At 36.9% G+C, this 72089-nt stretch overlaps 1 protein-coding gene, 1 long non-coding RNA gene and 1 other non-coding gene across 3 annotated transcripts; 1 reads left to right on the top strand and 2 right to left on the bottom strand.

The window, feature by feature from the left end:
* Window positions 1-23722: 23722 nt before the first annotated feature.
* Window positions 23723-26052, top strand: LOC120082075. Its single transcript, XR_005483034.1, has 3 exons — window positions 23723-24064; window positions 24287-25487; window positions 25579-26052. It is a non-coding gene; the product is annotated as an uncharacterized LOC120082075 (long non-coding RNA).
* Window positions 26053-26690: 638 nt separating this feature from the next.
* LOC120081310 (threonine--tRNA ligase, mitochondrial 1) lies at window positions 26691-40207 on the bottom strand. Its single transcript, XM_039036067.1, has 20 exons — window positions 39893-40207; window positions 39567-39804; window positions 39414-39473; window positions 37711-37800; window positions 36328-36402; window positions 36109-36237; window positions 35398-35487; window positions 35061-35149; window positions 34887-34983; window positions 34722-34808; window positions 31450-31534; window positions 31141-31235; window positions 30942-30974; window positions 30763-30849; window positions 29947-30039; window positions 28550-28642; window positions 28232-28453; window positions 27590-27661; window positions 27298-27369; window positions 26691-27073 (listed from the first exon to the last, which is right to left on the bottom strand). The coding sequence occupies exons 1-20, from the start codon at window positions 40162-40164 to the stop codon at window positions 26978-26980; spliced, it is 2175 nt and encodes a 724-aa protein (XP_038891995.1). The 5' UTR covers window positions 40165-40207; the 3' UTR covers window positions 26691-26977.
* A 6074-nt stretch (window positions 40208-46281) lies between these two features.
* LOC120082303 lies at window positions 46282-46385 on the bottom strand. Its single transcript, XR_005483134.1, has one exon. It is a non-coding gene; the product is annotated as a small nucleolar RNA R71 (small nucleolar RNA).
* Between the last annotated feature and the right edge of the window lie 25704 nt (window positions 46386-72089).

Raw genomic sequence — 72089 nt, forward strand, 5'->3', positions numbered from 1 at the left:
CCTCAAAAGACTGGCTCGTCACACACTTTATAAACACATAAGTTCTTGGCATCGCCTTAGCTTCAAGGTCATCGCTTGGCATTCCTTGGCTTACTACATTGCCTTAGTCTATCCCTTCTCAAGCCAATGCCCAAGACTTATCTTTGCTAACCTCACGTGGCTTAGATGATCGAATGGCTCCCGTCCACACTTAGCTCGTCCTCAGCCATCGCCCCTACAATGTCATTGCCTAGCATTTCCTTGTCACCTAGGCCCTTAGCTTGCAAAATGTCACCCGTACTATCGCCTAGGCAGCCTACGCAAGCCTTTGCCATGGTGTGTCATGCATCCTCACCCGGCCACACCTTGTAGTCGCTCATACCTTAACAAGCCATCGCCTTGTTGACTCAACTCAACATCATCGCCTAAGCAGCCTTCCTTCATCTTCTTGCGACCAACTCATCGCCCAAGCCTTACCTTATCCATGCTATTGCCTAGCGTTTCTACATGGCCAACACTTAGCCATTTTATGGCTTGCCTAACCTCCAAGGCAAAACTAACACCTATTCTTCCAAACCAATGCCTACATCTAGGACGCCTTTCATGCCATGCCTAAGGTTTCCACTTACTAAGCTAAGCCTCTAAGCTATCTGAGCCTTTCATTACTTAGAATCTTGCTCTCCCATCTTCCTACTCTCACTTCCTTTTTCAACTTTACTTTAACATATCCTGAGTCTTGATTAGCATGCCTATTACTCACTTATGTAGGAAAAATGGAGTATGGGGTTTACACAAACCATCTGAGGGGGGACACTCCCAGGGTGCCTCGAGGTCGTGCAAGAAGATCCCATGGTGCAAACCAATGAAGGAGATCGCAGGACATGTTGACACATATCCCTCTCCCACTTACTATAAATACTCTATCCATTCACCTTAATATTGACCNTGTTGACACATATCCCTCTCCCACTTACTATAAATACTCTATCCATTCACCTTAATATTGACCCATGCAAACACCATCCAATGGGGGACGCTCCTAGAGCGCCTCGAGGTCAAGCATGAGTCTCACGGTGTTAACATTAAGGGAGAAATGTGAATGGAAAAATTTGGCGTACCATATACATCTTTTTCCTCCCACTGAGTATTTTAATAACCTAGGGTTTAATTAACTTAAGAAAAATACGGCTAATTGTTTTTACTAAGTGATTGTTTAAGTTTGCCGAAAAGTAACGCTTACTTTGGATAGTTAAACAATTTTTTATCAATGTTCATTAAACACTTTACCAAACGTCAATCAACAATTGATGCTTGTAGCAAATCTAACTAATTCACCTTTCCAGGTTAGTTCCCAGGTAGGGGTGTTACGTTTCTGTCAACTTAAATACCCCAGCCTAGACAGAACTAGCCTTAGACAAAAGGTCCCTTATAGATACATTTGCTACAAATTTAATCTTTTATTAAAACTAATTTAATCCTATTATACTGATTTAAAAGATTAAATTAATTTCTAATCTCATTAGAAATTTGTGATCTTAGGTCTTTGTAAATCAAACTTTAAAATTATTTTAAAAAATGATTTTACCTAAGTTTGCATGCAATTATGAATTATTGATTTTAATTTCTAATTTCGTTTTGTTATAACAATTATATACAAAGAAACAAATTAAACAAATTAAAATCATACATTTCATGCTTTGACATACTTTAGTAAATTATAACATTTATAAAATTACCTAAAGTAATGTCATACATCATGAAATTCCCATTTCATTACTATATATATAACACTTATATACTAAAGTAATGAAATAAATAACATACAATGCATCCATACATCCAAACTATATATTATAACTATTATAATATAAATGATGCATGGCTATGTTATTTATGCATGCAAGCATATAGTATAACACTTATATTATATGATGCATGAGTATGCTATAAAATTAAAACATGCAACTATATATTATAATACTTATAATAGAAATGATGGATGAATAATGCATAATCTATGGTGGGATTTTACTATATGTCATACTTTATGACATATATAAAACAATTAAACCATACATCATATGCATAATTTAAACAACAATTATGGATCGGGATTGGACTCCTAAAAAAATTAATTAAATTAATATAACATTTATATTAATTTAATTAATCAAAAACTACCTATTACATTAATAAATAGCTTAACTGGTTTGAAACAAGTGAATCGGGTCTTGAAACAGCTCGAANATTAATTAAATTAATATAACATTTATATTAATTTAATTAATCAAAAACTACCTATTACATTAATAAATAGCTCAACCGGTTCGAAACAAGTGAATCGGGTCTTGAAACAGCTCGAACCGGACCAACCAACAACCGAACTGCCCTTGAACCACTCAAACCAAACAAACTAGACCCAAACCAGATCCAAATCGAACTGAAGCATGCGCTAAAACGCGCTTCTTCTCCATCTCGGAGTATCGCAACGCTACGAAGAAAAACTCTGTTCACCGCATTATAGCATCACGACGCTAGAGCACAGCATCACAATGCTATTGTTGTAAACCCCTAAAATTTCACCTAAGTGAATTAGGTTAAAACTTGATTAGTAAGGAAGCGTGAAGAAGGATAAAACAGGAGGAAAATTCTTTAAGTGTTGGAAACTCGACCTTGAAGGCTAAAACATAAGTTGAAGTTAAGTGAGGTTTTAAGGGACAAAAAATTGGCTAAATGTGGGAGCCACGCGTTGATGCCATGCGTTAGGTGAGGACTCGAAAAACAGTGGCTTTGTCATTTGGAGGTTAAGCAAGGACCTTGTTATTGAAGGAATTAAGTTTGTTGGTTAAGGGTGGAGGAAGAAAGGTGTTGAGGTTAGTGGACACATGAGGTATGCAACCACCAAGGATTCTTTAAGGTTATGCATGAGGTGGTGGTCAAGCCTTTGTCAAGGTTATACAAGGTAGGATGTTTGGTAGCCAAGAAATTTGGGGTTAAGTTGAACACATAAATGGGCAAGGCAATGTCCTTACGATGAAGCCATGCGGCAGCTAAGTCATTTTGAAATTAGGGAAGGTCTTATGGGATGCATGTGACAAAGATGGCCTAGGCAAGGAGACTTGGCGTTAGAGTGTTATATGCGATGAAGAGCCTGAGATGGCTAAGTATGAATGAGCGCATGCGCCAAGGGTGAGTCACACGTGGGAAGAAGTGTGCGACCAAGGGGGAAGTATACGATGGTCTTGAGGTTAGTGTGGACACAAGAAGGAGCCAAGCGTTGGATATGCCATGCAGTCAAGAGGAACATGAGACCATAGGTTGGGATATGCGTTGACAAGGAGTGACTTGGAGAGCAAGGTTAAGTTAACAACTCATCTGGACAAGTGGTTGACCAAGGGAGTTTTGGGTTTGAACCAAGGTGAGGTGGAAGCATGAGAAGGCATGCAAAGGGAGGGACATGCGTTCACTTGAGGAGAAGAAGACACTTCAGGGTAGAAGTGTCAAGGGGAGGTTTTGGCAACATAAGGGAGGGGCATCTGTACATGCAACTAAGGTGGAGGTGTCAAGTTTAGGACAAGCTTAGATGCCTATAAATTGGGCAACTTGGGAGGCTTAGCTTTCACAATCTACTCGTGCAAATTGAGTGAATTTAGTGTGAGAGTGTTCGGAGGGGAGTGTAGAAGGAGACTCTAGGATGCCATTTGAGTTGGAAATGCGAGGAGTGAGGAATTAGTGTTGGAAGACAGAAGGCCCAGCTAATCGCATAGGCCAGGTGCGCATGAACACCCATCGCCAGGCGCGAACGAACGCCTAACAACAGGCGCGTGCAAATGCCCGTCAACACGCACGACCACATGATTGAGGGCCCCAGTGCACGCTTGCATGTATCACTCTGCCCAGCCCTTGCACGCATGACCATCCAGCATTGTGCCATGCCCAGCGTCCCAACGCTCGCGCACGCATGCCTATGCCCAACACCAGTGTCACACCCACGCCTGTGCGTGATCTGCCGCCCAGCTACGCTCAACCACGCCCAACCCCTTGCACGGACAGCTGCCCATGCCCACCAAACTGCCCAAATAACCTCCAAAGTTGTGTTTTTGGGTATTTAACCTATTTTTGGGTATTTTAAAAGGGGAAGCTGGTTATTCTCAGTGTTTTTAAACGAAGATATGAGCGAGAATACAAAAAGAAGGGAACAGAAAACTCCCCTAGTTTTAAGTAATAGGTGATGGTAGAAATTCTCTTTCCTGCATCAAAATTTTGCTTCTCTTTCATTTTGTTTGTTCCTACAAAAAAGAGAAAAGAAAAATGGAAGGGAAAAAGCTACAAGAAAAAGAAAGTTAGTCTAAAAATTTTCTATTCCTAAAAAACAAATAAAGGAAAGTAAGAAAATGAAAAAGAGGGCAAAAATGAACGAAGATACTAGGAAAATATATTGCTGATGGTCAGTCTGAGGCAGGTGAGTCGGGCTCTCTCTGGACGTCGTACTGAAAATCAATGCTGGCATAGTAGAGACGGTCTCTTTCACACATGAAGTTTATAGTCCTCTACATACGCCTAACATGGCGAGCAGTCTCGCGGCTCACCCTTAAGGCTTCAGTAGTTGTTCTAAGGGCTTGCTCACCTAATGTGTCACCACTTTTGGGTTGCTCATGGGGTTGATCTAGAAGTTCTACCTTAAGTGGTTCCTCTCTAAAATGTTCATCTTCCTCATCTAGCTCTTCTTCTTCTTGTTCGTGAAGTTCCTCAACTCCACAGCCTCGGAAGTCTAAGATAGATGTTTTAGAAATTGGAGCTTTACACCCCATACGCTCCTCATTTCTAGGTGCTTCTACCCCGGACCTCTGACACAACAAAGTTATAAGACTAGGGTGTCCAAGGCTACCTGTGGTAGAGTAACGTCCACATCATCTGATGGAAGTGTGAATAACCCTCTCTATGTTATGGACATACCCTAAATGAGACAATAAAGAAGTTTAGCTCTATCTCCAGTCACATCGGTCAATCTGAGTATAGGCATCAATCTGGAACATACGAAAGCATGCCAAATTTGGCCTACAATAGACATGTTTGTAGATCTAAACCTAACTACAACGGCTGAGATAGAAAGTGTCCATACTCGTCATCAAATTGAGCTGGAAAGGTTTCAATTATTCTAGAGGAAGACATAGAGACTCTAGCACCTCTCACTAACGAGACATCTCTGTCAAGGTCAATGTTGGCATAAAACTCTCTCAATAAAGGAACCACAGCCTCACCAGGGTTGGCTACTAAAGTTTCCCATTCTCTCTCTCTTACTTCGAAAGTGATTTAAAGATAGAAGTTTGGCTCTAAGGTTAAGGCCATGTCTAGTACTAGGTTTTTAAGAGCTACCACTTAATGGTATCTACTTTCAACCCCTTCAAAAGCAAACCTAAGTTTATTAATCTTAGGTTGTGGAGGAGAATTCCTACCACTATTCTTTCCCTTTTTAGTTCTAGGACCCATAAAGAATTTTCTAATGAAAAGCTCATAAAATTAGGGACTAATCTTAAGGGAATCCTGTTAACTCTTCTAACATATTTCTCAACTACAAAATCACACCATTATTCGATTTAGAAACCTGCAAACAGAAAAATCCCAAGCATTTTATTTCTAACTATCCAAAATTTAAAAAAAATCACCACAAAAACCATTTTATTCAAGAAAATCATCCATCCATCAAGAAAAACTCAACTACAACTAAGATAATCATAAAAGAATTCAAACAAAAAAAATCATTATCTTGGACTAAGTTGAAGACCTTGCTTGAGAAGAAGAGGAAAGGCCCTGGAAATGGGTTTTAGGGTAAGAAACCCAAAATTTCAAGGAGGAAATCCTTGAAAGGTGAGAGAAATTATGAGATTTTGGAAGAAAGATTCTTGGATTTTGAGTTTGGGGATGAAAATCGGTGGGGGGTGGGTGAAATTTTTTAGAGAAAAAAGGTTTTGAGAAGAGGGAATTTGAATGGGGTTTCCTTCGAATAGTAGAAACTGCGTTTAAATCGTAGTTCTGTATCGTAGCGTCGCAACGCTGCTTATACAGTGATGTGACGTTGTGCCTTAATTTAAAAAAAAAAAAACAGATTAGGACTAATCTAGCTTTATTAAAAACAAATCTAAAATTAAGACTAATTCTAAAAATGAATCTTAAAAATAGAAAATTTTTGTTTTATTTTTTACACCTGGCTACCTCCAGGAAGGGCAAATTTTTAACGTCGATTCCTCGATTCGACCCGTCTTTTTCGTTTTTCAAGGTACGTAAAAATATTCATACTTCTCCGGTCCTCTCTTAGATGAATCTATATAGCCTAAGAGAACTCACCTTTTGATGAGAACCAGACAAGTCAAATTTGAATTTTCTAATATTTGGGAAAAAAGAGAAAAAGAAAGAATCGAAAGACTCAAATGACCCAAAAGAGTCAAAAGATAGAAAAGATTGACAAATACTTTGACTTGTAAGGAAAATATGAGCAATAATCAAATAAGCAAGAAATACCAAGACAAAGTACGGTTCTAAGCTTGGAAGCCTCTAACTGTTTTACCTGAGATTCCTTGAGGTGCGGGCTCATACTCATCTTTACATACTTGTTTTTGGTACGATGGGAAGCAAATACCTTCTTTGTCAGTCGATCGAGAGAATTCCTCAAACATATCGATCTTAGTGCAATAGACAATGGAAAGCTCTGAACGACCTTCCAGTGTAAGCCCTAGATGTGCAGGTTGAGGAAGAGACTCTATCTTAACGAGCATGGGGGTTTGAGTCTCTATGTGAGACTCAATACATTCTTGCACATACTGAAAAGAAGAATTAGCAAGTTCACACATAATAAAGTCCAAAGTCTTACTTTGACGTATACTTCGAGGAACTATCTACTCAGCATTTTGGTCGATGTAAGCAACTTCATTGCAAGGTTCGGTATTACTAGAAAATTGATGATCCCAAGACTCTTCTATCCCTATTGATTCAGTAATTTGAGAAACAAGGTTACTCCAGTTACTAAATTCAATTTTAACTTCAGTTGCAAAACTTAAGCTAACTTGTTGGAAACTAGGGGATTCTTGCTGACTGAGGGAGGGTTCCTGCACAATATCATAAGAATTGTTAGAAAGCTCCTTAACTAATTCCTCTAGAGAAGTACCTGAATTGGAGGAAGAGGCATGTATAGACATCGGTGTTTGGCTTGATATCTCCCAAGAAGGGTAATATTCGCGTACAAGACCATGTGAAACCTGTGTTTGCCTGATAGCTAAATCTTGAACAAGAGAGGTTAAAGCCAACAGACATATAAAAACTGGTGTTATTGCGGCTACACCACTTGAGTTTTAAGTTCATTTATTTCTCTTGCCTCTAGTTCTTCCATTCGTTGAGCTTCTTGTCTCGAAAGAAGAGCATAAAATTTATTCATATCCACCATATTAAAACAAGTGACTCAAAGATAGAAAAATCTTTTTGGTGTTTTTAAAGTTTGCTAGTCAAATTTAACTAAGAAAGAGATTAAATGGTTTAGCCAGTCCTCAGCAGTGGTGCCATTTTGTTTGGAGCTAAATAATGTTGTTAATTCTACCTAACCCCGAAACAAACAAAGTTTATAAATCACCGAACCTACATCTTATACTAATACGTAGCATAAGCGACAAGCATGGGGTCGATCCATAAGGAAGGCTTGTTTAATCTTTTCTTAAGCTAAGTTTGACTATAAAAGCAATAAAACGAGGGGTTTTGTTTAAAAGAGAAACATATCTAAAATCAAGAAACAAAGGATAAATGTAAACAAGTATAGAACAATCTTCCTCCTAATTCAAGTTAGACGTTCGATGCAATTCCTTTCATCGAATTCTACAAATTAATTTCACAATCGAATTATGCTTGCAACTACTTATTTAACACGATTAGGCTAGCCTCTACAAAGGCGGACAACTAGCAATAACCTAGTCAAGAGATCGTCCTAAACATTGATTAAGGTTGGATAGGCCTAACCCTAATCAACCTACATGCTTCTACCTCTATTGGGTTCGATAACGACCATATAGAAGAGAAAACACATGCATTAAGTTATAGGATTCAATTGTGTTGATTAATTGTCAAGATAGCTTACTCAATTAACCATTTTCTCCAAATCTAGTAATTAATGCATCCTAGCAGTAGAACACACAATTACTATTGCCTCTTGTAGATCTTGGCTAGACATTCTATCGAACACATTGAAAGCAATGCATTCAATCATGATTGTGGTAAAACCAAGCATCTAGGCTGTACATGTTCAAGATATAGATCATTCAACATGCTTCAAGAACTAAAAATAGATTCAAGAATGCTCAATTCATATTGCAAATGATAAAGAAAAAGAGAAAACTCAAAAGAATTATAAGAACCCTTGAAATTAGAAACAAGATTCAACAACTACTTCACAAATTCATAGACAAATTCATGAAGAATTACAAAAATGTTGCTTACAATCCAAAAAGAAACCAAATCTAACCTAAATGGGAAACAAAATTACCAAAGAGACAAAATAATACAGAGAGAAATCCCAACCTCCATGAGAATCATGCTTCCTCCTTTGCAAAAATGAAAGAAAAATTATTTATATTTGTAGGGTAGCGTTGCGACGCTGAGGCTATCATTGCAACGCTAAATCTCAAAAAGGCCAAGAAACGTTGAGCCTGAGTTGTGATACTGCCTCGCACGCACGGACAATCCATCAAAATTCGAAGCATTGCAATGTTGTTGGGAGCATTGCAACACTGCCCTATTTTGCAGTAGATGGATGCTTTCTATCTTCAAACGTTGCTCGACACTTCTGGGAGGGTCGTGACGCTCGGTTTGATGACATTTTGGTAATTTCTCTGATTCTCTTCAACTTTGTTGACTTTTTGGTAATTCTTTATCTTTTTTAGCCCAATTTCTCGAAATGACTTTTAATCGCTCCAGAGACGATTTACCTACAAAAGGAGCATTAAAAGCAAACAAACAACACAATTTTGAGGGAATTAACATAGAAAATATACATCTCTTAAAAACCTATCAATATATAAGTATCTGGGTCCCTTGATACCTAAGGGTGATGGTATCCAGGGCATACGAGTAGCCCTTAAGGCTTGATCACGTGCACATATGTTATATATTATCGATGCTAATTGTATTGAGATTACTCTATATCAGCTAAGGAATTCGATGTTGAGTGATCGAGCAAAAGAGCTCACCTTCAACTAAGGCTAGAGGATGATGTTTTCCAAATGAGTTGACTAATATTCGAGGTTTTCAAGGTTCCTAAAAGCATTTTCAAAGATATTATATTTCTAATGTTTTAAATGTTTACTGAACCTTGAGTTAGTGAGTTATGCTTTTGTTGTGAATATGTTTCCATATCAAGCTTTCTAAACGGCATGTTTTAAGAAGTCACTCATTGGGCGATTAGCTCACCCTTTCCAATGTTTTCTCTTTTCCCCAAGTAACAGAGACAACTTGTAGAAATACAAGTTATTGTGGCTCTTAAGTTGGAACAATTAGGATTTTTAATGACAAAATCTCATCATTTTTAGAAGAAACGCATGGAATTACTCAAACATTATCAAACTCATGCAAAAGAATGTTTATTGCTAAAGTACTACGGCATTAACACATGATATTGCAGGATTTCAACAAGAGACTAATGCATGATTAAGAAAAGTGTCGCAGGCAAAGTCTAACGCATGGGCCATGCGTCAGAGGGATTCAACGCAAGGAAGATTCATTGATTCAGGTTGTTTGTGTCAAATCACCACTTGCAAGCATGGGCACCTGCAGTGGGCAGCATCTAAAAAGCATCTGAGTGTTAGGCGGCTGACTAGGGTATGGACTTTAATGCTGCCCATCATCAAGCTGGAGAAGGCCGGCGCCTATAAATAGAAGAAATCCCACCAGAATTAGAAGTTCAGAGGTTCCAAGTTCTCAACTCTCGGTTTTAGTCTCAGTGTTAGCTTAGCCTTAGTTTTAGATCTTTAGAGTTGTGCGGTGGTGCCGAGAAGAGTAAGAGGGAAGAGTACCACCACCATTGCCGATCAAGGAGCGGAGGAAGTCGAGCTCAAGAGAGACACTTCTTCCATTTCTTACACAAGTGGTTGTACACAACTAAAATTGAGCCAAAGAGAATAAGAGATTGTACTCTGCGGCTTGACTCATTTCATTTCATCTTACTTATCGCTTTCATCCTTTCATCTGATTAAGTATTGGTTTTGTAAAGACAATCAATTTCTTTATAAATTCACATATTTGATCTATCATACTTTGCCATTGTTTATTTCTTGTTTATGTTGGATGCATCTATACTTCATGCAAAATTTCATTTCGAACGCTTAAGCCAACTAAATCAATTGGTAAAAGCATCTTTAGCTTAAACTATTCGAGAGAATAAGTAAGCCAGCATCAAGTTAGAATGCCTAGTACATTTAGAGATAGACTCACTGGTGTTTTATTGCATCCTGTGTTCGACGCATACATCCTAGAGATAGGTATTGTATGATATTCGCATTGAGAAGTGTCAAATAGAGTCTAACGCATAAACGGAGATAAACAAATCATCTCATTCACATCATATTCTTGTTCGTGTACATCCAACTTAGATCGACGCATATCACTTGCATCAAAATCCATTTTCATACAACCCATCATTCTCTACTCGACCCTTTTGTATCTTCTTACACACACACATAGCACCTTAGTGTAAATAACTCATTTCTCCATACACTTAGGACATCCCTACAACAATTACAATGCATTGTCTGCGTTAGCTTTAAATCTAAATCCCTGAGTTCAACCCTGGACTTACCAGGAACCTAAATTGGATTTATACTTGGATCTGATTTAGGAAAACTTAAACGTCAATAGAGGAGTGTCATACGTTTTGTTACACATCTCTAATGCATCAATGCATTACTAACACATCAACGCATCATTCATACTTAAAACTTATTTTTCCAAATTATTTTATACAATACACTCCTAAGCTCGAATCACGAATTCAACGGAACAAGCAGTCAACTCCCTAGAGCCTAGCTGATCTGCCAGTCTGCCACTCACGAAGCTCAAAGTCTTAGGAACAGCAGAAGTAGAAGAAGCTTAGGTGGTTAAGTTTGTTGCTAAGTAACTATCATGTACATATTACGGACAAGGTGTCACTGTTAGAATATAAAGACAGCATGCACAGCGGAAGCAAAGATCGATAACGTTCTAATTACATTAAAACTAAGTATAAGAATGCAAAGGGTTAGAAAATACAACCTTTGTAGAATCCACCATAATCTTCCTCCCCGTGCTCAATCGACACCACCAACTGTAAATCCTCGCTATTCTCTAGTTGAAAAACACGGTTGCGGGACCAAATTATTAGTGAAAGCTAGAGAATTTCACTAATTAAATTAGAGAGTCGAAGAGAAATTGTGGAAAAATATATTGAATATTCAAGGAAGCATTAAGTTTTATTTTTTGAAAATTAAAATCTATTTAAAGACAAAATACATGCAAAACCCCATCTTGCATGTCTTCAACCTCAAACTCCGCTAGCATGAAATCTCTAGGTATCAAACTTTTGGAAAAGCCACTTCAAAAACCACTTAGTTATTGGAAAAATCCAAAAATTGGATTTTTTTTCACTAACTAGTTTTTTATTAAAATAAATTTTATAATAAAACAATTTTTGACAAAAAAATGGAATACTGTTTTCATATTTTACAAGTATTTAATTAAAAAAAATTTAATTAAATAAATAAACAAATTTAATATCATATATTAAATTGCCTTTGACACCTAGCTTTGATTAATTACATTAATCAATTTTTAAAACATTTTCATGCTAATATTTTATTTAAAACAAACTCCCCAAAATAATTAATTAATTGTAAATTATATCTTATATAAAATACAATTTTCCCTAAAGATCGCATTTGAACATTTCAAATTCTCACTTCACTTAGTTCTTCAATTTTGTCCCTACAGATCATGGGCTCCAACGATCGGAAACTAACCGACCAAACTCTTTAACCTAGTTAATTAATATTTTTCACTAACAGGATTGTCCACTATAGCCTGTAGTTGCACTCCTCTCACTGTAGATATATTATATGTCCATTTGATATAACCGTCATCGATACGTTGATCCTTCATAGGTTGTTCGTAACTTCAGCTAGGTTAATTATCATTTTACCCCTAAGTTACATCTTTTCACCTTAAGTACCACTGTCCCTCTAATAAACAATCGATTCCGCATCTTGATCACTAAATCCATTCCCTTTCAGGCCAACGAGAGGATGAGGCCTCTTGTTCAAGACCTGGGATCAGCCCTTAAGGGAACAATCTTTCTACTATCCTTAAAATGGGTAAGAGTGAATTTCGTATTGCAAATTCTATGTCCCCAACTATCTACCAGTCTTATCCCTAAAATGGGAGGCATATTGAGAAGCACTGTTGAGCTTACCCTCACCTATGCAGATCAAGAGACAATCCCGAATAAACAAGAGTTCATAGACAGCTCAAGATTCAGATCAAGTTATCAAGGTCATCAAGAAGTAAAATTAATCAGTGTTAATAGTAAACAGTGTTAATACATAAGAGTGATTATTTCGTGGTCAATATTACACAATCTCATCATGTAGAAAAACCCCACTCACATGTCTCTACATGAATGAACTGATCAAATTGTTTATGACACTTTACAACATTTATAACAATCATAAAATTGGTCGTATTCAATATTATCTCTAAAAATAGGTACCCAAACTAATCCAAGTACTATGGACTATTTAGGCTATTTTACTCGAACTTGATCCAGTTTATGTCTCCACATAAAGTCGAAGTATTCATACAATAACCAAAGGTTCGTAGTTTATTGGATTTAAAGTTATAAACTCAATTTCATTCAACAACATTTGTCTGAATAAACTTCATATATGTTTACTGTTTACAAACTACAAGTTTTAGGACATACAACCCAACAAACCTTGGATGTTAGTTTATTGGTTTGTGGGTTAATGCTACTAAATTTCGAATAAAACGTCTCATATTTTATTAAATAAATAAACTGTTTGTACATTACAATTACAAACTACAGGACCCTACGAGATTTAGGGTATCAACCCCAACAATCTCCCACTTGTCCCAAAGCTAGTGGAGTGTACAATATAAAAGTCATACTAATATACCGATACACAAAACAATAAACTAGTGTATAATACGCACCCAGTACAAAATCTTCCACTTGCCCTAAACTAAATGTGGCATGTCCTATAGACCCATACTCTGCAGGTGACCTCAAACACCTTAGTCGTGAGGGCCTTTGTAAATGGATCAGCAACGTTATGCTCCAAAGCTATTTGTGTGACGAACATGTCCCCTCGATGCACAATCTCTTGGATGAGATGATACTTCTACTCTATGTGCTTCCCGTGCTTGTGGCTCCGAGACTCTTGGGAATTAGCCACAGCACCACTATTATCACAATAAAGGATGATGAGCTTTGACATGTCTGAAACCACTTCCAGATCAGTCAAGAATTTCCTGAGCCACATAGCTTCCTGATGGATGTGACCTACTAGATGAACCAACTTCAAAAACTCTTGTTGAGGTGTTAGGTTCTTCAACAACTCTTGTTGAAGGTTCAATAGTTTCCTTGAAAAGTTCATTCAACAGAATCTTACTACGGGACTTATGCTTCCTTATGTGGTCTTCTTCTAAAAATGTAGCATTTTTTGACACAAACACTTCATTTTCTTTAGGATCGTAGTAGTAACCACCTCTTGTTCCTTTAGGGTAGCCTACGAATAGGCACAATTTCGAACGAGGTTCCAGTTTCTTATGATTTTCCTCAAGAAAATGTGTTGGGCAACCCCAAATCTTGAAATGGCATAAACTACCTTTACGACTATTCCATAATCCCAAGGGTGTTCTCGTAACACTCTTGGATGGAACACTGTTCAAAATATATGTTGCAGTTTATACTGCATAACCTTAAAACAAGTCAGGTAAGGAAGCATAACTCATCATAGACTGAACCATGTCCAACAGGGTTCGATTTCTCCTTTCTGATAAACCATTCTACAGAGGTGCACTAGGTGTTGAGAGTTGGGATACTATTCTATGTTTTATCAAATAGTTTTGGAACGTAAGATTCAGAAACTCTCCATCTCAATCAGATCGAAATGTTTTAGTTGTTTTATTTAATGTATTTTCAACTTCAGCCTTAAACTCTTTGAACTTTTCAAAAGCTTCATAATTCTATTGCATTAAATAAGCATACCTATATCTTGAATAATCATCAGCAAAAGTGATGAAATATTCAAATCCTCCTCTTGCCTTAACATTCATTAGATCATAGAGGTCTGAATGTACAAGTTTCAAGGGTTCATTGGCCCTATGACCTTTTCCAGTAAAATATCTTTTAGTTATTTTGCCTTCAAGGCACGATACACACATAGATAAAGAATTTTTTTCTAACTCACTTAGAAGTCCATTCTTGACCAACCTCTCAATCCTATTGAGATTGACGTGTCATAATCTTAGGTGCCAAAGATGGGCATTTTCTTTAAGAAGAAATTTTAAGTCTTTTATTCTGAGTTATCGTAGTTTTAAACATTTCAGTGTTCAGGAGAACTTTAGTTGCTAATGGTTTTAGCATATATAAGTTATCTTCCAACTTAGCAGAAGAAATTTGATACCATTTTTGCAAATAAATGCTTTATTTACATTAAAAGTAACAGTATAATTTTGTTCCAATAAACACTTTATAAAATTAAGTTCCTCTTTAAATCAGGAACAACAAATATATTTTCTAACAAAATATATTTATTCTGTAAAGTAAACCGGAGTCCTCCCACTACCACAATTAAGACGACGTGCCCAGTTCCAATACACATCGTCATCTCCTCAACTTCTAGTTGCTGCCAGGAACTATTTCCTTGAAATATGAACAAACATGGTTAGTGGCGCCTATATTATCCATGTTGAATCATCATTGTCCACTAAACAAGTCTCCAAAACAAGTAAATCATATTTACCTTGCTTAGCCTTCTTCTTTTCTGCCAAGTATTTGGGATAATAACTCTTTCAATGTCCCTCATGGTTGCAATGAAAATAAATTTTCTTTGCAACCTTGGCCTTCTTGCTTTCTCGAAAGTAGCTGGTGGGTTAGCTTTCCCCTTTCCACCTTTCTTCTTCTTCCACTTTTTGGTGCCAGAAGAAGAGGGCATAGACTTAGTTCTAGAGGACGATCCTCTATAGAACTTCTTAGAGGATGAAGCAATATTTGTCTCATTCTTTTGTTCCTTGCTTTTCATCAAGGATTGGAATGTCTAAAGCTCATTGAGCAAGGTGGCCATGTTGTAGTCAATCTTATTCATAACAACATTGCTACAAAACTGCAGGAAACTTTTAGGCAAAGATTCCAAGGTGAAGCTAACCTGAGTGGCCTCATCGATGATAGGTCCATTCATCTCCGCCATGTTGAAGTGGACCATCATGTTGAGAACATGCTCTGTAACAGATGTCCCCTCTTACATACGGGCATTGAAGATGTATTTTAGAGCATCATGCCTGAGTTGTGCGGACGATCATCCGAACATCCCCCACAGGGACTCCATGATCTCAAGTGCAATGATCATGGGCTCATGCTTCTTGGCTAAGACTTCTAAAAGGCTTGCCAAGATATACACTCGAGCCTTCTCATTTTCCTATACCCAACGCTCATATGCGTCTCGAATGTTTCGAGTGGTGTTTTGAGCTGGTACAGGAGGACAATTCTCCATAAGGACAAATCTTAGGTCGTCGATGATTAATATTGTGTTGATTGTGTTTTTCCAAGTTGCATAATTTTTGCCAGTAAGTTTGTCGGCAGCGAGTAAGTTTAGTGTCGCGGAAGTCATAATGAAATTTTTTTGAAACCATGCAATTTATTTATATTAGTACTCTATGCATTAACCCATTTGGAAAAACTAATCATATTTAGCAAAATAATTCAATGTATCCTATGTGACATCTATTTTACAATGATGTTTCAGTGAGGTAGGGTAAAAGCCACCATAGGGTGGTCAAGTACCCCTTTGTAAAGCCACCATAGGGTGGTCAGGTACCCCTTTCACTGAAATGAAACAATCTCAACCAATATACAGAACAACCCATTGTTACTGTAACTATTAGTCACCATTGTTCGATCCAAAAATTGTTAAACTCGCTTAACATTTTTTTGTAAGTGTAACCCCTCATTTATATTCTAGTGTTACACATCAATGAGCCAACCGTAGGGAAAAACCAATCAGGGCAAAAACTAAAGTAACCCTATCTATTTCTAGAGTTTGATTAAAGAGTCATGCAAATACCATCTGTAGGGGGACACAAGCAAAGGTGCCTCGAGGCCAAGCATGAACTTTACTACAAACTAATGAGAGAGGCCGAGAGATATGTTGACATACATCCCGCTCCTACTTACTATAAACACTCTCTCTATTCACCTTGATATTGATCTATACAAATACCACCAATAGAGGGACACAAGCAAAGGTGCCTCAAGGCCAAGTATAGATCTCACAGTGTGAACTTTTAGGGAGAAACGTGAAAAGGAAAAATGAAGTTCATATACCCATTTTCCTCCCATTGAGTTTCTTACCAGGGGTTCTTTAACTTAGAAAAAATACGGCTACTTATTTTAATTAAGTGATTGTTTAAATTTTCCAAAAGTAACACTTACATTGGATAGTTAAACTGAAGGAACTCTTATTCAAGAGAACCCATGAGCCAAAGCAAGATCTTTCTAAGCCCATTGTGACAGAATTAAAGGCATTCACAAACATACAAAACAATTATGCATCTACAAACAAATTACAGCATGCTTTCATAATTAAATACAAAAGAAGTGAGAGACTTACCTTTGAAGAATGTTTCTTCTAAAGAACTCTCGCTCTCGTGAAGAATTGGAATAGCAACCTCTCATTGTCGCTACAATCTTCTAGTAGTCATGAGCAATCTTCACCACGAACAAGCAACCCCTTAGACACCACCACTCGACAACCTTGGTATTCTCAAAGTGAGAATCCAAGAGATGTGGGCTCTAATTGATTTGGTAGAGGGATGGAGGCAGGCAACGATCGAACTATACGACCAAGCAAGTGGGAGAAGATATTGTCTATCGCATATACTGAGATGCTTGATCGTTTAGTAAAACTCAATAGGTACACGATCATTTAGAAAAATAAACTTGATCGTTTACACGATCGTTTAGTAAATCTCGCTTGGCACACAATCGTTTAGTAAATCGTTTTACACGATCGTTTAGTAAAAGGCGCTTTACACGATCGTTTAGGTTGTCGCTTAGAAGGCTATCATGTAGTCTCTCATCAGCTAAACGATTAGTTATGCGACTTATGAAGCGATGTCTTTCAAAATGAAAACATTTTTATTTATCCCACAGTTATGAAAACTGAACATAACCTCCCACTTTCACACACGGTTAAAGGAGAAATCACCCACAATTATCATATAATTGTTTTAATTATAAATAAATATAATAACTAACTTATCATATTATATTTATAACCTATAGTTTTAATATCACATCATATGTAACATTTAAACCATATTTCTTTTCTCCTTTATTTAATATAAATCACATATAATTGAATCAGTTTAATTAAATCATATATAATCAAACTCCCTCTTGTTAATTTGAACATTCAAAATAACCCAAAAACTGATTCTTAACTTGAATCCATTGAGCTACCTGATAACGGGCAGAAATGCACATTATTACATTGCTGAGTTATTAAACAATGAGGGTTTGCGTTGATGAAATATGTTAGATTGCGTCCAAAAAGCATTAAGTTTATAACATTGCGGTCACATACATTCATCGCATAGAAACAGTTGATTTTTGTATTTTTATGCAGAATATGCGTTGACGCAAGGTGGAAAAAGCGATCACAAGAAATCAATGGACGAGTGCAGCATTACTGCAAGGCTTTGCGGTGATTTTTGTTCGCAAACATTTGCTCAAGAAGGATTGTCACATAGAGCCAGCGCAAATTGGTGGGTGCATCTGAGTGAAAGGCATAATTAATTACGATGGGACAGAAAGCTGATGATGGTCGAATCCGAATTAAGTTGACAGCCGATAACGATAACAAGTACACTCAGCTTTTTGGTGACAAATATTTGGCGCATCAGTCAGAGAATTAAAGCCATCCCATCTGTGCAATCATGAGAGAGAAGCTGCCTTTCACCCCAGAAGCTCTATAAATACCAAAGGTAGCCTTCAGAAAAGGAGTTCGGAGAGTTAGATCATTTTTCCTTAGATAGTTTAGCCTTGTTCTTAGATTTTCTTTTATTTTAAGGCAGAAGCGAGAGAAAGAAGTTGTGCCGATAGAGAATTCCAGTGAGCACGGGAGAGTGTCGGAAGCTTCAAGACCAGAGAGAGGGCCAACTTCTACGGAAGCAGGAATATCTTTTGAACCGAATAGAGTTTCCAGTGTAAAAGCCTTGGGCAGCAAGGGATTGCTACCAAGCTCTCTACTTTTATCTTCCATTGTTATTGTGTATTCAAACTCTTTTATAAAAATGGAATTTACTTCTCTATATCTGTTCACACTCTATTTATCACGCATGAGTAGCTAAATCTGTTGAATGGGTTGAGAAGCATTTAGTAGCACAGTTGGGGATCTTCATTCTATGTGATTATCTTGTACTATGTATGCTTTATTCGTCCATTAGAGATACTCGGGAGGGTAGTCTAAGGACAGAATCTAGGCTTCGAAAAGTCAGGTTAGAATCTAGGCTCGGGAGAGTCAGATTAAAATGTAAAATCAAGAGATAGGAGCTTAGGAATAAGCACTGTTTGCTATTAACGCATCGGATGCATCCTAGAGATAGGATATGATTGTGTGCGGTCACCTTGCCTTTGTGCATCTTGCATCATCACATAAGAAAAAAGTAGAGACTTGGGAATAAGCTCTATGGACACTTTTTCATTCAACACATGCGTCCTAGACTTAGGAGCACCGCATTCGCATTGGAAAATGGCTTGTTGTGCATGGGTGTAGCATGATCGCATAGTCTGATGCATTCTCAAGTAACGCTAGCTAAAGACCTTCTCAACCCGTTCATCCACATACTCAGTGATCTATCACACAATCAAACTTTCCTCAAATTCGCCGCATTTGTTTATTTTTCATTACCGCAATCAACAAAACCAAACAACTATTTGAGTTACCGGTTACCGCAAAGTCTTCAGAGAAATTACCACTGCATATTGTTTTCCAAGTCCCTGAGTTCTACCTTGGACTTACCAGGAAACTCAGTGGGGTTTACACTTGAATTCCACTGAGAAAACTTGATTTCTCAACGCAATTCCATCACCGCATTTCCTCCATTATTTCACATCACAAAATAATGCATCACTACCAAGGGGACCTTATAGACCTGTAGCTTGAAGCTCCAACAGCACGTGAATAGCTAACTTAACTCTTTAATCACGAGATCCACAATCCGTTAACTGCAAGGGCACTCCACTAAAGACCGACAGCTGCACTCTACTAACTATAGATATATTTCTGTGTCCATTGGATATAACCAATCAACAATACGATAACCCTTCATAGATTGCTCGTAAGTACAATTGGGTCAATTTATCGTTTTGCCCTGTAGTTACATCTAACTCCTTAAGTACCACTAATTCCTCTAATGAACAATACATCATAGTTCTACTATGAGTGAACACCTCTCCGGCCATGAGAAAGTGTGTGGCACCACATCATTCAAGCCCCGAAATCAGCCCTTAAGGGAGCAATCTATCTACTTACCCCTACATTGGGGAATCAGTGAATTCCATCTTGTGTAGCTGAGTTCCTATCTCCCCAATCAGACAAATCCCCAAAGTGGTAGGTTTGAGTCGAAAATCTAGCCACTCGCACCCATGTAAATCAAAGGACCGCCCTCATAGGTAGAAGTTCCCAACTCACTCAGGATTAAGGTCATGTAACCTATGGTCATCCTAGTGAAATGAAAGTCCTCGTCATGAACGGCGTTATATAATGAGACTAAACACTTCGTGGTCTGGTCCTATACAAACTCCTTTGTATAGGACACGCCCACTCGCATGTCTCCACATGAATGATCAAGATCAGACCATCTGTAGCACTTTACAACACTTGTAACATCTACAAAGCAGATCGTATCCATAGAGTCAACAGAATAATGTTTCCCTCCTTTATCCATATATTACAAACCATTTAGGTTATCACTTAGTGCATGATCCACTTGTATGTCTCCACATGCATGCTTAAGTTACAACGACAACCAGGGATCTTAGTTTATTGGTTTGTGGTTAATGCAAATAAAATATCTCATATTTCTTAGACAACAGTGAAGAAAATATCTCATATTATTACATCACAAGCATTTGTTCATACAGATGTTTACAAACTACAGAACCTTGCGAAACCCCAACAATCTCCCACTTGTCCTAAAGCAAGTGAGTGTACAAGATAAAAACAATTACAAAACAATAAACTAGGGCACTAAGGCTCAGTACAAAATCTCCCACTTGCCCTAGTCCAGTCGCAGACGGTCCCGTAGACCCATGCTCTAAAGGTGACCTTCAAAAACTATAGTCGTGAGAGCCTTCATAAACGGGTCAGCAACATTATCCTCTGAAGCGATATTCGTGATTATCACGTCTCCTCGATGCACTATCTCGCAGATGAGATGATACTTCCGCTCTATATGTTAACTTGGTGACACTTTGATTAATGTTCATTAAACACTTTGATAAACTTTAATCACAATTGCATATTTGTAGCAAATCTATCTAATTCACCTTTCTAAGTCAGTTTTCAGGTAGGGGTGTTCTATTTTCATCAACTTAAATACTCCAGCCTAGATAGAACTAGCCTTAGACAAAAGGTCCCTTGTAGATACATTTGCTACAAATTTAATCTTTTAATGCAAATCAATTTAATCCCATTAAACTGATTAAAAGAATAAGCTTATTTCTAATCACATTAGAAATCTGATCTTAGGTCTATGTGAATTATATTTTAAAACTATTTTTTTTATAAAAAAATGATTTTAACCTAAGGTTTGCATGCAATTCTGAATTATTGATTTTAATTTCTAATTTCATTTAATTATAACTTTTATAAAAGAAATGAAACAAATTAAAACCATTCATTGCATGTCAAAGCATACCTAGGTAAATTATAATAATTATAAAATAACCTAACTGGCCACGAACCGGACCGCCTAGCACCCAAACTAGCCACGAACTACTCGAACCACCGAACCGGGCACAAACCAGTTTGTTCTTTTCGTCTCCAACTATTGCAATGCTATGGATAGAACACACTATTCGCCTAATCACAGCGTAGCGTTGCAACGCTACTATACAGTGGCTATTGTATAGTTGCGAAATCCTTTGATTCTCCTCCGAATTTGGCCTCGTTTTCTCCAGAAATTCATCAAAACAAACAGAATGACTCAAGACTAATGAATACAGACTCGACCACAAAAAAAATATGCCCAAAACACCGGGCCCTTACAAACCAATTTATAAAATTAAAGCGATAAATTTAAAGGTCCTAGTCTGAAAACATCCAATAATCATTAACATTCACCAAAACATTCATCATATGAATAGAATTTTTACATAATGCAAAATCCCACCGATTTTGTAAAATTGATTTTGGAAAAATAAAATTTGGGACCAAAACTACGCTCTGATACCAAATGAAGGAACCGGTGAAAGTCCAATGCGGAAGCGAGGATCAGTCCCAAAACAATTTTCACAGAAAAGATATTTTACAGAGTAAAAGTTATGCAATTCAACATAAATTTGCAGCATGCCAAAATATAAAAAGAAATAGGATCAGAAGGGAGACTTACCCTTGAAGAACAATTTTCTTCATGAATCCTCTTCTCGAAATTCGTTTCTCCAAATCGATCACGATCAAAATAATCCCTCGAACTAAGAACCTCATGGACACCATCACAATAAGAGATTTCTATATTCTCTTGGGATGACAAACTCTCGGGAGATTGGGCTCTGAGTTTGGGAAAAGAAGGAGAGTGAATATGAGAGGGAGGAAAAGCTTATGTGTATTGTTCTCTTCTCTCCAAATTACAGAGAGAACTAAACCTTTTCTCAGTGTAGAAGATAAGTTCCCATCACGATTAGTTAAGAGAAAAAGAGGGGAAGGGAGTTGACTTCCTCCTAAAATTAATTTTAAAAAAATTAATTTAATTTAATTTACTTTAATATAACATTTAATATATATTTATATGATAACCACCTTATCATATAATATATATTAAACTATACGTTATATCAAATATAACACATAACCTATAGTTTTTATATTGTATCAAATACAATATAACCTATAGTTTTTATTTTTCTCAACAATGTATGATATTTAATATAAAACCCATTTATATTAAATTTAATTATATGAATCCAATTCACATAATTAATATTTGAATCATATTCAAATATTTATTTCTTTTCAACTAAACTTTATATTATAATGTATCAAATACATTATAGTAATTATATCATATATAATTAAGTTAAATTAATTATATCACATATAACTAATTCTCTAAATTAATTTAAACAATTCAAATTAATCCAAAATTAATACTCAATAATCCTTGTTGAGCTACAGAAGGAACCTTATGGACCTGTAGATTAAAACTCTAATGGTACTTGAATAATTAATTAAATTTCTTTAATTAAATAGTTTAATTAATTATTAAACATCCATTAACTGTTGGGCACTCCACTAAAGACCGGCAGCTGCATTCTTCGCACTACAGATATATTTCTGTGTCTATTGGATATAACCAATCAATAGTGCAATGGCCTTCACAAATTGCTCGTAAGTACAGTTGGACTAAAATTACCATTTTGCCCCTGTAATTACATCTAACTCTTTAAGTAAGTACCATTGATCCCTCTAATGAACAATAATACATAGTCCAACTATGACCAAACCCTATCGGGTCAAGAGAGTCTATAGAACCACATTATTCAAGCCTCGGAATCAACCTTTATGGGAGAAATTTATCTACTTACCCCGATGTTAGGGAATGAGTGAATTCTGCCTTGTGTAGCTGTGTTCCCAGCTCCCTAATCAGACGAATCCTTAAAATGGTAGGCTTATTGAGTCAGCGATCTAGCCACTCTCACTGATACAAATCAAAGGACCGCCTTCATAGGCAAGAATTCACAACTCATTCAGGATTCAGGTCAAGTCATCTATGGTCATCCTGGTGAAATGTAAGTCTCTATTATGAACAGCGTTATATAATGAGACTAGTCATTTTGTGGTCTGGTCTTATACAAACTCCTTTGTATAGAATACCCCCGCTCACATGTCTCCACATGTATGATCAGGATCATATCATTTGTAGCAATTTATAACAATTGTAATATCTATAAAGTGGGTCGTATTCGTACTATCACTAGGATAAGATATCCAGCCTTATCCATCTACTATAGACCATGTAGCTTATCACTTAAACATGATCCACATGTATGTCCCTACAGAAATGTTTAAGCTATAGATAATAACCTTGGATGTTAGTTTATTGGTTTGTGGGTTAATGCTACTAAATGCCAAATAAAACATCTCATATTTTATTACATAAATAAATTATTTGTACATTAGAATTACAAACTACAGGACTCTACGAGAATTAGGGTATGCCTAACAAATACTTTATATTTTTTTTTCTACTTTTTACAATTTCCCGATATTAAAATATAGATACATTATTATAAATTCCCTGTTTAGGTCACCATAAATAGGACCTTTATGAGATGATAAAGAGGACCAATGCTCATCAAAACCTATAACTCCAGAGAAAGAGTTCCCTACAAAATTCCCCAAATTCACAGTGAAGGATTCTTGGTCAAATTCTCTCAACTTCCCTTATCTTTCAAGAGGCTTCCACATATCTTGATCCTTTTTATAGTCACAGCAAGGAAGACCTCTTAATAGAGATTCAGCCTTATGAAGTAGGAGTTGCCAACATGATCTCTTTCGAGGTATGCAAGTGATTAACCATTTTAATTTATGTTTAATTCTAAATAAAATCAAGTAGATCAAATGCTTCCATTATATTATGAATTGTCTATTCTCTTCACCTTTATCGTTCTATCATTTTCTTCTTTATGCTGACGGTTTAACTAGTCTTCTCCGTCAAACTGAGTCTCGTAAATTTATAACTGGTCTTAGTGTTGCTCATTTTTTTCCCTCTTTTTTTGCAGATGACAACCTTATATTCTCTAAGGGAGCATTTTCTTAATCTCGAGAGGTTGTTCGAATTCTAGATGTATATGAAAAGACTTATGGTCAAGTTATCAACTACGAAAAATTTGCCATTGCTTTAGGCCCTCGTATCCTCCTTCAAAAAAGACAGATATAATCAATCATCTAAAGGTCAAATTGGTTCGCAATCATGGAAGGTATTTGGATGTTCCTTCATCCTTGTCAAAGAATAAACAAGTATCATTATCTTATATTAAAGACAAAGTGTGTAAAACTTTGTAGGGATAGAAGGATCGTTTGTTCTTGAAAGCTAGCAAATAAGTGTTGATCAAATAATTGGCTCATGTCATTCCAGCCTATACTCTTTCTTGCTTTAAATTGCCTATGGGATCTTGTCATGAGCTTAATTAAATTATGGCCAATTGTTGGAGTGGTTCTGATAATGGCAAAAAGACTCGATGGGTTAGTTTGAAGCGAATGACTTACCCTAAAGGAGAAAGGTGGCTTAGGTTTCCAAGATATTCATCTTTTAAATCAAGCGTTGTTGGCAACACACATGACACATCCTAGAAGGAGAGCATCCTCTTATGGCTCAGACGTCAAAGGCTAAACATTTTCCAAACTCTTCTTTTCTCCATGCGGGTATGGGCTATCATCATTCCTATACATGGTGAAGCATATTATGGAGTCGTGAGTTTGCGCTCAAAGGTGGGTGTAGAGGATTGGGGTGGCCAATCAGTAGATACCTAGAGAATTTGCCTTCATGTTACTCCCTTTACCAATACTACTTTATGTATCTTCAGTAGATGGTTTTATTTATTATGGGCAATAGAACCATACTCTGACAAATGAGTTGTTCTATTCGAAGGATTTTAGCGTTCTTAGGAGTATCCCCTTCACTCTTCACCTCATCTCAATTGTTTTTTTTCAACATTATGATTATATTATATTATATTATATATATATATATATATACTCTAACAAGAGTGAGTACAAGTTGGCTCAGGCCTCGACGTTGGAAGCATTTTCCTCTTATAGTCTTCTCATGGAAAAATTTTAGAAATCATTGGGGACCTTTTTTGTCTCACAAAAGACGAAAATATGTGTGGCACGCATACCTTAATTCTCTTATCATCACCAGTGGGAAATGCCCTTGATGTCATCATGCTTCGAAATCGAGTATCCCTACTCTTTGGGAATGTAAGAGAAGTAAATAGATCTAGAACCTTTGGTATCCTAATCTTTCCCTTTTCGACATGCACTAATATAATGTTGTCTCTCTCTTTTACAGGGCCTAGCAGATTTTGATCCTGATGGATACCAGAATCTTTTTGCTCATTGCTTCCGCCATTTGACACATATGTAACATTCTGGTTTTTTATGGCCATAGCAATCATAATTTTGATCCTATCTGATAGGCAATGAACTTGGTGGAATCTATCGATCGACAATCCAAATCAGATCACGTCCAGTTGCCTCGCTATCGCCTGGCTTTTGAGGAGGTCTCTCATTGGTCAGCCCTTGCCCATGACATATTTAAGCTAAACTCTAATGCGGATTTTCTGGATGGTGAAATGGGTATTGGAGCCATTGTTCATAAGAATGGCAATGTTTTGTTTAATATGGAAAGTTACTTCATTACGACATGGTCTGTAGAGCTCCTTGAGGCCGTTGATATTTCTAGTGTCTTTGAGGCTAGCATTTTTTTTCTTTGGATCAAATCTGGTTTCAAAATTCTTTGAAATTAGAAATTTTCATCACACGAATGAAGTTCATGCTTTCTTTGACGTCATTCAAGATCTCTATCTCTATAATTCTATCCATGATTTTCTTTGGGCCAATCGCATGTGTAATTCTGTTGCAAACAATTTAGCAACCCGTGCCCGAAGATTCCAATTTTTTATAGTGGCCTGAAGACTATCCTCCATGGACAGACTGATGTCCTTTTTTATACATTTTATCCTTGAGATGGTCATCAATATCCATGCCTATCTTAAAAAGTGAATGTCGTTGAACGAAAGACGGTATTCAGATTTTAGGACTGAAAAATAAATGCATAACTTTTCGATCAAATTTAAGATAGGGAGAACTACAAAGCAGATGTTTAAAAACATATTGTGAATTTGGTAAATAAAAGATATGATTCTCTTAATCACTTTCACTAGGCTGAAATTTGAAAATTAAAACCACGATCCATAAATTAAGGGCTCTGGTCGCCAATACAATTAAAAATAAACAGATTCAAAATTTAGAATTCTGTAACTACAAGATTTGAATGTCAATAGGCGCTCTGTAGGTTCCTTGTGTACAACTGATAAAACTTGAGAAAACTGTAGCATCCAAAGCTAAGTTTGGATGATATTGCTGAGCTGTGAAATATTTATTCATGGTAAATATGCTTTGTTTTTTAGGATTTGAATTTCGTTCAAATTAATCGGTTTAGAAGCTGTTTACATTCTTTTGTGAAAAAGTAGGGTTCTGCCCTTGAAAGTGCATTAATATTTTAAGAACTTACCAAAAGCCAATAATACAAACTTACCAGGGGAAATTTGTGAGGATTGAGTTCCCCTTGGAAAATTATCCTCCCTATTGTTTATTAAAAAAAAAAAAAAAAAAAAAAAAATCAATTAACTTAAATAAATTAGTTAGTTACCCCCCTCTCCTTCCTCTGCCATATCGAAATAAAGTCGTTAATGAAAAGCTGCAACTTCTTCCTTGAAGTGGTTGAGCAAGCTCTCAGTACTCATCACTGAATGATCAGCCTTGTCCCTCACCCGTACACTCACCTGCCAAGAACTCAAATAGTTGAGTACAATTTAGAAATATAATAAATAAATAAATTCAGCTGATTTAAGAACATTTTTATAAAATTTCAATTTTAAAAAGGAAATGTGACGAGGATGGCGTAATAGAAGATAAAAATATGTATGAACAATAAATAGGCTCAAATTTTGTTTCCCACAAAAACAAAACATATTTTACTCAGAAATTTAAAGGTTGATGGAAAAACCTGTCCAGTGTTGGCCTCCTCCTCACCAACAACCAGTATGTAGTTATACTGTGCCAACTGTGCTTCTCGTACCTGCAAGAAACCAAAATATTGACTTTTCAAGTAGTATTCACGAAAATCAATCGAAGTTATTCCATTGTTTGAGTAAACTCATAATCTATTATATATAGCAACTACAAATTAATGTAGGCAATCCGTCTGCTGTGGAAGTAGGAAATATTCTTAACAAGGCACGAACTTAAATACAAAATCATGAACAAGAATGGTACGGACAAAAATAGGTTGGACTCACTTTCTTCTGAATCTTTCTGTCTGTCACATCCACATCAACAAAATAACCAGCATGATGAATTAGATCACGCACCTACAAAATATAACAGCATGATGTAACATGGTCTTTAAACATCATGTACTCTATGATAGAAGCAAAGAAGACAGACCGCATAATCAATTCTTACGTATTGCATACAAAATCATGCCAGAGGTTTTCTACGTTACATTAAGTGGAAATGAATTTATTACTAAGGGTGTATCTGGGGCGCTAGGATGGTTACTATAGTCTATATAGGTTATAATAGTCTGTTTGGTGTACAGACTATTTTTAATATGAATTATTATAGTGTGTTTGGGTGCATGATATTTTAGTCTTGGTAGAAAATAGTACACACTATTAAAACGAGGGATTTGCAATAGTAGTATTGTAGTTAATTGTAGGTAACAATAGTTGAAAATAACAACTATTATTATAATTGAAACCCCAAACATGGAACAGGCTTATAATAGTCCACTCTACCCACTTAAAGTTGGGAGCTCAAACACCTCTAAGTAGTCAAATAACACATTGTTGCCTATAACTTCAACAGTGAGACTTAGAAAAGTGAATTGGGAAACTTGAAGAAATCAATCCAATAGTTCATAATAATTTATGCCCTACCTTCAGTGCATAGGACTGGGATTTCTCTGATACAGGGCAAACAATTGCTTGACGTGGACTAAGCCAAAAAGGCCATTTCCCCTTGTAGTGTTCCAACAAGATAGCAAGCATCCGCTCAACAGAACCTAAAATAGCTCTGTGAATCATAACTGGACGTTCCCTCTTGGCCTCGTCCTCTGCAGAGTAATACAATTCAAAACGTGCTGGAAGTTGGAAGTCCAGCTGCAATTTAAAATTCAAAATGGTATTATATTTCTGTTGTTGCATGAAAGCTCAAGTAACAAACGAGGGAACAAATTAGGAATAAGCACACAATACCTGGAGGGTTGCACACTGGAATTTCCTTTTCAATGCATCAGATACACTAATGTCAATCTTCGGTCCATAAAATGCACCATCTCCTTCATCGATCTGTATCATACGCATTAGTAGGCAGACACCTCAATAGCTCAGTTATAAACATGGAAGACTAAAATATAATGCACATAGGCAGATGTAAGACTTCAAAAAAAAAAAAAAAAAACCATATAAGTCGTAAAGAGTTCATAAAGGTAGGAAGAATATACATATCAAAAATATAAATGCAAAAAATAAATAGAAACTCACGAGCCTATTTATCCTGATCTTTTTATGTTATTTCATGAAATGGATTTGATAAATAAAAAGACTTGAAATATGAAAACCGTAGATGATTTATTATGTAATCTAGAGCATCACGATTGAAAGCAGCCAGAGCAGAAATATACAGAAAGATGTTTTCAATATAACAAGAGTAAGCAAAAAAACTAAGATTGACATAATATGCCAACTTTCCCTCACCAACATTTATTTTTGTTCCTTTAGTACAACCATCATTGAAGAAGGCCAATTGCAAATATAGCAATCAGGCCTCATGTCCGAGTAGATATAGTACGATACAAAAGAATTTACAAATATAGCCAAATTTATATCCAGCTCTCAATGATAGACTTTGCTATAGTTGCAATTCTTTAAAAATTATTAGCCCTAAAAGTACTACATATTGTAATTACCCATTTTAAAAGTTCAATGATGCAATTAGCATGCCACATACGTAGTTGAACTGAATAAATGACCTATTAAATAAAAAATTGAAAGTTTATATTGTTTTAAAAGTTCAATGAGTTATTCGAAACTTTCTAAAGTGCTTGGACTAACAAGCAGAATCCTAAAAGTTCAACAACCATTTAAACTTTAAAAAATAAAATAAATCTCAAGGTCAATGAAAGATTTTAATTTGTTGATTGTTTAATTTTAATTAGTCATTTATTACTATTAATTATTTCATTAAAAGAAAATTTGACAGATACTTCAAACTAAAAGACACTTATATAAAAATTAAATATATATACATACATATACATATATACACACACACAAACATACATGTATATATCAATACTTTGTCTTCAATTCTACGAACTTCTATCTAAATTGCCGCTGCTTTAATTTTGATCTACTGTTATTCATTAATATCAATTAAATTGAAAATAGAATTGATTATTATTAAATAGCATGAGAAGATAATTCAATAGACGTTCTAATAAAAACTATATTAATCCTTTTTTAATTATTTTTTTTTGTTTTTTTTTAAGAATTAATTTTTATTTGTTCATTATTACTTTTCCAAATTAAAAACTATCTAGTTCTGTTAATCAAAGACGAACATAATGCAGGTTCAACCATATTACAAGTACCTGCCAAGGCTTCCCAAATTCATTCAAAGCTTCTGTAAGTGCAGCTTCAGCTTTCTCCCATGTTTCCAAATCTCCAAGGTATTTCTCTGGCCTCTGCAGCGTAATAAACAAATATTAATAAGACAAAATTGAGATGTGATATTCAAAGCAAACACTTATACAAGTAAAGAATAAAACGGCACATAGATTGAGAGTTGAGCAGAGAGGAGTGACAACGTCTCTCTCTGATTCTGCAAACTCTTCATTATCTCCCTATCAAAACTGCACACAAGTCTTATTTTCAATCTTAACGAAAATAGTTTTTGGCATTATGTCCATTCTTAGTAATCTTTGGATCTTGATGATTCATGATCTGAGTTCTGGGGACGGGAACAGAGTGGGGCGTCCGGAGATAAACAGGAAGTTGGGAACGCCATTTGTTCTTTACTAATTATCACCTTCGTCAACAAAGATTTCATGTTTTCAATAACCAAAAAGTTAACATGGGCATTATAGATGGTATTATTTCAAACAAGAAACAAAAGAAGACAACGTTTCTAAGATATTTTCACTCCAAGTTACGTTACAAGAAAAGTACAATAACTTCTTACAATGACACAAACTTAATCAAAAGGGGAATGATTTAGGAAAAGCAGAAAGTGTCCTAACTAACAAAAAAATGCATCAACACTTCTAAAATTCGAAACAAATGATAGTAAAAATAAAAAAATGCAATTAAAATTCTTTTAATTATTAAACATGCATTGTCACCAATTCCCCATGGAAATAGAGTCATTTCCTCAGTACTCTTTAAACAAATAATGTTGAACTACTTACCGTTGATAGCTTCAGCTCAAATGTGAACCCAAAAATGTTATAAGCATATTTGATGAATTCTAAGACAGCCCTTACTTCATCTTTTATCTATAAAACAAACACAAAACAACAGAAAAGAGATGTGAATCATAATAATCTGACAAGAAATATTGTCAGCATATCAATTAATTAATGCTAACCTGGGACTCCCTGCAAAAGATGTGAGCGTCATCCTGCAACAAATGTGGACCTTCATAAGTAGATGTATGCATGCAAATACTGACAAAATTCACATACCTAAAGGACCAAGGTAGAGAAATGGCACAAAACTAGATAATGAGATACTGACGATATAATATTTTAGCATACTTTCATGTAAACACTGAGATATCGAAATACCTGTTGAAATCTTCTCACACGAGTCAATCCAGTCAATGCCCCACTAGCCTCATTGCGATGCAAAACTCCAAAATCAGCCAATCGAAGAGGAAGTTCTGCAGAGCAAAAACCATTAAAAGGATGAAGTGACCGATTGAGAATATCAAAGAATAAATGAAGAGGATAAAGGATTAAATTCGCGGAACGTAACAAGAATAAGAAGATATGAAGTTGGTGCTAATCCAACCATCCATTACACACTAGCTAGGAGAGTTCCAAAGGAGATAATAATAACAGCTTTACATCTTTGCAAGAATGACATAAACTTACCCCTATATGAACGAACTCTATGCTGGAACATCAAACAGTGACCAGGACAATTCATTGGTTTCAATCCAAATTCCTGCTTCTCTATCTGTCCAATAATTTAAAAATGTGCTCAAACCAAGCATTACATGGCCATAAATGGGACAATAAATTCCCTCTGCCAAAATAGGTGAAGAAATTAATGCAGAAGAATATCACACATGCTCTAAACAATTTGCAGAACCCATGAACTGCATTTAAAAATGAAAAAGCAACCACACAACTAATAGGTCTTGTTTCTTCAACCAAAGCTAAAATCAGAAGGATAAAAGGGATAGAGTACAACAGATGGATAAGATAGGTATCACCAAAGTTTCTGATAGGAATGATATTAGAGAGAGGGATACGAAGGGTATATTAGTAATTAGATGAGACTTTGTTAGGCAGTTGATTATAAATAGTGAGTAGGAAGGAGGAACATAGGCAATATTTTGGAGTATGAATTAGGGCTTGAGAGTATTTCAAGATTGAGAGGGTCCAAGCACCTCAAACACTTGGCTTATCTTGTAATTCAATTATTGTTTATTTTTCAATATATTCTGGTTTTACCAGTTTCCCAAATGTTGCAAGATACATCTAGATCTCAAAAATAACTATGCAACTCATAGTTTTTTTTTTTTTTTTTTTTTGGATAAGACACATTTAATTGAATAAATGAAATAATAGGGGGACCCCTTAGCAGCTAAAAGTGATTACAAAACAGATTTCCAATTGGAAACTAAATAAGAAAGATTCAAGTGTTTAAAAGGGTACTTAAATTTGCACCAATACAAGGCAGTAGATAGAACCAAATTGATAAAAGGATCAAAACCAAAAAAAAAAAAAGAGAGAGAGACAATTCATAGTTAGTTTTTCTGGTGAAACTTTATTTCCCGTATAGTTTGGCTTTTGGTTACTTGTTCATTTTATGATGTCACAATTATTCTTGCTAGTGAAACTTTTTCTAACCTTTCTTCTTTCTGTTTGCTTGCTTTTTCCTCTCTTCTATGGAGTTTTGTATCTGTTGAGCATTCGTCTCTTTTCATTTCATCAATGAAAGGAGACAGCTTTGTCTCTTGTTCAAAAAAACCATGCAATTCATTTTTCAATATGAATGCCGTGTTTACAAAGGCCTAAGACCCATTATACGAGAGTACCAATCCACCCTCTCTTATCTTATTTTTAGCTTTCTGAAGCAATACAGTTCAACCCACACCCACTGATCCTCCACCAGAAAGAACTTACCCCATCAAGTAGGAGTGACTTCTAAGACTATTAACCCCCAACCCCACCCCCGATTCCAAATGACGTCCCTCATCAGTTTTTCTACTGATTTAATAACTTCAAAGGGAGCTCTAGAAAGAAAAGGTAACAAATAGGCAAGTTGGTGAGTACATACAGAGCCAAAGTCATCCTACCCCATATTGAGAGAAGGAGCTTCTCCAATGCCCAATTGTACTCTCTAAACTTATTCACTATCAGGTCATCCTACCCCATCTTGAGAGAAAGAAGCTTCTCGATAATCCAATTTACTCTTAACTTATTCACCCATCAGGTTCAAAAAATAGTGAGAGCACCTGATACCATTGAGCGTAAAACCAAGGTAAGAAAAAAGAAAACCTTCCTGGCCATCAGATCAAGATGGATCAGAAGATTAAAAAAGACAGATTTGTTTGTTCTTAAAACAAACTAACTACCCCTCAGCTAATAAGAACAAAAGAACTTCAAGATTGTCCAAGATTAGCAAGATCTAGGAAGATCACAAAAGAATCTGAAGATCTACAAAGAATCTTTAAAAATAACTAGCAAATCAAAAAAAGACTAAAAGATCCACAAGACTTTACATCAATTATACCCCACCAAGAAAGAACTCAACCACAAGCGGATGATGAATGGATGTACATATTATTTTCAATGGCCATCAGATCAAGAAGGATCGGAAGATTCTTTGGCTGAACTTCACTTAGACCTTCCTTTGGCCAATGTGGTTTTTGAGCGTAATTCTCAGATCTTCACAGACAAGGAGCAACCAATCTTTTTTTATATCCACCATCTATTTAGCACTTAATTGGTGTAACCTGAGTCGTCCTCCTTGTAATTATAGTTCAGCTGATATTTTGACCAGTTGGAAATCTTTTTTTTTAAACGAAAACAAGACTTTTCATTGAAATAATGAATGAGTCTAATACTCGAAATACATGGGATGAAACAAAAATAAAAATAAAAAACTACAAACTTGTCAATACAAGACTAGACCCAAATTACAACATAGAGTCTAAAGCTCTTAAAAATCCTTTTCGCAATCCACTAGGATGACTTCAATATTTTGTCATGTTATTTTATCAATGAAATGAATCTATTTCCTATCAAGATATAACAAGAAGTTACTAGAAGATGGGTGGCATATCATTTTCTGAACATTGTGGACAGAACCAAACCTCCCGAAAGTCTAGAGTCTCATAACCTTTTTTCTCTGTGACCTCTTCTCTCTACATTATTAAACTAAGAAGCATAGATACAAACACTACACATAATGGAGACATGTCAATTTCTTATAGTTGTGGCGAGTTTGTGCATAGGGTATGCTTTTGGTATTGGAGTGAGTCTACGAGAAGTGGGAACCAGCTCGGTCTCTAAGGTTTAGGGGATTGTATCTTTTTCTCTAAGGCTAAGGCAAAGGGAGCATAGTTGTTCTCTCGGATTCATAAATCTCTCTGTATATTGAAGAACTCTCCACAGAACAGTGAGGCTGAACATATTTTCATCCTTCTTGGTGTCATTTTGGTCTCTGTTTGTTATCTACTTGTATTCTGTAGGAACTATTGTGTTAGGTACCTAACAGTAACTTGAAAGGAAAGATTTGAATCTCCTTGCAAAATGAGGATGGCGCTTCATGAATGAGGAAAATAGGTTGTGTAGAATTGTGCTCAACAGTCATTGCAGTTTTACTAATGAGATAGGCAGGCAATTTTCTTTATATGAGAAAGACCTTAGGATGGGACCGATGAGTGAATCCCTTTGGACCATTTTAGCTAGAAAAATGAAACCATCCACAAAATTAACTCCCCTCGAGACTTTGATAGAGTTTTTTTTTTTTTTCTTTTCTAGAGGGTATACACTCTCTAGGTTCTTACGTAATTATTTTTCTTTTGATATTCAAGTCAATGAAGAGTCTCATATCTTCCCAGGATAGATGGTTCTTTTTTCAAAATAAGTATGCATAACTCCAATTACTAGATATTATGTCAGGGCCGAACCTCAAATACAAACATGTTCTCCTTGTAATTTGCAGCATGACCAGAAGTTTCCCATAGTTGCATATTGTACATATTTGGTGACAGAACCTACCCAAAAAAAAACTAAAAGTGTTACGCACTAAGATATATTGCAATTTCACAAGGACCAAAACATTGGATTTTGACCTCTTCATAACCACGATCCCTATATTGAGCTCGCATGAAGTCCATCAGTTTATTGTAGATCCGAGCCCCATGAGGGAGGAAGAACCAGCTTCCTGGGCTAAAATTGATATTGAAAATGAATTTCAAGAACAGTTATATGACATGGGGCTGAACATTGCGTCTTCAAGTACTTACCTGAGTGGATGACAAAAGAAAAGCTCCTGTTTTGTACCCAATAATCTGTGATCATACTTCTTTGCCTCTTCAAGCAAATGAATGTATTCCTACACAAATAGAGACTTCAAAAGAAGGTAACACCACTAAACGCAAGGAACAAGAACAACAGACATTTGAAACTTAACTTTGCCAATTAAAAACTTAACCTTCCCAATTAATACTTAACCTTCCCACTTGTAATCAAATCATCATTCTAATTTTCATTCATAACCCAATTGCTCAACACATCCTCATTGAATCAGCGAAATACATAAGAGCTAATAACACAAAAAAATAAAATAAAATAAGATAACACCTTTAAACGCTTTTGATCAGGATATGATATCCCATACACTCTTTGTAAGCTTTCACGATCTTTATTTCCCCTCCAGTAGGCCGATGATGCCTAGAATTTCAAACTGTTAAGTCTGATAGTATCATAACATAAATACATACATAAGAGAAATTCAACATTTCATTACCAAAAACAGGGAATAAATATATGTAGGCAATTCACAAGCACTCAAAAATAGCTCTACAAAACGACCAGAATCCAAGTTCATAGTACTAAAAGAAAAAATGGAGTTCTTACGTAATTTGCATTAGAGGGGGGCAGAGTGGTGTACAACCTTCCAAAAGCTACAAAAATATGTACTCATCTCTTTAGAAGTTATATTGTTTCTTTCTATCCAAATCAACCCAGATAACTCAAAGTAGAGCTTTTTCAAAACAGTAAATAGGGGTGGTCGTTCAGTCACCTATGGTACTAGGACCAATAGGTCAAAATTGGGTGTGTGCTGCGTGGTGTTAGGATTTCCTTTAAGCCACCAACCAAGGAAAATCTTGCCCTGTTAAATTCTTCACGTATACATGAAGCTATGCTGAACATGTTTTAGAATCATTTTCTATATAAACATGTCGTATAATCATGACCACCATAATCTCTTCATGTGCACATAATGTGTGTTTATAAGAACATAGGTAATTTTTTCCTTCAACTGTATCTAAAATGAGGTTTAAACATTACCTTAAGACACGCAAATGCTTTAACAAATGATGTATTTGGTATGTGGGGACCACGACATAAGTCAACCAAGGGACCACATCTGTAAACAGTGATAGTCTTGTCTTCTGGTAGGTCATTGATGATTTCAATCTAATAAACATCATTCAAAAATAGGAACATTAGAACTCGAGTCCTCAATCATCATATCAAATGGAAATTATTGCAGCAAAATTCAAGTGCCTTGAATTTGTTGTCCGAAAACATTTCAAGCGCCTGTTGCCTTGTAACTTCAATGCGCTCAAAAGGTTGTTTCTCCTGAAAATTTAAAAGAAACAGATTGAATTAACCCCTCCCAGTACATCCAAAACGAAACAGATTGAATTATTCCTCCAATGTTAAGTATCCTCTGAAATAATGACATTTCACGTATGAAACTAGATTTATTGAATACTTTATCGGGAAAAAGATTCAGCACCTTATTTTCTATTAAAAATGCCGCTAATACAATTTACATATAGATAATATACGCAAAGTACTGCCAAAGATGAGAGAAATAAATATGCTCTATGAGTTTCTAATTAATCAGATATTTCATGTCAAATTATTAATTCACTTCTAGTATTAGAAGGCTAGTTTCCTTTCCCTAAATCTTTACATTTCATCTAGAATTAGAAGGTTAGTCTCCCATAATGGACACTCTCACCAAAATTTGTCTTCTCTACATACAAAAAATGTCGTTTACAAAGAGATTCTACTTTAATCAAGGACCAGTTTATTAAATACTCATTTAATTTCTTTTTACAAATTCAAGGTATATAGTTCTTACAAAAAATATATCTTTCTTTCTTTCTTTTGTCTCCATAAATCACTATCTTCCAAGAAACACCAAAGAATTACCCATGAGATAATAAATTGTCTTATTATGTCACTTTTTGTTATCAATTGATTTTACAAAATTTTAACTCTATCCATCCATCCATTTTTATTATTTTTTTCTTTCTATACGTTTAAATTTCATGTCAAACATTTAAAATTTAAACTCGACTAAGGTATATGCATTCAAAAATCTTATTTCCCTAATAAAAATTATGTATCAAATATTTTTTACCACGTCCATTTCGTTTCATATTCATTGGAAATTAACTTAAAAGAAGAAATATATAGTTTTAGACATTAATTCTTTAATTACTTCATTTCATGGCAAACGTCTACTCATTAAATTCAATTAAAATTTAAATTTTAGCATAAAAATTATGTCATCAACATTTTAAGCCATGTGCATCACATGTATCTTCCAACTAGTAATATGAAGTAAAGTTATAATAATAATAATAATAAAATACATTGTACATCACACGTGGTTATAAACTAGTATGTGCAAACGTTAGCATCGCAGGATTAAAAAATTGGTCCCAAAACCTAAACTGTTAGGCCTTTCACAAATGAGAAAGACAATAAGGTTACAAGCAACACCATTCCACTTCCTATCATGTTACTATTAACATCTTTCGTCCATGTGGACATACGCAAGAAAAAGACATGTAGAAGAACCAGATTTTTAATTATATTATATAAAATAACTCGTCCAAAATTCTTGACAAGAGAATAGAGAAAGAACAATACCGATACAGCTTTCAGGGCACCCGACTCAATTTGCTTGAAGTGGTCATCATTCAAGCCTAAATCATCATAAAATGCATCATAATAGAATCCCTGTCATCAAAATCCAACTAATCAATAAGGTAACTTTACTACAAGCACAAAAGCCAAGGTAGTCAAATACAAGTTAGAACTTTATAGCCCTTACAAAAGTCAACATAGACAGTGCAAGAAATCGTTTATCCTAACTGCCACAATCATCCCTTCGAATTACAGCAATGTAACTTACTTCCTGTGAGGAGAGAATGGACAATACAGTACAGATTTCTTCTAATTCTAAAGCTCCCAGGCGACCAAGATACTTGGATCTTGCCTATGGGGAACCTAGAGGAAGGTAATTTCTCAAGACTAGAAGTAGAACAGATTTGAGGCAAATTTCAAAAATGAACTAGAACCAACTCATTCAATGGTGGGGATGCCCTCTTAGAATCTGCCCTTAAACTTATACCTCAATTTCTCATGTCCTTCATGGAATTCCAGGAATGCTAGCAGGTTCCATTGACAAGATTTGTAGAGAACTTTTACGGAAGGGGGCAGATTGCAAGAGACGGCAGGCTTTTATTTTTCCTTTCAGTACTCTTCCGAGAGAAGATGGAAATCTTGATATTGGCAATGTTTGATTGAGGAATTTGGCTTAATTTCTAAGTGGCTCTGTTGTTATGTTATCCTTTATCCTTTAGAAACTAAAAGCTTGTGGTATAGAGTTACTACGAGTAAATATAGGATGGCATATTTTGGTTGGTTCATTAAATGTGGTCAGCTGCATAACGCTAGACTTCCCTAGACTAAGTCATATGTAAGCAACTTGTTGTGGATGATTAATCCTTAAAGAGGGGGATGGTATGGTACAAGACATGATTCTGGTAAGATAAATGGCTCAGTTCAAATTTCAATGGTCACACTCCATCACTACTAGCCAGGAACACAACAGAAGAGGGTTCATCTAAATCAAAAAGAAGAAGATTGATTGTATGGTCCTCGAGGGTTCTACAACTTTTTCTTCCAAAGATGTGGATCTTTTGTCCATGAAGGTCAAGGTCGTTCACCCTTGTTTCAGCCCGTTATATTCAAAATTTTATAAAATTCTCAAAGCCACATCTTTGGTCCATGAAGATCAAGGCCATTCACCCTTGTTTCATCCCGTGATATTCAAAATCTTATAAAATTCTCAAAGAAGCAAAACTATTTCGCTGGTCCTTGGCAAACAAATAGGTTAACTTTCTTGATATAATTGAAAAGAAAATTTCTTTATTGTCTTTGATAAACAAAATTTTAAAAGCTCGTGTTTTGCTCTGTTCAAGAATTGTAGCCGATTCAAGAAATCCAATTGGGTGTTCATAGTCCGGAGTAAAAGGACTAGATATTCTTGTATCCTCCACTTCTAGACGGTGGTCTCTGTCTAAAATACTTTTGACGTTACTAATTTTGATGTTTAAAGCAATTTGTATAGCTCCTTCTCGTGATCCCTTTTTTTCCATGGGAGGATATCCTTCCTCCCTTTCTGATCTTTTTATGGGTTCAATAGCATCCACTGACCTCTTGGTCAAGTGGATATGCATTAACGACTTGAGCTATATGCTAAGGTTTGGCTTCTGTCCCCCATTTCTATTGCTAAATTCTTTGGCTGATGAAATGTATATTGCCACAAAAGAAAAAAATATATTTACCTCTCCTCTAGTGGTACAGGGTCCAATGCAGAGTTTGCAACCATACTCCATCTCAAGCGACTAAACCCAGGAAAAAGAAAACAAATAAAGTGGTGTTACGGTTATAGTTAATGAGCTCAGATTGAATGCACGAGAATAGATTGGACAATCAACCTGTCCAAGTATATGAGCGCTTGAATGCCAGAAAGTATCGCGCCCTTCGTCACTGTCGAAGGTGAACAGTTTAAGCTCACAATCGTTCTCTAGCGGTCTGCTCATGTCCCATAGAACTCCCTCAACTTGAGCAATCAAAGCGTTTGCAGCTAAACTTTTGGAGATTTCTTTTGCTACGTCCAACGGTGCCGTTTTCCATTTCTGACCCTCCTTCACCGTCCCATCCGGCAAAGTGATCCTAAAGAGTAAAGAATCAAACATATAAGGTTCGGATTTGATAAATCCAAGCATAATTAAGACATTTCCACATATTGTTCCATACTAACTTAATTGGATGAGAGGGAAGAGAAGAACGATCGGCGAGCAGCTGTGCTTGTATTGACTGAAAAAGTTGAATGCGTTTGGGAATGGTGGTACTGAGGTAGGCCTCGTCTTTGGGGTGTTTCGCCGCCATGGAAGCAGCTTGAGTGTTGTGGAGTTGGTTGTGCAGGCGGCGGAGGAAAGTTGAAGAGAGGAAGTGATTGGTGGAGGAAACTGTTTTACGGCGGCAATGAAAGGAAATGAGAAGCTTCGCCTTCCAGATTTTAGCGCACAGCATATGCAGCTCGTGTTACGGCGGCTGTGGTATTATTTTTGCACACACCATCTGCAGTTTAAACCTAATGAATATTTTGGACGATAATGCCCTTGCAATTTTTAAGGCGTTTGGCTACTGATTTCCGATTTGGAATTTACATGTTTCGGACTTCAAAAAAAAGAAAAAATATTGCAATTTGGGAAACTAATTACTAATTAGATAAATATTGTAGTTTTAAGAATCTCGCATTTTGAAGATATGAACTCTAAAAATAATAATATTTAGATAAAAAGTTGGCATTTGTTTAAAAATAATAATAATAAAATATGAATATTGGAGATGTGTTAATTTTTTCAAATTAAAGTTTAGATTTGATACGATCGACCATTGTGACAATCTATATTCAGTTTTACCATTTTCATATCCCACTTTCCTAATCTTTCGCATATGTATATGGTATAAAGTTCATTTTTCCCTTTTTTGGATTATTCTTTGATTCATAATAACAAAACTCTCTAATTTTGTTTGTATACCTGGACAATCTATGAATGATGCAGTTTCTAATTTTTTGAGTGAAGTTTCGGAATTTTTTATGGGTTCATTCGAGTCTTTTTAAGATAATTGGATCTAAGAAGCAAGGGAAGTGAGATAACTATTCTTTTTACTTATTTTTAAACAAAGGTTAGCTCTCAGCCTAGGGAGTTTTTTTTAGGAGGTCATTTCTTCAAAATGTGAGCTTTTAAAAAACTACAATATTTCTCTAAGAAATCCGAAGCTCGTAGGTTTGGAAGAGAGATTTTTTAATGAATATAATGGATTTGATAAAAACCGTCCTTCCTTTTCCTTTTCTTTATGTTGAGAATCCCACAATAGAAAATCAATGGACCTCACACCCCTTATAAGACTGATGAGTTACTTCTATTGTTGCCAATTGGCTTTGAGATGGAACCACATACTATCAAATATTTTCTTCTCCTACATCTCATTACCAGTTGCCACTGACCATTAGCAACCGCTATCAGTCGGCCTCCCACTATCGATTATTAGTTTTTTTTCCCTCCTTCTTCTTTGTCTCCCTTCCCTTGAATTTATCATTTCTTTCTCATTCTCCATTTAAAGAAGGGCAAAATACATTTTCGGTTCTTGAGCTTTGAAGTAAATGTCAATTTAAATCTAAGGTTCTTTGTGCACCACCTTCTCTCTTTTCTTTATTCACCATGAGTCGTGAATTGTCATTTAGTACTGATTTTCGTTGTGCTCCTTTTACCTCCTTCTCAGATCTAAAGGAGAAGCACAACAACGGGTTCAATATGATGGAGTTGCAATGTAACAACCCGACCCCCTAGGACTCAAGTTAGGCCATTACTAAATACGTGCATGCATGGAACTTAAAACGACACCCTTTTTATGGTGAAATAAATGCTAAATAAATAAGGTAAATTCAAAAGTTCTTCATTAAATTCAAATATTAAAAACAAACAATAGGATACCCATAAATCATAAATGATAATAAATAAGTCTGAAAACAATTTTTAATAGTAAGTTTCAAACATCAAAACTGAAAGTTGAAAAAACATGAAAAGAAATCTAAATATCATGAGCGGAAACAAGCCATCATCCTGGATTTTTTTTCCGTATGCCGGGGAAAGTGTCTCACCTTTCTACATTCATTCTTAGAAAAATTTCCTCGGGTCTCTATAAAACAGAATGAAAAGCCGGGGTAGAAGCACAAAAGGAGAGAGGAAAAGTCGAAAGGGGGGAAGAAGTCTAGTGCTAGCAAAAAAAAAAATTCTTCTTTCGTTTATACTTATTTTGGCATAAAACTGGTCCCAGTGGCTTGATCACGGATTCCGCTTGTCAATCATCAATGCATCTCTACCTTTACCTGAAACAACAACATAAGAAAGGATGAGTATAAAATACTCAGTAAGTAACCCCACTACTGAGGTCAGGCTAGGCATCTATGTCCTCTAAATGCCTACCTCTAGTGAATCCCGAAGGAAACACATATCTGGTGAATCCCGAAGGAAACACAATCTCTAGTGAATCCCGAAGGAAACACAATATCTGGTGAATTCCGAAGGAAACACAATATCTAGTGGGCATCTAACTAATCAGTAAAGACACTATCACAGTCTCAACATCACAATTATCACAATATGGTTCTATAACATACATATACACCTCAACATCATGACTCTACAACGTGCATATATGCCTCAATATCCTCATATCAAATACAACCTCAGTGAATCAAGTATTACCTCTTACTAGCATGCAAGTATCTACGTGCACAAATAAAATTTTCAGATTCTCATACAAGAACATATATCGGTCATACTATACTATCCATCTATCATGTTATCGTTCTGTCATAATTTTCATCTATCATGCTGGCATATATCTAGTGTATGGTCCATGGATAGTTCTAGTAGTAAGATTACTTACCTCAAATTTGGTCACAAATTAATCCAAGTAATTAACCTTCTTACAACTCTTGGAAGACTTTGAATCCACCCCATAACATAAATTGCAAATATTAATTTAGCACCCCTGGTCCAAAAATAATAAATCTAAAGTTTTAAACTCATCTTTGGTGTAACGACCCGACTCCCTAGGACTCGAGCTAGGCCGTTACTATACACATGCATGCATAGAATTTAAAATGATACATTTTCTTAGCGAAATAAATGCTAAATAAATAAAGTCAAATAAATCATTTTCATTAAAACTAAATAAAAGTCAAATAACAGGGTACCTATAAATCATAATTAGAAATTTAATGAGTCTAGAAAACTGTAAAAGTTTGGAAACGAATACTAATCAGTAAGTTTCAAACATGAAGACTGAAAGTGGAAAAACATGAAAGAAATCTAAACATCATGAGTGGAAGCATAAAACTGATCCCAGTGGCTCGATCACGGATTCCGCTTGTCATTCATCGACGCGTCCCTACTCTTACCTGAAACATAAACATGAGAAAGGGTGAGTATAAAATACTCAGTAAGTAACCCCACCACTGAGGTCAGGCTAAGAATTTATGTCCAATAAATGCAACATAAACTGAAACTATATACTAGTAGGACCTAAAGAGTTCCCTTACATGGCTCACTCTTTTTTTCTTTTTCTTCTTTTCTCCTAGAGTGCACCTCTTACGTACACCCCATGTCCTCTCTATGATTGTAGGGACATGTACCTCTTTTGTAAACATGGTTATGTATATATCTCTTTCGTATACACATAACCCACTGACTGTGTACCTCTTACGTACACATGGATATGTATACACCTCTTTCGTATACATACAACCCACTTAATGTGTACCTCTTTCGTACACATGGTTATGTATACATCTTTTTCGTATACACATAACCCACTGAGTGTGTAGCTCTTTCATATACATGGTTATGTATACACCTGTTTCGTATACACATAACCCAATTAGTGTGTACCTCTTTCGTACACCCCAATCCTCTCTATGAATGTAGAAATGCATACCTCTTTCGTACTCATGGTTATATATACACCTCTGTCGTATATACATAACCCACTTATTGTGTACCTCTTTCGTACACATGGTTATGTATACACCTCTTTCGTATACACATAACCCACTGAGTGTGTACCTCTTCGTACACATGGTTATGTATACACCTCTTTTGTATACACATAACCCACTGAGTGTGCACCTCTTACGTACACCCCAGTACTCTCTAGGTATGTATCACTTTCATACCACCAACCCTAGTATATCTCTTTCATGTACTAGTGCCCTCGGGCATGCATCACTTTCATGCGGTCACATAGTCTAGAAAGGAAAGGAGATTGCATCTAACTTCATATTACATATAACATTCACTTAATCCTGAGTCCTCTAAAATCTTCTCATCAACCTTATGTTAATTAACCTTAACATACATATTTAATCTAGTTTTAAATGGATCAACTGTAGCACATCACTCTCATGCACTAAATCATGTAAACAATCACATGTTCGGAATTTTATAATACATCTGATGCGTTATTTTATGCGATGGAATAATGGTAAAGAATGCGATGGAGGAAAATACGTTGAGCATGCAAGTTTTCTCAGCAAGATCCAAGTATAAATTCTACTGAGTTGCCTGGTAAGCCCAAAGTCGAACTCAGGGACTAAGGAAAACACTATGTGATGGTGATTTTTTAGATCACTTTGCGGTAACAAATAAATCAAGGGGTTGGTTGGTTTGTTGTTTGTCGTATAAAATGTATGCGGCAGAGTTGAGAAAGGAGTTAATAGTACGAAAGATGCGATGAATATGCGGGGGAACGGGTTGAGAAGGGGCTTAGCGTCTTCTTAGGATTGTGTTCATATTATGTGATCATGCTACACACATACAACAACAAATCATCTCTCAATGCAAATGCTACGACTTCTAGTTTAAGAACGCATGCGATATATGCGATGATGTCTATAGAACTTACATCTAAGCCTCTATTATTGTCTATGCGATGACGAATGACACATACATATACAAGGCAACCGCATACTACTATAACCTATCTCTAGGGTGCATGTGATGCATGTTGGCAACAAAGCTTATCTCTAAGTCTCTATCTCTTGCTTATGCAGGTCTAATCTTGCTCTTTCGAGTCTAGATTCTAACCTAGCTCTCTCAAGTCTTAGGTTCTTTCTTTAGACTCTCTCTTGAGTAGCTCTAAAGGGTGTTGGGCACAACATAAGACAAGATGATCGCATGCAATGAAGATCCTAGGTCATGTTAGCTAAGTACTTCTCAACCCATTCGATTGTTTTAGCTACTCATGCGTATTTTTAAGAGAGTGAACATATGTAGAAAAGCAAGTTTCATTATATATATATATATAATTGAAGTATAGAATAACAATGTAGAATAAGAATAAAGAGCCTAGTAGCAATTTCTTGCTTCCTAAGGCTTTTACACTATTCTTCTCTACTCTGCTCAAAAGATATTCTTGCTCTCGCAAGAGTCGGCCCTCTCTATTTTTCCATGCTCCCTGGCACTCTCTCGAGCTGACCAGGACGATCTTTCAGCTTCTTTTCCCTTCTCTCGCTTCCGCCTTCTAAGTATAAGAAAATTAAGACAAGGTTAACTGTCGGCTATAAGGTGAACTCTAAAAACTAGGCGAACTCTTTCAATGAAGGTGGTCTTCTGTATTTATAGAGCTTCAGGGTGAAAAGCTTCTTCTCTCTTATGATTGCACTGATGGAATGACATTAATTCTCTATCTGATGCGTCGAATAATTGTCACTGAAAAGTTGAGTGTACTTACTATAGTATGTCGTTAACGACTTGTCAACTTAATTCGGAATCGACTGTCATCAGCTTTCTGTCCCATCGTGATTTATTAAGCTTTCACCCAGATGCGCCCACCTTGATATGTCGGCTCTATGCGGCCACCTTCTTGAGCAGATTTTTGCGAGCGCATGCGATCGCAATGTTGTGAACTTAATGCTTTTGGACGCAATATTGTATATTTTTACCATCGCAATCCTGCATTGTTTTATAACTTTGTGTTGTAATAACGTGCATTTCTGCCCGTTATCAACATCATATAACATACATATTTTCATTATAAATGACATAAATATGTACATCAACAAATGCTCCAACTTTCGCCTAGTTTTAAGACATTTCAGTAGTAGAGTCTTTTAACTCATAATTTAGGATCATGCTTAATCATCCTTTTAATATGTCTCATAAAATTCTAAATCATGCTCATATATTAACATGCTTCAGATAGATTATCACATCCTCATAGGAGTATGTGTCTCCTATATTGTATGATTTCTCACCAGGGATCATATATCCAATGCTAGATGGGACAAGATTCGAGATGAAATTTGTGATGCTACAAATGCTCCAAACAGCTGGACAATTTGGGGTTGGTCGTGGAGAAGATCCTCATGCCCACATGAAACATTTCCTGGAAACGTGCAACTCATTTGTGATTCCTGGAATCACCTCAAAAGCGATCAGGCTATCTTTGTTTCCATATTCTTTGCGTGATGACGCAAAGCAATGGGTAAGTTCTCTGGAGCCTGGTGAGATCACAACCTGGGAGAAGTTGGTGGAGAAATTCATGCAAAAATACTTCCTACCCACCACCAATGCAAGGAGGCGTAGAGAGATCATGAACTTCGAGCAAGAAGAAGCTGAAACCTTGAGCGCCGCATTGGAGCGTTTTAAGGGATCGGTCAAAAATTGCCCGAACCATGGATTACCACTAACCATTCAGATGGAGAATTTTTATGGTGGATTGAACAGAGCATCTCAGATGGCAGCAGACATAGCTACAGCTGGTAGTATCATGGATAAATCCTATGCTGAAGCTAAGGAAATATTAGACCGCATTGCTAAGAACAACATGGAATGGGTGGACGATACTTATGACGTAAGAACCGACAGAAAGAGGCGATCTCAGAATGTGAATTCTATCGTTTCCAATGCAATAGGCACACTCTCTACACAAGTGGCTACTATGACAAACCTTTTGCAGAACATGTCACTAGGGAACACATCAAATCAGTAGAAGGTAAATAAGGTAGAAACATTCGTGCAGCCCATGGTTAGCTGTTTGGGCTGTGGAAATCCTTATTCCTACACTGGGGCCCACAAAATCCGCAATTAGTATGCTTCATTAAAAATAACCCATTTTCAAATACATATAATCCCGGATGGAGGAACCATCCAAATTTTTCTTGGACAAGAAATCAACAAGAGCACCACCCAGGGGCAAACCAGCAGCAAAGATAAGGACCGCTGCCTGCATTTTAGCTAACGCATCAGTCGTACCAACAATCCTTTAATAGAGAAGATCAGGCGTCAAGCTCAGCATCTCCACTTGAAAACCTATTAAAGGAGTATATCGCCCAGAATGACGCGTTGTTAAAAAGCCAGGCGTCGTCTATCAGAAACCTGGAGATATAGGCGGGGTAGATAGTGAGTGAGTTGAAGAATAGGCAGCCTTGAGTCTTGCCTAGCAACACTAAAAACTCGGGGAATAACAATGGAAAGGAGCAATGTCACGCAATGACATTGCGAAGTGGCAAAGCTCTTGAAGAAAGAACCATGAATCCAAGAAACAACAATCTTTCAAAAGAACTCAACACACGCCCAATGGCATTAGAAGATCAAGAAGAAAGAACGCCTGAATCCACAAACCATTCAGAGCCAAGCACGTCTAATGCTGTCTCTTATACACATCTAGATGTGTATAAGAGACAGCCCTGGAAGCTTCACAGTCCCGTGCTCGATTGGAGGGTTGGATGTGGGACATGCGTTGTGTGATTTGGGAGCAAGTATTAACCTCATGCCACTCTCAATCTTTAAGAAATTGGGAATTAGTGAAGCACAACCCACCTCTGTTACTCTTCAACTCGCTGACAGAACGATCATTCCTAGCGGATTTTATCATCTTGGACTATGAAGCAGACAGGGATGTACCAATTATTCTTGGACGCTCCTTTCTAGTCACTGGGAAAGTATTAATAGACGTGCATAAGGGAGAATTAACTATGCGCGTAGACAATCAGGAAGTGAAGTTTAATGTGTTAAAAGCATTAAAGTTCCCAGATAGTGAAGAGTGTTAACTAAAAAGAATAGAGTTGCCTGAAGAAGAAGCGATCCAAGTTTGTGAGGTCCTCGCGTTGGAGGAAAACATGAAAGAACCCGAGCCGCCAAGTCTGAGTAAGCGACGGGCGAAACCAACGCATCCATCACTAAAGGAACCACCTGAACTCAAGCTAAAACTGTTACCTAGTCACCTTAAATATGCTTTCCTTGGAACAAATAAAACTTTACCTGTAATTATTTCCGCGAATCTTACCGAGCCTAACGAACATTCTCTTTTGCAGATGCTGCAAAAGCATATACGTGCAATAGGTTGGACGCTAGCGGACATCTGTGGCATCAGCCCATCTTATTGCATGCATAAAATTAGGCTGGAAGAAGGGAAGACGGGATCGATTGAGCCTCAACGAAGGCTGAACCCCATAATGAAGGAAATGACCAAGAAAATGGTTGGATGCAAGACTAATCTATCCTATATCCGATAGCAGCTGGGTAAGCCCAGTCCAATGCGTTCCCAAGAAAGAGGGAACAACAGTGATAGTCAATAGCAATAATGAACTCATCCCTTCAAGGACTGTCACGGGTTGACGCATCTGCATGGACTATAGAAAGCTCAACGGGACAACAAAGAAGGACCACTTCCCCCTTCCCTTCATTGACCAAATGCTTGACAGACTGGCTGGAAAAGAATTTTATTGTTTCCTTGATGGATACTCTGGTTATAACAAGATTTTAATTGACCCAGAAGATCAGGAAAAGACAACATTCACGTGTCCTTTTGGAACGTTCGCGTTCAGGCGTATGCCCTTTGGGCTATGCAACGCACCTGGAACATTCCAAAGGTGTATGATGGAAATTTTCTCTGACTTATTGGAAAAGACCGTTGAAGTCTTCATGGACGATTTTTTAGTCTTTGGAGACTCATTCCAATCCTGCTTAGATAACTTGGAGGTCATCCTCGCTCGATGCGAGGAAACAAATCTTGTACTGAATTGGGAAAAATGTCACTTTATGGTGACTGAAGGAATTGTATTAGGCCACAAGGTATCTAAAGCTGGGTTGGAAGTTGATGAGGCTAAGATAGATGTCATAGCTAAACTTCCACCACCATCAAATGTAATTTCTAAATAGTCCATTCAATCTTATAACAATCAAAATTATCCTTGTAAACAGTCTTACAATCCTCAAAATAAATCTTAAATTTATCGCCCGGCACAAAGGCGGTTTCAATAGTAAGATTACTTATCTTGATATAAGGTCGAACCAAAAAGCAATTGAATCTTTGTGAAATTCTAGAATACTTAATCAAGCCTAAACATAAACCAAGCTTTAAAATTAATAATTAAGGCCAAATTCCAAACACCCAAATATTAGGAAAATTAAAACTCAATAATTCGCGATAACTAACTTAAAAATAATAAAATAAAATAAAATACTTTACTTTATTTTACTATATCTTATTTCATATTATTTTATCCTTTCCCCTCCCAAATTCTATTTTTAATCCCTCTTTCTCTTACCATTCCCAATTCCAAAAGGAATTTAACTAATCTCCTTCAAAAGGACATTAATTCCTGACATCAATTTCCAACATAATTTTCCAACTTAAAATAATTAAATTCCAGCAATTACGCTTAAAAGTTCTTTACTAACAAAATTTGGGGTGTTACATATCATCTAAATTAATTTAACACTAATTCCACCACCATGAATCCCTATTCATGAAATCAATATTTAAATTATATTTAAATATTTAATTAATTCTTCGGTTCCGTTTAATTCCAAAATGTGTAATTATATCACATATAATTACTAATTCCCTTAATTCGAATTTGAATGTTTCAAATCAACTTATCACACTATTCTAAGGCTTATTCCGTTTGTGAACTAGTAGGGGGACCTAATGGACCTACAAATCATGGGTTCCAACGATCTGAGATTAATTGGCTAAACTCTTTACACCGAATTAACCCTCATTCGTTAACTAGCGGGTCACTCCACTAAAGGCCAGTAGTTGCACTCACCTCACTGTAGATATATTGTGTCCACTTGATATAACCATGATTAGTAAATTAACCCTTCATAGGTTGTTCGTAATAACAATTGGGTCAAATAGTTATTTTACTCCTGAGATTATTTCTTGTTCCTTAAGTCCCACTGATCCTTTAATGAACAATTGGTTTGTGATCCAATCATCAAACGGAGTCCCTCTCAGGCCAACGAGAGGGTGGGGCCACTTGTTCAAGACTCGGAGTCAACATTTAAGGGAACAACCTCTCTACTATCCTTGAAAGCGGATAGGAGTGAATTCTTTCTTGCACCTTATGTCCCCAGCTATCTACTCGATCTTACCCCTGAAATGGAGGGCTTATTGAGCTGACGCTATTGAGCCAACCCTCACCTATGAAAATCTAAGGATAATCCCGAATAAACAGGAGTTCATAGTTAGCTCATGATTAGGTTAAGTTACCTAGGTCATTGTTATGAAATAGTAAGTCTTAAACAGTAAACAACGTTATAAAGTAAGAGTGACTTATTTCTTGGTCTGATCTTGTCCAAACTCATTGCATAGGACGACCCCACTCCTCATGTCACCACATAAACAAATTAGGGTCACTTCGTTTGTATCATTTTACAACTCTTTGTAAAAACTACAGAGTGAGCCGCATCCGATAGTGTTACCAGAATAAGGTATCCAACCTTATTTGTATAGTATAGATCATTTTGATTATTTACTCGAACCTAATTAACTCTTATGTCTCCACACAAAGTTCAAGTACTCATGTAAAATTCATGGATCTTTTATTGGATTTATTTCTGAAACGAAATAAGCAATTCATATATTCAATAACAACTTTATTGAATCCACACTTCAATAACAACTTTATTCATTTACTGAATAAGTTTATTGTTTTACTAAACCACGAGTTTTAAGACAAAAAACCCAACAAACTTCCATTTGGACTAAAACTCCAGTGGTAACATACATATGAATACATAATGTTGAGTTTTTGAGTTTACAGAGAAATACAATAAACTAGGGCATTATATAACCATGGTTTGCATTTAGGTATCACATACCCATGGGTTTTTCTCCCACTTGCCCTAGATTATATAACTCGTATTCCTAGTCTCACTAGGTGATCCTTAAATACTTTAGCCAAGAGGATTATTGTAAACATATTAGTATACAGTGGACTTCTATTTAAACAATATAGGGAATGCATCTTATTTCGATAACTTCTTGTTTCTCGATACTGTCACTTAGACTTGATGACTTGAGTTTTCACTAAATTCAAATTATGGCTAGGTTGTCATACATTTCTCCCACCACATCGAGGTACCCTCAACTTTTTGAGTCAGATACATCTGACCTATCTAAACAACTTTTGCTACAGTGTCGGCTTTAATCAATAACTCTTATTGATATACACATGGTTTTTATGGAAACTAAATAATATATGATGATCTCGTATACTTTTCCAGAAAATTTAGCATTTGTCAACATAAACACTTCATTTTCTTTTACTTGAAAAGTATACTACTTTTTGGTTGCCTACAGATAGGCATGCCTTTTGAACAATATTCCAACATTTAAGGTTTCGACACTAACACATGTGCCGATCTATTCCAAATTTCTAAATTATGTAAACATCTTTTACATATCATAAAAAGCTTTTATGAGTTCTCCATAACTCATATGAATTTTCAGAAACACCTTCAAATTGGAATGATGTTCAAAACGATCAAGGCAACTTAGATGTAAAGAGCGGTCACTGGACTTTATGTTATATCATAATAGCCCTAGAAATCTCAAATTCTCTGTACTCCTTACCTCGATCTAACCAAAATGTTTCGATTATATTACCTAACAAGTTTTTATACACCTTGAACCTTTCAAGTGTTCTAAACTTATAACTTAGATAAAGATAATTGTACTTTGAATAATTACTGTAATATTCATACCCTTTTTTCTTATACTTTAACATTCATCAGACCTCAAAGATCTGAATATATAGGCTTTAAGGGTTCTTTTGGTTCTTAAAATTTTTTTGATCATCTTATCTCCAAGATAAGACACATATAAAGTAAAAAATATTTGTCTTCTGACTTATTTAGATAAAACTTTTTAACTTTCTTCTTAATCTCATTAAGACATTATGTAATAAAAATCTTAATTACCAAAGATAAGTACTAGAATACTCCATTTGCCTAATTGAATTCTAGTCATTTTAAATATCTAAATATTTGAAATAGCTTTTATCTTGGTTGGTTTTAACTTAGAAGTTGCTTTATTATAGAATAAATATAAAATATATCTTTTGCTAATGAACATTTCATCTACAACAAAAGGATTTTGTACAATTTGTCCTTTACAAAAGATAAAGCAACTTTTCTTATATTTATAAAAGTAAAAGGATTCATCTTCTATTAGAAACTCTATAATCTCCCACTGGTCTATCTGAGATATTCTTCCATGTTCACAACCTGGAGCATTATCTCCTTGCGAGCAATCATCAGGAACTAGTTTCCTTGTTTTGTTTTCTCTACTTTTTTCTCTGCGAGGTATTGTGGATAGTTTTTCTTCCAGTGACCATGCCCATCCTCACTGCAGTAAAAACATTTTCCTTTGTCTACAACTTTAGCCTTGCCTTTGTAGCCAGTAGCAGTTTTCTTTTTCCCTTTCCCTTTTTTTTTTCATAGGAATACTCTTATTCTTATAAGAAGAAGCAACATTAGACTTTTTAGAGGACGATCCTCTATTCTCAGTAGCAGCAACATTTACCTTTGCTTCTTGCCCTTTTTTTAAAAAAAAAAATGGACTAAAAAGCCTGCAGCTCATTGAGAAGTGTAGTCAGGTTGTATTCTATCTTGTTCATTAACGCTTTGGTGCGAAATTGCAAGAAGCTCTTTGGAAGAGACTCTAGAATAAAACCGACTTGTGTCTATGACAACTCCAGTTACCTCGCCACATTAAAATGGACTGTCATGTCTAGGACATGTTCTCTAAAAGAGGCCCCTTCTTTCATTGGACAATTGTAAAGATATTTGATAGCATCACGCCTCAAGGAGAAGGATGGTTGTCCAAAATCCCATGTAGAGATTCCATAATATCTTTGGCGGTATACATGCTTTCGTGTTTCTTAACCAGAACATCAGATATGCTGTCAAGAATGTAGGCACGGGCTTTCTCATTCACGTTCGTCCATTTGTCATATGCTTCCCAAACAGTTCGGTTTGCATGTGAGCTAGGGATGGGAGGACATTCTTATGTCAAAACGAACCTTAAATCTTTTATCACCAGTATTGTGTTCAAATTTGATTTCCATGTAGCATATGGAGAAACTCTTATGGGAGAGAACCTTGAGTGGAAGCGGATCAACTAAATTCCATCTTTATTGAATATAAAATTTTACAGTAAACAAGTAACAAGATATGCATTTAATTCTAAATTACAACATGCTTTAGAAAGGGTTTTAAGAAATCTCACCTTTGAAGACATTTTCTTCTCATTTTCCCTTGAACAAATCACGAACTCCTTGAAGACGTTCTTCAAGATTAACCTCGAACAAGCATGAACACTACCAAGAATGTTACCTTAGTATTCTCAAGGTGAGAACCCAGGAGTGGTGGGCTCTTGCTATTTTGGATTTTGAGGGAAAACTTAATGTAGAGGAGGAATTGAGAATTTTCACAAAAAACTCAAAGACATAAAACTCTTCTGTCGTTTACACTTTCTCAATTGTTCAACCAACCAGAAGAAGAATAAACATTTTTTTTATTCTCCTTGCAAAAAATAACCAGTAAGTGGGTGGTGGTTAATTACATTATTCACCATCCATTAATTGTCGGGCCCTCCACTAAAGACCGACAGATGCACTCTTCGCACTACATATATATTTATGTGTCCATTGAATATAACCAATAACTAGTACGATGACCCTTCACAAATTTCTCGTAAGTACAATTAGGCCAAATTACAGTTTTGCCTATATAGTTACATCTAACTCCTTAAGTACCACTAATCCATCTAATGAATAATAGATCATAGTCCAACTATGACTAATCCCCTCTCGGGCCAAGAGAGGGTACGGCACCACATTGTTCAAGACCAGGAATCAACCCTTAAATGAGTAATTTATCTACTTAACCCTGCCTTGGGGAAGGAGTGAATTCAATCTTGTGTAGTCGTGTTCCCAACTCTCTAATTAGACAAATCCCTAAAAATTTTAAAATAGACCTAGGGGTTCTAAACGATGAAAAAAAATCATGTGCCAGACGATTTTGGAAATGGAGCTCATTTGGTGACCCAAACGGTTCCCAGGCTCGGCGTGGCTACTCTGGGGCCCAATTTTTGTGCGCGAACTTTTTGACGGGCGAAAACTTGAAAATGGACCAAGGGCTTCAGAACGATGAAGAAAAGCCGTGCGTCAGACTGTTTTGATAACAAAGCTCATTTTGTGCCTCAAATGGCACCCTGGCCTAGCGGGGCTACCTTGAGGCCCAATTTCTGTGCGTGAACTTTTCGCCAGCCGAAAATTCTAAAACGGACCCAGGGGATTAAAATGATGAAAAAAGTTGTGCGCCAGATGGTTTTGAGAACGAAGCTCATTTTATGCCCCCAAACGGCTCTCGAGCACAATGGGGTTGCCCTAGGGCCCAAGTTTTGCATGTGACCTTTCCGTCGGGCGAAAAATTTGAAAACGAACCTAGGGGTTCAAAACAATGAAAAAAATGTCGTGCGCTAGATAGTTTTGGTAATGAAGCTCATTTTGTGCCCCAAACGGCTCCCTGGCCTAGCAAGGCGCCCCGTGACCAATTTTTGCTCTTGAACTTTCCGTCGGGCGAAAATTTTAAAACAGACCAATTGGTTTAGAAGGATGAAAAAAAGTCGTGCCCCAGACATTTTGAACGGAGCTCATTTGATGCCCCAAATGGTACCTGGGCCTGGTGGGGTTGCCCCGAGGCCCAATTTTTGTGCGCGAACTTTCCGCCAGGCAAAAATTTGAAAACAGATAAAGGGGTTCAGAACGATGAAAAAAAAATTGTGCGGCAGACGGTTTTGGAAACAAAGGACATTTTGTCCCCTAAATGGAACTAGGGCCTGGCGGGGGTTGCCCTGGGCCCAATTTTTGTGTGCGAACTTTCAGGCAAGCGAAAATTTGAAAACGGACCTAGGGGTTCAAGACGATGAAAAAAAGTCAAGCGTAAGACTGCTTTAGGAACGAAGATCATTTGGTGCCCCAAATGGCTCCCGACCCGGTGGGCTACCCCGGGGCCAAATTTTTGTGCACGAACTTTCTGTTGGGTGATAATTTTAAAAAAGACCCAGGGGTTCCAAACAATGAAAAAAAGCTGTACAGCAGACAATTTTTGGAACGAAGCTCATTTTGTGCCCCATTAGGCCCGATGGGACTACCCTGGTGTTCGGACTCGAGAATCAATGTCGTTAATTCGACTTTAAACTGAAACAAAAGAAAATTTGTTAAATACCTAAACTATTCCTATTAATACTAAAACGTAGAAACAGTGGTAAGTGGGGGGTCGAACAACAGATAAGCAAAGAATTTATTCTTTTTGGGTTAGATTTGGCCGTGGAAAAATAGTAAAAACTAGGTTTTGGTCTTTGGTTTTGAAATTGAAAACATGTAACTAAAAGTAAAGTGCAATAGATATATGAAACGGTAATGGATTCATTTAGTTCTCGGATCAAGTAGCCATTCAATGTAAATTAAATCATTGTTTTCAACCAACATATCATATATTTGAATTATGCATGCATAGCTATCAATGTATACGAATTAACTTATCTCTATAAGCCTGAAAATCAATTAATCTGAACCAACCGAGTGTCTAATAAGTAGCTGAGGCTGGAAAGCCATGCCCTAACTAACCTACATGCTCCTAGATGTAATTGGGTCCTCAGCGGCCATAAAGAACTAGAAACACATGCATTAAGATTCAGGATTCAACTATGTCGATTAAGTGTCAAGAAAGGCATGTTCAAATAATCAAATTGTTCCTTAAATCTAGATTAAATGTGCGATGCAAAGATTCATGGACAGCCTAATAAAACCTAAGCATGCTTATCTAATTTGTGTTACAAGGGTAAATTCAAAGCATGGACGATACAAGGATGCGTGCGAGCATGAATTTAACTAGAAAAGTCATGCATTCATGATAGGGGCATCAATCCAACACATAAAAGCAAGTCTAAATTAAACAAGTATAAGAAAAACATAATTCTAGATTAAAGAATAAAAATTGAACTGGAAACTCATCAAAATACAAGAATGCTTAATCCAAGAACTAAACGAAGGATTACCTCATTGATTCATAGACAAACCAATGGAAATCCAATACAAATTCATAGTCCAAAAAATAAAATAAATCTAATCTAAGGACACTAAAAATTAAAGGGAATAGAAGAAGAAGAAAGCCTGACTTCGGCTCCATGCTTCAGCTTCAAGAGTCGGCCTATACCCTCCAAAATTTGGCATCATCTGACCTAGGGTTGAGGAGAGGTATAAATAGGAATCCATTGAAGCATTGCAACGATTGGAATGGCATTGTAACGTTGGGTTGCATGGGTGCATCAAGCTTGTCTGTCAAGTGTCATAGCGTTGCAACACTGTTGGAGAGCGTTGCAATGCTACTGTTTCTGCTAGATACTCGCTACTTGATGCTCAACAACTCCATACTCGATCTTCAGTCATTCGGTAGCAGTTTCTTGATTACTCGATGACCTTCTACTCAATGGTACTCGATGGTGCTTCATACTTGGTGAAACTCGATGGCATTTTTGGTCTTTTCAACTCATTCAAAGCCTGGATGTTCAAATTAACTCTAAATTGCTTCAAATTAACCCCGTTTTCACCAAATGGTTATTTCTACCTCTTGATTGCTCGATACCTACAAAATATGGAAATAAACACATAAAATCCACTAACGAGCCCGAATTAAGCTAGGAATATTAGCTTTTTTTGAGAGGTAACACCCGTGCCCTCACTTTCTTTGGCAATCCTCCTAAAGTACTCTTTCTTTTGATGTCAAACTTGTGGATTCCAATATGCATTCTCTCTATTAGCATTGGCCCTCCTTTTGGGACTAACATTCCATAACAAATTTACTTTGTCTTAGTGTGTAGCCTTACCTTCAAATGCCAAGCTCACTGTGCGTCGAACACTTAGAATTCTCCTCTAGGTGTTGAGCTTGCTATGTGGTAGTCACACACACTATCAACGCATACCATTCGTCCATGTCTTGCCTTAGGCGTTCCACAAGCTGCATTCCAATGCGTGGCCTACCTTCTATGCGTCCAAGCTTTCAACTCATGCCTACACTCCTCATCGTATGGCCCATCGTTTAGCTAGCTGATAGCTTGTAGAAATACAAGCTATTGTAGCCTTTTACTTAGAATTATGAGGGCTAATGAGCAGAATATGTGTTGATAATACTAAGAATTCATGAGAAAAAGTGAGCTTGCATCGACCAACACTGAAAATCCTCGCTAACTCTATATCATGCATTATTTTGCATCAAAATGTCTATTTTTGTAGCTATTACAGGAATCGATTGCATGCGTTGATCCCAGACCATCGCAAAGCTAATCGCATGCATTAATCTTTGTGAAGACTAGTTCGTCGCATGGAATGATGCAGCTATAAAGTGATAACCATGATAGAAGGTTGATTGCAAGGTGGGTGGAATGTGTTGATACTTTAGAAGAAACGATCATGAATGCATACCTTGGGAGTATAAAAAGATAAGATGATGCTGACATTTCACCTACCATATCAAAAGTGGCAGTGATTCAGAGTGGGACTACCAATGTTGTTGGCATTTGAGCTCTAGAGCCTTGGAGCCCAACTTCCATCCATCCGAGTCTCTGCCTTGGGCAGATTCTTATGATCACAGATAGGAGCATGAGCAAGACATTCTTTGAGAGATCTTCACTTCCACAACCCTTTCCGAGTGATGAATAGTGCTTCGCTGGAGATAGAGACCGTGAGAGATTTCTCCACCACCCATCCGTGGCACCACCGGCAGCCTTGACGTACATCTGATGAAAGTAAGAGATTGCCTACATCTAGCCCTCCACCTCTCTTCTTATCTCTGTATTGTATTACATTTTGGCTTAAGACATTAATACATTTTGTAATCAATGCATTTCTTAGTTCCTTCAGGACCATCTTCATCATCTTATTCTTCATTATCATCATTTACATTCATTATTTAGTTAAGCGTTGATTGTAAGAGTTATCGTATACTCAATCATGCGGTATAGAGATATGACACATGTAGCCAACCACCGAGAGGTGTGTATTACACAAGTATAGCGAGCCAATCCTCTTTTCTTAGTGCAAGCCTATCGCAATGCTTGTCTGTGAGCTAAGTTGCTATAGCTAACTACCTGAGAGGGTAAATAGTGGCACTCATAAGTAAAGTAAGCAGTGTCCCTAGAGATAGGAATAATCTTATGCTCAATGCAACCATGCATTATAGAGATATAAGCATGTGTCTGACCACCGAGAGGTGTATAATATGTTAGTGTGGCGAGCTAGGATTACCCTTGCGACCAAGCTTAATGACACGATGAATATATCCCCTCCAAAATTCTACTTCTCCATGCATCTTATTATGCGTTAATAGTTACTGCATCTCTACCTATTCTCATAGTCAAACTTTCATTGCTCAATCTGTTTAGTTAGGAGTAGGAGTAACGTATAGCAATTTAACTTCTTTCTTTTTATTTTCATTCACCACCTCAAACACATTACTTCATAAATATTATTTAGTTACAAATCCCTGTGTTCGACCTTGGATCATCCCGAGAAACTTGCATTCTAGTTAAAGTAAGAAAACTTGTGACAGGAACGCTTGGTCATTGCATACATGATTAACGCATATTGCATACTCTTCAGTTCAACGCATGATCATCAACGCATAGAAGTCAACTCATAGCAAAAGAGAATGCATTTTTCTAACCATCACTAGCCCTTGCACCAATCGTTTAGCCTATGTGCCTATCTTGTCGCACATCAATGCATGCATCATGCGCTTGTCCAGTTGTGCGCCAGCACACTCCATCGCAACTTGATGCCTAATGCCTCAGCGCCTACCTGCATAGTCCCATGCTTCTCAGCAAATCCTTGCACCCAGGCCAACGCATCCCTTGCATGCAACTTAGCTCTCAGCGCGTGTATTTAGCATCACCGTCTGGCCCTTCAAGCTGCTTGCTTGTTCAACCCAAGCAGCTGCCTACTTGTTCAAGATTTCTAGATTCAAATTACAATTTGAATAAGTAATTTTCCAGGCCTTTTCTCTAGAAATTTCCTTCTACAAACTTGCTCTAAAATTTCTTAACAAGCATACCTTAAAATCTCAGCTCAGAACTCCTCGTGGTTTGGCCAGAATCCTCAAATAATCAAGACTAATTCGAGCTTACCCGAGAGCTCGACCTTCAGTTGGATTCTTCAATCTCCAGCCCAAATCCTTTGAAATTTCCTTCCGGAAACCCAACCTCAGCAATTAGACACACTCAAGATTTGAATAGCTCTGAAATCACTCCATTTGCACAAGTGAATTGCTCAAACCCTCTCTTCAAAGCCAAGCTTCCCTTTTATACTAGCAGCTTCATGCTAACCCTTAAATGTTAAGTTGCCACCTCATCCTTAAAGAGATAACAATCCTAAGCATGACAGCTGGCTTAGCTAGTTGATTACTAAGCTAATCCTTTCCTTTTGGTCATTAACGTAAGGCTCAATTTTCAAGCCAACACTTGCAATTACTTGGTTGCATGCCTCTTTCAGACAGTGCATCGCCCAACCTTGGCCAATGCATAGCTCACCTTGAGGCTATTGTGTACCTGCTATGGTCACATGCTCTTAGATCAATGCATGTCCTAACCCACACATAGCTTAATCTTAACATATCACCAACCAAGTGTTAAGCCTTCCTCAACACACAACCACCGAGCATCGCATGTCTCATGTACCTTGCGCCAAGACTGCCAACGCTTCCTAAGCAGCCACACAGTCTTCCATTGCACATCGCATACCTCATCGCATACTTCCTAGCGTCATTGCATAGCTATAGTGTGCATTGAGTACCCAGCGCCTTGTGCTTATCATTGCACATTGGTCAGCATGCACACCCATGGTCATTGCATCTCTTGCACATGTGCGCTAGGCTCAGTGCCTAGCCTTGCGCCAACGCCTAACATACCTTACCTGCATGCTCACTAACCTTGCAAGCCCCCCGGCTGCCGCATGTCTTGTCAACGCATATGGTTGCAAGTACTCAACAAGACCACCTTGGCGTGCACAACTCTAATGCCTAGCTCCCCCACACTCGGCCACACTTGGCCTCCACAAGAGCTCGTCTAACCTCTAAAAGCAAGACTAGCGCATAAGAGCTTGTCTCCAATGCCCAACACAAGGCTAATGCATAGGCTACACCCTACCAACACTTAGCCATTTTATGGCTTGCCTAACCTCCAAGACAAAACCAACGCCTATTCTTCTTACCTCAACGCTTAACATAAGGCCAACGCCCATGGCAACATTTAGCCAATTTTTCATCTTGCTAAGCTATCTAAAACTCATTCGAGACTAGGTTTTTCCAACACTTAGAATTTTCTTCCTCCATTTTCCTACTTTCTTTACTTCCTTTCACAACTTTACTTTAACATATCCTTAGTCTTTGCTTACTATGACTATTACTCACTTATGTAGGAAAAATGGAGTACGGGGTTTACACAAATGGCTCCCAGGTTCGGTGGTGCTACCTCGGGGCCTAATTTTTGTGTGCAAACTTTCCACTGGGCGAAAATTTGAAAATGGACCCAGGGGGTTTAGAATGATGAAAAGAAGTCGTGCATTAGACGGTTTTGGGAACGAAGCTCATTTGGTGCCCTAAACGGCACTGAGGCCAGGCGGGGCTGCCTTAAGGCCCAATTTTTGTGCGCGAACATTTTGCTGGACAAAAATTTGAAAATGGACCCAGAGGTTCAGAATGATGAAAAGAAGCTGTGGGATAGACAGTTTTGGAAACGGAGCTCATAAGATGCCCCAAACAATTTCTGAGCTCGGCAAGACTACCCTGGAGCCCAATTTTTATGCGCGAACTTTCCTCTGGGCGAAAATTTGAAAACGGACCAGGGGTTCAAAATGATGAAAAAAAGTTGTGCGCCAGATAGTTTTGAGAACGAAGATCATTTAGTGCCGCAAACGACACTTAGGCTTGGTGGGACTGCCCCGGGGCTCAATTTTTTGCGAAATTTTCTGCCAGGCGAAAATTTGAAAACGGACCCAGGGGTTCAGAAAGATTAAAAGAATTCATTCGACAGGTGATTTTGGGAACGGAGCTCATTTGGTGCCCCAAACGGCTCTCGTGTCTGACAGGGCTGCCTGGGGACCAATTTTTGTGTGCAAACTTTCTGCCGAGCGAAAATTTAAAAATGGTCCCAAGAAGTTCAGAACGATGAAAAAAGTCGTGCACCAGATGATTTTGATAACGAAGCTCATTTGGTGCCCCAACTGGCACCCGAGCTCGGTAGGGCTACCTTAGGGAAAATTTTTTGTGCGTGAACTTTCTGCTGGACGAAAATTTGAAAATAGATCCAAGGGTTCAGAACGTTGAAAAAAAGTCGTGCGCTAGAAGATTTATGGAACATACCGCATTTGGTGCCCAAACGACACCCAGGCCCAGCGTGGCTGCCTCGAGGCCGATTTTTGTGCGCAAACTTTCCGCTAGGAGAAAATTTAAAAATGGACCCTGGGGTTTAGAACGATGAAAAAAAGCCATGCATCAGATGATTTTGGGAATGGAGCTCATTTGGTGCCCAAAAGGCTCTCGGACCCAGCGGGGATGCCCCGGGGCCCAATTTTTGTGTGCGAACTTTTCGTCGGGCAAAACATTGAAAATGGACCCGAGGTTCAAAACGATGTAAAAAAGTCGTGCGCCAGACAGTTTTGGGAATGAAGCTTTTTTGGTGGTTGAATGTAAACTTAAGCATGCATATGAGATATACAAGTGGATCATGCCTTCAATAATAACCTAAAAGGTCTGTAGTATAAGGATAAAAGAGGGATACCTTATCCTGGTGACCTCAGATACAACCCACTTTGTAGAGGTTTACAAGTGTTGTGAACTACTACAGATGATCTGATCATGGCCATTCATGTGAAGACATGCGAGCGGGGGTGTCCTATACAAAGAGTTTGTATAAGACCGGACCACGAAATGATTAGTCTCTTTATATAACACTGTTGATAATTGAGACTTACATCTCATTTAAATGACCATAGGTGACATGACCATAATCCTGAGTGTTTTGGGAACTTCTGCATTTGAGGGCAGTCCTTTGATTAGTATGGGTGAGAGTGGCCAAATTGCCAACTCAACAAGCCTACCTTTTTTAGGATTTGTCTGATTTGGGAGTTGGGAACTTAGTTACATAAGATGAAATTCACTCCTTCCCCGAAGCAAGGGTAAGTAGATAGATTGCTCCCTTAAGGGCTGATTCCAGGTCTTTAACATACTGGCACATCCTCTCTTTGGAAGAGAGGACCCAGTCATAGTAGGACTATGACTTATTATTCATTAGAGGGATCAGTGGTACTTAAGGATTTAGATGTAACTACAGGGGCAAAATGATAAATTGGCCCAACTATACTTACGAGGGATCTGTGAAGGGTTATCGAACTGTTGATTTGTTGATATGGATACAGAAATATATCTGTAGTGAGGAGAATGCAGCTGTCGGTCTTTAATGGAGTGTCCAACAATTAACGAATGGTGGATACCGTGACTAAAGAGTTTAGTCAGTTATTCACATACCATTGGAGCTTCAAGGTACAGATCCATAAGGTCCCCTTGGTAGCTCAATGGATTCAAGTTGAGAATTAGTTCTTCGGGTTAGTTTGAAGTGTTCAAATTAACAAGAGAAAATTCAATTATATATATGATATAATTGGTGTGATGTATGAGATACATCAAGTGGAGGATTAATGTAAATATGATTTACATTAAGTATCATAAAATAGAAAAAGAACTATGGTTTGTATGTTTCATGAGATGAAATATTAAAACTATAGGTTATAAATATAATATGGTAAGTTGGTTATCATATTTATTTATAATATACTAATTATTTGATAATTAATTCTTTTTCTCTAATAACCAATTGAGTGGGAGGTAATTGGTGGTTTTATGGTAACCGTGAGATAAAAAGGAAAATTATTTTCCTAAAATTAAGAGTTGCTTCATTCGGAAAGTTACTCACGGACAAGATATCAAGTGAAAGTGTTTCACTAAGCGATAACTCACAGTGACTAAACGATCGTGGAGCTTTGACTATACAGTAGTTCATTAGCTGATCGTAGCTAAACGATCGAGTGGCTTTGTCTATACGATAGGCTGCCATTTACTACACGATCAAGCACATCGTCTATACGATAGCTGTCTCTTATACACATCTAGATGTGTATAAGAGCCATTTACTACACGATCAAGCACATCATCTATACGATAGACGCTTCTTATTTCCCACTTGGTTGATCGTCTACACGATCTTTGTCCTCCAGTCTTTTCCTCAAAGCCAAGATCATATAGAACCCACAACTCTTGGATTCTCACACTGAGAATACCAAGGTAACCATCGTGGTGGTGTCCTCACTCACTTCGTGAATCAAGTGTGACTCGATTGGTTCATGGAGGCCATTTATGGGGTTCGTGATCGTTGTGTTTGTTTTGTTCGTTGTCTTAGTGTTGTTTACCGGTCGTTACGTTTATGTTGCTGTGTTGTGGACGTTTGTAGATTGATCGAGGGAGTTTGAAGAATGGTTCTTCAAAGGTATGCATACTCTATCCCTTGATTTTATCGTTTAGCATGCTGTAATTTTATTTTGTGCATGACCTGTTAGTTTCCGTTCTTGTACTCTAATTGTTTATGTTCAACTCAAATGGAATTTGGAACGATCTCTTCTGCTGCTCATGGAAATCCTCATGTTTGATTTCCTTCACCAAATACCATTTTGGTTTTGGACTTTTTTTTTACAGTCGTTATGGGTTTTAAGTTTCTGCATTGCATTTAAGAGTTAAATGCATTTGTGATGCGTTGATGATTTTTTATGGGATGGTTGCCTCTGTTTAAAGCTTTCTTAAGTTTACAAAGTGTTAATTTGTTGGGGCCCTTGCATTTTGGGCATAATTAACAAGCAATCAAGTCTGTATTCAAAGTATTTGAAGTTGTTTGAGTCGTTCGTGATGAAGTTTCGAAGCATGGAGATGCAGTTCTCATCGAGGAAGAAGACCAAAGGTTGGTCGTATCGTGTAGCCCAAGGTAAACAATCGTTGAGATTTGGCTAAACGATTATGTAGAAAAGTTCACTTGATCATATAGTATTTACTAAACATGCTAAACGATGGGGTAAAGCATTTACTCTATCACGTAGCGTTGGTTGCTGGATCGCGTGGATGCTAGAGGTAAACGATCGCATAGAGTTTTTGACACTCATCGTTTAATAAAAGGCATGTGCACTAAACGATCGAGTAGGTCAACATGCTTCATCATATAGTCACTGACTACACGATCATGCGGTATACGATATCTTGATGCTTGCTCAGCAATCGTTTAGACGATTATGCTTCACCACATCGTTGTCATTTAGATAATCGTTTAAGGCTTGCGTTGCACGATGCGCATTGCACGATCATGTGCCTTCATGCTTCATCTCATAGTGAAAGGTACACGATCGTTGCTAAACGATCATTTATGCTCACACAGCGTTGCTAAACGATTGAGTAAAGAGTTTATTCTATCGTGTACGTGATCACAAGGATTTGGTACATGATCAAGGAGATGCGTTCTTCGCCCAAACGATTCAAGACCCAGTTCGCCTGTTTGAACCGAAGACTCATTGTGCTTTGTAATAGTTAGCTTTGGTTTTTTGTGAATTTGAGGCTAATTATCCCGGTTCATCAACTATTATTTAATGTACATGAGATGTATGTTGATTTATATACCATAGTGTATGACATATAGATTTAAAACCCACCTTAGGTTATGCATTTTGTTCATGCATCATATATTATAAGTGTTATAATATAGTTATTGGCATGATGAAATTACAAGAAAGCATGCGCATGCATCAAGAAATATAAGAGTTATATTTATGCAGGCATTAAGCATATTCATGCATCATCTTTATATTATAAGAGTTATAGTATAAGGGTGTATGGAAGCATGTATGTTTGATTCGTTGCTTTGTTATATAAGTGTTATATAAAAGTAGCAATGAATGAACAATGCATAGAGCATGACACTTAGGCTTGTTTATAATTGTTATGAATGCCTTGTATGTGTAGCTTCGTATTGTGGATGGTTTTGGTTGTTTTCGTTTATAAGCATTATATGGAAATGAGAACTAAAATCAATAAGAAAGAGTTGCATGCGAACTTAGGTGAACTCATATTTTAAAAGGGTTTTAAAATTGGATTGAGATAGACCTAAGTTCATGGTTCTAATGAGATTCAATACCTAAGTTTAATATTTTTAAATCGGTTTAATATGATTAAATTGATTTCCATAAAAGATTAAATTTATATTAAATCTATCTATAAGGGACCTTTTGTCTAAGGCGGGTTCTGTCTAGGTTGGGATATTTAAGCTGACAGAAACGAAACACCCCTACCTGGGAACCTATTTGGAAAGGTGAATTAAATATATTTGCTACAAGCATGCAACAATCGATCAAAGACTTCGTTAAAAAGTTTAATGGATGATGATCAAAAGTTGTTCAACTTTTCAAAGTAAGAGTTACTTTTGGGAAAACCTAAAAAGTCACTTAGTTAAAATCCTTAGCCGTGTTTTTTCTAAGTAAACTAAACCCTAGGTTATAAAATACTCAGTGGGAGGAAGAGATGTATATGATATATCAATGATTCCACTCACATTTCTCTCTAAATGTTCACACCGTGAGATTCATGCTTGGCCTCGTGGTGCCTTGAGAGCATCTTCCTTCGGATGGTGTTTGCATGAGTCAATATCAAGGTGGATGGAGAGAGTGTTTATAGTAAGTGGATAAAGGGAGTGTGTCAATATGTCCTACGGTCTCCTTCATTGGTTTACACTGTGAGATCTTCTTGCACTGCCTCGTGGCACCCTGGGAGCGTCCCCCTTCGGATGGTTTTTGTGCGGTTGGTCAATATCAAGATAAAATCTAGAAATGGATAGGGACACATGAGATTTTGCCCCAATTGGATTTTTTCCCTTAGGATTGGCTGCTTGATGCAGAACTATAGGATCTAAAATGAAGGGTCACACTTATGGGAAATTGTTAAGCAATTTAATGATTTCTTGACCAAATCAATGATGGCTATTCGTTATAGGAGCAAGAGTTATTCTGGTATTAATGACTGGTTGAGAGTGTCTCAATTCAGAGGAGGGATAAATTGACTACCCTTCGGTGGCTTTTATCCTAAACCATTGAAATGTCATTGCGAAACTAGATGTCACACGAGGTTCATTTCAGTTTTGTTAAACCGTATTGGATGTTGTTTTTCAAAGAGCATTTGCTAAAATCTAATGTAGATCAATGTGTTTGTTTTTCAGTAACATGAATGATTTTCCGTTAGTTGCCTCTTTTACTTTGATCGATTACATATGTTGGAAATAGACTCTTAAGACATGGTTCGTGGTAAATGACCTCGAGTTTGTCATGGTTGAGGAGTGTCCTCAAGTTCTGACCCTTGATGCATCGTGAAATGTTTGTAATGTAGGATTGTATCAACAGTAGTGGAAGCATAAGGATCATCTAAGCATTCAAATTCACTAATTTTGGCATAATATAAATCATGCTTCTGCAGAAAAATGGGTTTCAAGACATACCTCTTGTAGAACTTCTTCAAAGCTTCTTCTCCAGCTGCAATCTTCTCCATATCTTGTTGTAGACCACCTCAAGATCTTTCCCACTATTTTCTTGGTGCTCTAGATTGAGTTGTGGGATTCAAAATAAGCTTGAATCAAGGAATGAAGGAGAAAAGCTCATTGCAGTAACCTTTGTCGAAGAACCTTTATTCAAACCGATTTTTCTCTCAAAATTCTGTAGATTGCATGCCCAATTTTCACTCCAATCTCTTCATTATATTGCAAATCAACATGCAAAGAGAAGAGATGCATGAGTTGCAGCTCATGCTTGGAGAAGACAAAGGCAAATGGTTGCTTCATGTGTGAGCTACTTCAAAGATGGATAAAGGAAAAATCCATTTTTCCATTTAAGTGTGTTTTGTTTTCCAATTTTCAATTTTATCTAAAAATAAAAAATTGATTTAATAAATCTATTTTGATTTTAAAATGAAAATTTAATTAATTTCATAAATTAATTATTAAATGAAACTTAATTAATTTAATATCAAATATTAAATTAATTTTAACACATATCCATCTTTATATATTTAAATCATATTTAAATATATAAATTCTCGTAGTCTGTTACGAGCTAGTAGGGGGACCTCGCGGACCTACAAATCATGGGCCCAACGAGCCGAGATTAATTGGCTAAACTCATTAGACCAAATTATCCCCATTCGTTAATTAATGGGTCATTCCACTAAAGCCATAGTTGCACTCCCTTCACTGTAATATATTATGTCCACATGATTTAACATAATCAACAAGTCGACCCTTCACAGGGTTTGTTCGTAATAACGGCTAGGTCATATCTGTTTTAACCCCGAGATTACATCTTATTCCTCAAGTCCCTACTGATCCTCTAATGAACAACTGGTTTGTGATCCAATCACCAAACCAAACTCTCTCAGCCCAGTGAGAGGGTGGGGCCTCTTGTTCAAGACCTGGATTCAGTACTTAAGAGAACAACCTTTCTCCTATCCGTAAATCAGGTAGGCGTGAACTCCATCTTGCAAGGCTATGTCCCCAGCTATTCATCCGAACTTATCCCTAAAATGGTAAGCTTATTGAGCAGTGTTGTTGGACTACTCTCACCGTTTGCAGATCATAATCCTGAACAAATAGAAGTTCATAGCTAGCTCAGGATTAAGATTGAGTTAACCTAGGTCATCTAGGTGAAATAGTCAGTCTTAAACAGTAAACACCGTTATAAAGTAAGAGTGACTTATTTCTTGGTCTTGATCTTATGCAAACTCATTGCATAGGATTCCCCCATTCCTCATGTCATAACATGTACGAATTAGGATCACATCGTATGTAGCACTTTACAACTCTTTGTAACAACTACAAAGTAGGCCGTATCCAATGGAGTTACCAGAATAAGGTACCCAACCTCATTCATGTACCATATATCATTTTGACTATTTACTCGAACCCGATCCACTCTTATGTCTCCACATAAAGTTCAAGTACTCATACAATAGTCATGGATCTTAGTTTATTAGATTTAGACTTTCATACAATTTATGAGATCAATAATAAGTATATTGATAATAGAAAATGTTTATCATTTTACAAACTGCAAGTTTTAGGACATAAAACCCAACACGTAATGCATATGAGGTATGGATGAAGGCTAACTCGTTGGCCCGACTTCATATTTTGGCTAGCATACCTAATGCATTGGCCAAAAGGGTTGAGAACATGGTCATTGCACATCAGATCATGGACTCGTTGCAAGAATTTTTTGAATGTCAATTCTCACTTTTTTAGCACCAAGGGATGGATGAAAAAGAAAGCAATAATGTTAGTTCCAAAGATAATCTCCAATCTTTCTTGAATGTCAAGGGAGTAAAAGAGAAAGCAAGTGTTGCTGACTCTGAGGAAGTTCATCGACGAGAAGTGTTCTCTGAAAGGGAACTTGGAGCTTATTTAGGTTATGATACTGATCCTACTACTCTCTAGAAAAGGAAGAAGTTTAAAGACAGTAAATGTGATTTATTTGTCTTGAATACATGTTTGGTAGAGAATGATGATTCTGCCTGGATACTTGATTCAGGTGCTACTAATCACGTCAGTTCTTCCTACCAAGGATTCAATTCCTGGAAAACATTGGAATATGGAGAGTTGACTCTTCAAGTCGGTACTGGTGAGGCTGTTTCAGCTGTTACTGTAGGCAAGCTGAAGTTATTTTTGGACAAAAAACGTTATCTGTTATTGGATAATGTTTTTGTAGTTCCTCATATCAAGAGGAACTTAATCACAGTTTCTTGTCTCCTTGAACAAGGTTATACCATCTTCTTTTCTGAGGGTAAAGTGTTTATTTTCAAGAATGGTATGGAGATTGGTTTTGGTTCAATGGAAAATAACTTATATGTACTAAGGCTGTTAGTCATAAAAGCCTTGCTTAATACTGAAATGTTCAGAATGGCGACAATTGCAAAAAGACAAAAGGTTTCTCCTAAGGAAAATGCGCATCTTTGGCATCTAAGGTTAGGGCACATCAACCTCAATAGAATTAAGAAGTTGGTGAAATGTGGACTTCTAAAGAGTTTAGAAGAAAACTCCTTGCCGATATGTGAATCATACCTTAAAGGCAAGGTTATAGAGCTGAGGAAACCTTGGAGCTTATATATTCAGACCTCTATGGTTTGATGAGTGTTAGAGCTCGAGGTGGGTATGAATATTTCATCTCTTTCATAGATAATTATTCAAGATATGGGTATCTATACCTAATGCAATGTAAGTCTGACGCTCTTGACAAGTTTAAAGAGTATAAGGCTGAAGTTGAAAACTTGTTAGGTAAGAAGATAAAAACCCTATGATCTAATCGTGATGGAGAGTATTGTTGGAAGGAAAATTAGGGATGGGGTTGTACATGCAATCATGCGTTAGACATGGCTTAAGCTATGCGTCTGAGGTCATGCATTGGAATGAAAATGCATTAATCTAGTATGCGATGATCATGCGTTCCTATCACAAGTTTTCTTATGCTCGTGCCAAGTATAACGCGAACGCAAGTTTCTCGGGTAATCTGAGGTCGAACACAGGGACTTGTCACTCAATAATGCTTGTGAAGCAATGTGTTTGAGGTGAAGAAAAGAAAAAATAAAAAGAAGTTTAATGGATTTACACACTACTCCTACTCCTATCTAAACAGATTGAGCAATAGAAGACTTGAGATGAGAATAGATAGATACACAACAACTGTTAACGCATAGTAAGGTTTATTATCTTAAATTGCTCGAGTAATCCCAGCTCGTCACACTAACGCATCGCACACCTCTCGGTGGTCAGCCGCATGACTATATCTCTATAGTGCATGGTTGCGTTGAACATAAGATTGTGTCTATCTCTAAGAACAATGCATACTTTGCTTTAGTGCATTCCATCTCTTACCTTCTCAGGCAGTTAGACGTGGCTATTTAACTTATAGACAAGCATTGCAACAACCAATGGACAAGCGTTGCTACAGCCGTTCACCAAGCAAAGAGGATTAACTCACTATACTCGCACAACGCACACCTCTCGGTGGGTTGCTATATGCATCCTATCTCTAGGCTACACGATTAAGTATTCGATCGCCTTTGATAAATAAATGCCGAAGATAAACAATGATAGAGATAAAGATGATGAAGAAGATGACAATGAAGGAATCAAGGTATGCATTGATTACAAAATGTCTTAATATCTTAAGCTAAAATGTAAAACAATATAGAGGTTAGAGAAGAAATGAAGGACTCTGCGTCAAGACTGCTGGTGGTGCCATGGATGAGTGGTGGAGATGTCTCTCTCGAGCTCTATCTCCAGCAAAAGATCTAGTCATCACTCAGTCTGGTTTGTGGAGGTGAATAATTCTCACTAAAAATCTAGTCAAGCTCTCATCTGTGATTGCAAACCTCTACCTTGAGACAAAAGTTCGGATGCCTTGAAATGAAGGTCCAAGGGGCTATTTATAGAGTTTAAATGCCGTCAGCTATCATGATTGCGTTATGTCTCACTGCTGCCTTTGTCGCGGTATGGGCAATGTTACATTGTCTTATCTTGTTGGTACTCCCAAGGTATGCGTCTGAGCTTGATTCAGTTGAAGTATCAACGCGTTCTACCCATCTTGCGATCGTCCTTCTATTATGGTTGTCACTCTGTGGCCGCAATCTCCAATTGATCACCCCAACTTCCATGCAATGGACGCATATGATCATCGCATGCATTCGTCTATGTGATAGCTCAGTTTTCAGCACATGCATTTGTCTTTGCGGTCGCCTGGCTTCAGCGCATGCATTTGTCTGCGATTACTTATTTCCAACGCATGCATTTGATTCTTGCGATAGCTACAAAAATAGACACTTTGGCACGGAGTAACACATAATATTGGGGTCAGTGAGGATTTAAGTGCTAATCGACGCAAAACTCAATTTTTTGCAAATTCTAAGTATTATCCCCGTATTTTCTACTTATTAGCCCTCATAATTCTAAATAAAAGGCTTATAATAACTGGCATTTCTGCTAGTTATCACACCCCCAAACTTAGAATCGTGCTTGTCCTCAAGCATGCGTTATACTCAAGAAATTCTTAACTCACCTTCCGGTGTTTCTTTGCGATGGCCAGCTTCTCAGAATATAATTTACACATACCTCTAACCATCACCGCAATGCTTTCCTCCACTTTGGCTGCTTCTTCAAAAAGATATTTTCTAAGTTTAAATTCGGCAAGCCTTTTGCTCAAAAACTTTTTATTCATTCACCACAATTTTGTGTTTAGCTTTTGAGAATGTGTTCGTCAAAATACTTCAAAACTTTGTGATGACTTATTCAAATGCGGTGTTGAACCTGGTTATGCCCTTCGTTTTGGCTTACCTTCACGTGTGTCATGTAGGCATCCAACTTCGGTTGCGTTCCATATTCCACTCAACTTTGGTCTCGTTTGATTTGGCTTTTGCTGGACAGTGGAGTTGCGCTAATGCGCTAATCTTGGCGACTTGCCTTCGTTTTGGCTTGCTGTAAACAAAATGACGCAATTTGATGAATGTTTCTATCTTAGGCACACGCGTAGCGATATATGATGATATGTGACACTACTTCTAGATATGTGTTATTAACGAATATTCTTGTAGTATGCTGTGCGTTGTCACAAGTTTCCTTGCATTGAAACCAAGTATAATTTCACACAAGTTTCTCGGTGTGATCTGAGGTCAAACATAGGGACTGTTTTAGGTTATTGCGTTATGTTCGTGATACATGCGACCAGGGGTTTTTCAATTTATAAAAGAATTTGTGTACAAGAAATTAAACATGCGATAAAGTGAAGTAAAGCGGTAAAAATGCGATAATATCATAAATTGCGGTAAAGTAAATATAAGCTAAGATGATACAAGATACAAGTTTCATGATACAAGATACTAAGGTCAAGGCTAGCTGTGAAGATTATGCAAAGATCG

This window comes from Benincasa hispida, chromosome 7 (genome assembly GCF_009727055.1).
Source record: "Benincasa hispida cultivar B227 chromosome 7, ASM972705v1, whole genome shotgun sequence".
Classification (NCBI taxonomy): domain Eukaryota; kingdom Viridiplantae; phylum Streptophyta; class Magnoliopsida; order Cucurbitales; family Cucurbitaceae; genus Benincasa; species Benincasa hispida.

Bases quoted from the DNA above. Each gene is read 5' to 3' on its own strand.
- LOC120081310 (XM_039036067.1), bottom strand. From the start codon at position 40,164: ATGCTGTGCGCTAAAATCTGGAAGGCGAAGCTTCTCATTTCCTTTCAT. The intron at 34,809-34,886 runs GTCAAAATCCAA...TTTTTTGGGTAG, and splicing joins GGGATCGTGGTTATGAAGAG to GTTCTGTCACCAAATATGTA. The intron at 27,662-28,231 runs GTAGGGCATAAA...TATATTTTGTAG, and splicing joins CCCAGTCCTATGCACTGAAG to GTGCGTGATCTAATTCATCA.